Here is a 72,089-nt window from a genome sequence, read left to right on the forward strand (position 1 = left end):
GACTTTTCCCCCTCAGAATTCTGACTTTGATCTCAGAAATTCTGACATTTTTTCCGCAGAATTCTGATCTCACAATTCTGCCTTTAATCTCATAATTCTGCCTTTAATCTCACAATTCTGCCTTTAATCTCACAATTCTGTCTTTAATCTCAGGATTCTGACTTTTATTTCTTATAATTCTGACTTTAAATTTAAAATTCTGACACTTTTTCTCAGAGTTCTGCCTTTAATCTCACAATTCTGCCTTTAATCTCAGAATTCTGCCTTTAATCTCAGAATTCTGCCTTTAATCTCAGGATTCTGACTTTTATTTCTCAGAGTTCTGACTTTAATCTCACAATTCTGACTTTTTTTCTCAGAATTCTGACTTTAATCTCAGAATTATTACTTTTCTCTCAGAATTCTTACTTTTCTCTCAGAATTCTTTCTTTTTTTTCTCAGAATTCTTTCTTTTTTTCTCAGAGTTCTTTCTTTTTTTTCTCAGAATTCTTTCTTTTTTTCTCCGAATTCTTTCTTTTAATCTCAAAATTTCCCCCTGAATTCTGACTTTTTTTTCCTCTGAATTCTGACAGAATTTTGACAGCTAAAAAACATGTTAGCATCAAGCTGTAGCCTTGTCTAGAGACTAAACTAGCTCTCTTGTTTTAATCACCTTCTGCTCTTCCATTAATGAATTAGCATCACCGGGGATCCCTCTGGCACGTAAAAAGTCGCCTAATTTCGTCATTTTCCACCAATGTGTTGCTGGCCCTCCCAAACAACTCATATCTTTGTCAGTGAAGCTGAGCGCTCCACATCTCTTCCTTCATCGTGCCCATCTACATTAAGATCCAAAATTTGAGATCAAAGTAGGAACTCTGAGATTAATGTTAGAATTGTGACTTTTTTCACATATCAAATTAAAATAATATTTAAAAGTCAGTTAACTTTTATTTATTTTTTCATTGGCTCTAATCGTCTTCCGTAAATTCATATTTATATGATTATATTTATGTATTATGGAAGTTCATCTCTGTAAATATCATTTTTTATCTTCTGTTGCAGAGCTCTCATATTTCCATTTCTAATTCGAGGAGGTAAAGCAACACCGTTCCTCTCATTCGCCCTGGCCTTTGTCTTTTGCATCTACAATGGCTACATGCAGGTTCGATACCTGAGTCATTACGCTGAGTATCCTGCAGACTGGGTTACAAGTCCTCGTTTCATCACAGGTGAATCTTCTTGTTTCAAACAGGTTTTCAATAACAGTAACACTAAAACATCTAAATACACCCACGCCTTATGATAGGTTGTCTTTGATTGACTTTATTGATCTAACAGTTGAGAAATTTACTCGTTGCATCAAATAGTCAAAAAGAGAAGAAGAAAGTGCCAAAGGAAGAACAAAGGTGCATGGGGTATATACTGTATAGTACAGTGTTATGAGTCCAGTCCAGTTTGTTATTGACACGAACACCCAGGTATTTGAAACTGTCCACAGTTTGGATGTCCTGCCCCTGGATGCTCTAGCGGGAGGGAGGTTGGGGTTTTCTCCTGAGGTCGATCACCATCTCTCTGGTCTTACTAGTGTTAAGACACAGGTGGTTCTTCTAACGCCAGTCAGAGAGCAAAGACCCGACGTAACAGGCTGCTGCATGCACAGCGCCATCTTTAACGACAGCTATGCAGGAAACATAGCTAAAATGGTGTTGATCAGTGTGTCTTGCAAAAGCTTCCACATTCCTTGAACTTTGTTATACATTTTGATTTGTTACAACTGCAGACTTTAGGTGTTTTATTGGGATTTCATGCGATAGACCAAGTCAGGGTAGTATGCATTGGGTGTTTGCTTTATCTGTATGTTTAATTTTTATTTGTTTAACATTGATCACCATCGTATCACTCTTATTTTGTCATGCCAATGGAGGAAGAGAAAGCAATATCAGCTTCAAAAATCTATACACTCATGAAAACAATTGTACGTATCAGCCCAATTTGTTGGGAAGTTGCACTCAATTTTAGTCCCACACATTATTAATTAGAAATCTTCTGTTCAGGGAAATGAGGGTCGCAAAGTGACACCTAGTGCCCGCCTACCAAAGTTTGGTTTTTGCAAACCCAGGTGACAAATTAAATAGCAGCCATGAAAAACCAGAGCAATGATCCCATTTATGCTATTGCTTTTCCTCTTTTAAAGGTGAAATTGTAGATTCTGTCAAATGATGTGGTAGCAGCAACTACTCGTATGTCCTCCTGTGCTGCCATGTTTATTTTGTGGACTCCACTGCTCTTCCTCACATTTATGGGGGATTCTCCAACTGGCATAAAATAGGTGATTTTTTATTCATGCTTTGCTTACTAGACACAAAGACATCCATCATACAAAAAATGTATGATAGATAGATTTATAATACACTACTCAAAATCATTAAAGGAACACTTTGTAATCAGAGTATAGCATCAAGTTAATTAAACTTCTGGGATATTGATTTGGTCAGGTGAGTAGTAGAGAGGGTAGTTAATCACTTTCAGCTGCTTTTGTGTTAATTAAATTAACAACAGGTGCACTAGAGGGGCAACAACCACTAAATGACTAAATGACCACTAAATGTAACTTTTTTCTTTTTTAACCTCTGTCTACTTGCGACCACAACAGCTGCCACGTGACAGAAGAGCTAGTGGCAGGTTAGCAGCGTTAGCTCCATGGAAGGAGGTGTTAAGGGATAGCTCTGTGTCGACACCTTGAAGCTTTCTCTTTCTGGTTCGCTTTCCTGAAAAGAGATAATTCGGGACAAACTCTTTAAATAACACTTCATAACGTATCTGTATTAAATAACCAGGAGACATGACCGATTTTGATAGAAACTGTAATCTTACTGGGATCAGAGACGTTGCTAAGGGTTACAGAATGGCCGCTGCTCACAAACCATGCTCACTTCTCAGGAAGTGGCCTTGATTAACAGTTAAAGAAGCTTTTTATACATCTCCAGTCTGCCACATCATTACATTTTACATCATACATGTTAGCAGATGAGGAGACATCCATGTTTTCAGCCATATCACAATATCACACTTTGTGCTTAGCTGAAGGACACCGCTCTCATTCCATTCCCAAATCTTTGTCACCTACAGAAGGAAGATGATAACTGTATATCCGGACAGATTAACTGTCCTAATAAGATAAACCACTGGGGAAAACATCGATTCTAAAGCGCAACAGGCAGCTAATATTAGGGTATAATAACCTCACACATCATCAATGATAATTATCCTGATAGAAGGATTAAAATGAAAAAAAGATAGACATTGGTTGTCATTTTCAAACACCTCATATTTCCTTTGAATGTACAGATAATTAGATGAATACCATTTTATATTGACTCTAAAACTTAGATTAGCATGCTAATGTGACATGTGATTTTAAAAGAAATGCAAAAAATTTGGATTTCCATCACTGTATATTATATCTACATTGGATTCGCTTAAGAAGGTTCATGGATAAGGGAGGCTAGAAAACATTTCCATGAACCAAACTGGTCAGTAGAAAGAGTTGTAGAAAAGCGCAGATAAAACGGTAAAACCTTCCTGCTGATCTTTTTGATAACATCTGCTAAAGCAGTTTTGGGTCCATCTCCAGGTTCTGCTCTCTGGCTGGTGGGCTGGTTGATGAATCTCCATTCTGACCACATCCTGAGGAACCTGAGGAAGCCCGGCGAGACTGGCTACAAGATTCCCAGAGGTAAAGGCTTTCTCTCACTCTGCATGTTTGAGTTTAGAATCAGAACTTTACCAAATGGACCCAAGAACTAATTTGGCTCAGGATGTTCGCATGTCAACGATGACAAAGACATTTGAAGACGTGGAGATTGTTTAAAACCATGAATAAAGTTTAAAAGGTCTGACAGATTTTTTACATTTTTTTATTAATTCAGTGTATGTCTGAACATATCCACCTCGCCTGGTTTTTTCTAGACCTATGGCAACATTTATTCTGATTTTTGAAAAGTTGAGATTTTTTTTTTAGCTGACTTTTTGGTCTTTATGAGAGCACTTTCTCTGACCCATCACTTTCCAGAAAATAATGCAAAATGTAAAACTCAATCTGAAAAAAAACATTAGAAAATATCAAATCTGTAAAAGAAATAATAAAAATTGAAAAACTAACAAAACAGCAAACTTACTCTAAAAACCTTTTTTTGTGGTTAAGAATTTTATTAAAATTTCATTTTCAGACTAATTTTATTCCAGTTTTCTATTTACAAAACACTCTTTGCTTGCAACAACGTAAAAAAAAAGATTCCCTCCATAGAATTTCTGCCAGATGTACGAATTCGAGTCTGAGCCTTTTTGAGCAAGTGGGTTGTAAAGTTTCAAGGAACATATCGCCTCCTACTGGTGTGGCAGGGAAATTACATTGGCCTTTGTGCACAGAGATCCAATTAAAATATTCTGCAGGTAGAAGAGAATAGAATTTAACTTTATTGTCATTACACCGTCACAGTGCAGAGCAACGAAATAAACTCTCTGCATTTCACCCATCCCCTTGGGGAGCAGTAGGCTGCCGTTGTGCGGCGGCTGGAGCAGTGTGGGGTTAAAGGTCTTTGCTCAGGGACGCAGAATGTCAGTCCGTGGGAGTGGGGCTTGAACTTCGTTCTAACAGAAATTAAAACTAACCTTTACTTCAGTGGATTGTTGTCATGTAAACAGAGCCTCAGTTTAAGCTGTTTGTTCTAAGCTCTGGTCGCTGAAAGTTTTCAAACCTAAATGTTCCTACTACATTAATATAAAGACACTTCAACATGTGAGGTGAGGATCTTAATTTAACCCAGGGGTTGGTAACCCTTGGTAACCCGCGGCTCCGGAGTCAAATACAGCTCTTTAGCGCCCCCTTACGGCTCCCTGCATCTTTTTCAAAAATTTATGAAAATCAATTGTTTTTGCTTATTTTAATATGTGTGCAGGAGGTCAAACAAAAATTGTTTTCCAATGCTGTAAACATTTGTATAATAAATATATTTAACCAATAATTTGCGTCATAGCCACAGCGATTAGTGGTCATAACTTGCAACCAGCACTGCGCGGTGCCAGGCAAAAAAAGTGGTGGGTGTGTCTCGGACCATGGATCCCAAAGAGAAAAAAAGAAGATAGCTGATCAGAACAGAGGATTCAAAGAATGGAGCGAATCATTTGCTTCCATTATCAATACGGAAGGTTTGCCTGCATTTTTACTTTGTAATGAGAGGTTGTCAAAAAATAAAAATAAAAATTTGGAAAGGCATTTCCAGGGAATGCAATCTAAATATGCAGCCGACCATCAAGCTGGGAGGGAGAGAAAAAGTGCAATTGCAGAACTTCTGGATGAATTAGGGGAGCGCAAAGATAGATTTAAGAAGTATCTTGCATCTCCAACACTGCTGCTAGTTTTGTTGCAAGGATGGAAAACAGTCCACAGATCAAACAGTTAGCGCTCTGATGCAGGGATGGGAACTTTCTTCCAATTTTTCCTTAAATCCTGAAAATATAAATCACACCAAGGAACGGTGATGAAGGAGAATGTGGGATAGAGAGCTGTGCTCTGATGGATGTCAGTTCCTGCCTGGTTCCTCATGACTCAATCAACTCCTCCCAACAGAAACACGTCCACCATAGAGAGATTCCTTTATCGTGTTTCTATTATTTCATCAATGCAACAAACCCTAAGCCTTGTGGGGAAGGGTGATGAAGCAGCACGCAGTTAGAGCATTCACTGCTCTTCCCTCACCTCATGCTGCTGTGACATTTGCATTTAATCATAAATGCTTATTATATATCTAAGCCCACATAGTCCATTTCCATAGAGGGATAATACATTTAGAGGCCGTTACCAGGCATATATAAGACTTTTACATTTTTGCGGCTCTAGACAGATTTATTTTTTGGGGTTTTTTTTGGTCCAATATGGCTCTTTGAGCAGTGTGGGTCGCCGACCCCTGATTTAACCAAACATCTGTACAGCTGTGATAGCTGATAGCGCTGAAGTCTGTCTAAAGGTTACACGGTAAAAACCTGAGGTGAATTTTTTGGAACGCCCACCATGAGATCGAATGGCTGCATCGATTGTAAATATGTAGCTAGATGAGCCAAGCTTATGCTGAAACATGCCTGCTTCCTGTCCGTACATGCACACAAGTTCATCCTCATACTAACAAAACAGATCAAATCTGGAAGCATATTTTTCCTACTATTTTTATTTAATTAATAACTACTTATTTTAATTTTGCCTGGAAGTAGTTCAGATTTTCTTTAGAAACAAGTACATATACATACTATAAAACATTTTATCATTTTTTAAATTATGATTATTTTTTTCTGATGTAGACTACTTTGAATTGTCTCTGAACTCTGTGCTATAAAAATAAACTTACCTCGCCTTACCGGCATGTTTAAACTCAGCCTAAATGCAGAGTGGCAGCATGAAACTGGGAAGTTTGCTGCCAGTTTTGATGTTTTCCTTGCAGATATTTCCACATGCAATGAAAGTACCAGATCTTGTGATTTAAAAGTTTTTTGGTTTGGTTTATTAAAATGTAATTTTTGGGAAGTCAGGATTGTTTTCCATCAATTCACACCAGCTTCCATAGCTCAGAGTGACATCAGTAGCTCTTTGTGTAACACCACCAGCTGCAAACATTTAGCATGTTATATTTTCATTGTTTGCTGTGAAACATAATCATTTTACAAGCATGTTTTGCAGTTTTAAGTATGTCGTCCTTTTAATTAAGTTCACCTCCCAGAGGAGATGAAAGAAAACAGCTAGTTTTTTTTTTTTATTAAGGATGCATTATAAATGTAAAGTGAGGAAGCAAAATTGATGAATCTGATCCGGTAGGAAACAAATCATATTAGATTTTTAAGGCATAGATCCAGTGCTCATGGAGGTATTTGTGTAAATATAGCTGACCAATCAGGCTGGGAGTTATTCCTTGTAGTCATCAGAGACTCAGCATGATCAGCTTGTTCTTGCATATATATTTTTTGTAGCACCAGCCTGAAGGTTAAACCATTTGTGTTCTGGATTTGTGAAGTCTGCAGAGATGTTAGCAAACTTTTCCCCTCACCTTAAACCTGTTCAAGTCTAAGATGGAGGGTTCTTTAGCTTTAAACTCATCACAGCAGCCGGGTCCAAAGCTACATCCGCTGTCTGTTCCATCAAACATCAACGGTTGTCCCTGTCCTCCACCCCGCAGGCGGAATGTTTGAGTACGTGTCCGGAGCCAACTTCTTGGGCGAGATAACCGAGTGGGCCGGCTTTGCTCTGGCGGGCCACTCAGCCCACAGTTCAGCTTTCTCCATCTTCACCGCAGTGGTCCTGGCCAACAGGGCTGTGGCCCACCACAAGTAAGAATAACATGCCTGCTCAGTGGGGAAGGTTTCTTTGGGTGAACGTACACATTGTAAAGAACATCCTTTTTTTTTTTTTCTTGTATTTCAGATGGTATCTTGCTAAGTTTGAAGACTATCCTAAAAGCAGGAAAGCACTGATCCCCTTTCTGTTCTAGATGGCAGCAGATCCAGACTGGAAGGTATTCCTCACAAAACCTTCCCAGTTTTCTTTCTAATTTCCTGCCGATGAAAACAGACTGGCATGCCTGGAATTTAGGGCCGTTGTTTTTCAGTTAGATAATAATTTGAAGAGACTTGACCTTTAGAAAAAAGAAAAAAACAGGAAAATACAACAAACTCAGCTCAAATGTAATTAAAGTTATGCGGCTGCAGCAGAAAATATGATATGTGGCGCCCGGCAGTGAACCATGCATGAGAGGAAGTGAACTGCAACTGCTGGATGGAAAACAAACCGGGAAGACTAAAGCTCTACGTTCACCTCGAATAAGGATGGTTTTTCTGTCAGCCTCATGATGGGAGATATATTTATAGATATCACAGAAGCCAGTAGGAGGAGTCCGTGGAGCAAAGCGTAACGGTGAAGGCTGGCCGAGGAGCTGCAGGGAAAACCGTCCAATCGGACATCAAGCTCCTCCTCCCAATAACTCAGTCATGCCTGAAACAAGGAGATGAACAGCATCCCTCCGTTAGGGTTCCTGCCATTCAACAAAGAAGAGAACTTGATGAATAAATGTGGAGAGGGTTTTTTTTTAACTGCTTGTGCTGATGATGTGCAGAGCTTAAAACAGACGGCAGCTCAGAGAAAATGCTGCCGATCCTCATGTCTCTTACCTTCTGCCATCATGGTGACTGTTTTTGTTAGTTAGTTAGAGAAATGAAGTCTTTGTGATAACTGGAAAATGATTTTTACACTTCTGGATTTATAAAAATAAAGTACATACATTAAATGCTGTTGTCTATTTTATAAAACCATGTTTCCTCATTGGAATAGTGTGTTTTTTAATTGTTGCCTTCCTCCTGTGGCCCTGCATGGCTTTTGTTTGTCTTTCTTTAAAGAGGCCTTCATTGAAAAGCTGGATTTATACTCTAGACCAGAGGTCTTCAAAAGGGGCTCCACGGAGGTACTGCATGGGGGTTGCAAAAGTTTTGGTTGATTAGACATTTTTTTTTATATTCCCCCCTGCAATTTTTTTCAAGTAATTGAAATGTCTTTAAATCCACATTATTATGAATTCAAACAGATAAATGGAGGCAGAATATGTCTTTCAGTCATCAACGCACACATTCAGTGACACACAGGAGCTCATTCAAACTGGGCACCGTTTCATTCACAACACCTGTTCCATCAACCAGGAACCAGAATCAGAAATACTTTAATAATCCCAGGGAGAAATTACTTTCATTACATGACTTCATCTGTAATAGAGTGACTATAGAACCAGATTGATATAAAACAATTTCATACCATATATATAATTAGGGGGTCCCTGCTCCATCTCGCCATCAGTTTGGGGCACCTTTGCCTGGAAAATGTTGAAGACCCCTGCTCTAGACTACAAATGAAAAAGATTATTTGGCTAATTCTGACTTTTTTAACTCTCTTAACTTATTAGATTACACTGCTCCCTATCAAATAATAAATCAAATCCAAATACTGAGGCCAAATTACAAACAGGTTGACTGATTCAGGTAACTTCTGAGAAGCAGCCGATGACTCTTGCTTTTATTTAGGGTTGTCTTAGCAAAGGAGGTGGAATCTATTTCATAATGTAAACAATTATGCACAGCTTAGAGTTGGTCTGTTGTATAAAAACTAAATTAATTCTCATGATTTTTATGACTGTAATATAAAAGGTGAAAAGTTTAAGGGATGTGAATCTTTTTGTAAGGCCTTGTAGGTCAGGTGGGTGCTACATTAGCGTCATGGTATATATAGCGCTATTAATTCTGTTGTGTTACAGCCAGGTTCATGAATAGTAAATACAGACGCTGCTTCTAAAAGTGACAAATGGCGACAACCCTGGGCTGCAGGAGCCTTCGCAGATTGACGTCCTTCATATTCCAGATCCTTGCTGCTGTCTCTTTTTTTCGTCTCCAGACTATTCCCCCCATACATCCTCTTTAGTTACACTTCTTGTAATTGCACCAATATGTTACACTGGCAGTTTTAAATAAGACTCCCACTTGGTTTATCTTTGGGCTGATACTGCCCCCCCCCTCCACCCCTGCCTTTTGTAGACAAAAATCATGACAGAAGGGCTCAATCGATAAAGTTCTCTGTGTTCAATGTGAAGATTTACCTAGCCTATGCATCTATTGTGGTATTTAACAAAACACAATTTGCAACTTGTTGAGGCATTTAATTTGGTTACATTACATTTAACAAGAGTAATACACTGCATTTCTCACTCCAACTCTTCGGGTGAAGGTAATGCGCTTCAAACAGGTTTGCTGCCAACAGAAGGGTAGAGTTAAAGGGGTTATAGAATGCAAAACCGAGTTTCCATTGTCATGTCAGATGAATAATGATAGTTCAGTGGGTGAAATGGACGTACAGAGAAGTTCAAACCCTATCAACACCTGCTTTCTCTGAAAATCTCACAATTGTAAACTCCCGCCATAAAACGGGCGAATCCAAATGAATCCCCGAGTTGACGTAAACTGGCGGATGTTGCATTATTTGGTTCTGGCCTGTACTTTTGTCACACCCTGAAATGTACATACAGACCAGCCCACTGGTTCACTTGCCCGAGAACATGAATAGAGGTAGATGTAAGACATCAGTTTAGCTGTTTAGCCTACAGTTGGGTTTATTTCTACAAGAATTACAAAGCAGGCAGTTTCTCTGTTGAAAATGAGCCAGAACCACGGGTGTAAATGCAGTGTTCCAGGCTGAATGGAGGAAGATGAACATTTTCACAGTCTTCCCAAGGATCAGAAGACTCGACAGGCATGGATTATTTTTGCTTATCCGAAGATCTTTGCAAAGTTTGATGCTCAGCTGTTCATTTGCTCTAAGCATTTTACCAAAGACAGCTTTCAAAATCATGGACAGTTCAAAGCAGGATTTGCTAAACTTCTTTTACTTAAACGAGGGGCTGTTCCGACCATAAGGCCATCACAACCGCAAGCTGGAAGTATTTTTTTATTTCTTTGGGGGGATGGGGAGTGTCGACTGCTCGGCCGCTGACTGGATAGGACATCAGCAGAGAGCCGTGAGGAGGGGGAAAGCACCGGGCTGCCATTCGGTCGCTCCTGCCTCCGTCCACCGGGGTTCCTGGATCAGACCCGGAGCTGACGCCGTGTTTCGAGTACCAGGGGTGTTTCGGCTAAGTGCTGCACTGTAGTCGACCAAAATCCTGGAAGATTTTGAAATTCCCCCCGCACATTTTTTTTAGGTATAAAAAGTTTGACATGTCCGAGAAAAAGAGGGTGTCTGGTCACCCTACCATTTCAACAATTTCAGTGTTTCAGTGAGTGAGTGCTTGTTGCTATGATGCGTCTTTGCTCAGCAGATTCGCTCGTTGTAAACCAGCCAATCAGCGCACAGCTCATCTAAATATTCATGAGCATACCATAAAAGGAAGAAAACCTGTCATTTCATTCTAGGGCTTTTAACCAGGCTTGCGTTAGGGCTGATAGAACAGCAAATATGCCATTTTCAGCCTAACCAATGTTACACACTCAATTAAGAGACCTTAAGGACCAGCACCAAATACCCTATGGAATCATGCTATGACCCCTGTAATGCTAGCACGCAGATCAATGCATGCAAGTAGAAGCAAGCACTTTTTCACACACTGGGTGTGTTCGATTTTAAAGACTGCATCCTTCAAGGACCTGGTCTATCTGGAGACCGGAAGAGTTTTGGCCATGGATTCAAACAGGACCAACCTTTCTGTGGCTTTCACCACCTGTACGCTCTGTCGCCTAGCAACCATGAGAGTTTTCACACAAGGCAGGAAAAGAATGAATACCGAAGTTCTCACTGCTGTTTATATTTATTTTTTTACATTTTCGAGGAGCTTCAACACCAGTACCGTATCAGATCACACTGCAGATATATTAGAATCTTTCCTTAAATAACAGCCAGACCCGGAACTATTTACATACTTGGATTATATTAAACTGCATTAACATTCACCAATGTTCGGCACCATTTACCTTTTACTGCATAATGAGGAGTCTTCCAATCCGAACAGACCTCGGCGCCATGCTGTGACGTAATCGGCCTAAGAATCTGGCCTTCTGAGGCCCCTGAATTGGCCCTGGGGCTCACTGACAGAAGCAAGGCTGACATAAAGTGGCACTACCTGTGCCTCTGACCTCCAAAATAACTCCCCACAGCCAGAAGAACTTGTGCCGCTGTTCTGTCAGATCAGCATACCCCATCAGACCAGCATACCAATAGTCAATCCGCATGCGCAAGACGTTAGATTTGCATAGGCGTCCGTTAGTCCAGTTTATTCCTTTAGTTTATCCCCATTTAGACTTTTAGTTTTGTATGAAAAATACACTTTAACTATCCCGATGGGCGTGCATCCCTTTAGTCATATACAAAAAAACAATATAACATCAGATCGTCTTACATTTCAAAAAACACCAAAAAGTAAGGAATTAGTTGTTTTTTTTTTGCACATGACTAAAGAGATACATGCCCGTTGAGGCAGTTTAAAGTGTACTTTTCGTACAAAACTAAAGGGATAAACAGGTGTTGACTAAAGGTATACTGGTCTGATGGGGTATGCTGATCTGACAGAACACCGCCTTAAACTATGACAATCAATGCTGTGATTTGGCTGTTGGGAAGACGCACTTGTTGCATTATATAGATATAGGATACAGAATCTTTGGTCATAAAAAAAAAAGCGTTTTACAACCAGTAAAGTTCAAAGAGTAGACTGGACCCTTTCTCGTTAAGCATTATTGAGTTGAATCAGATGATAAAGGTACAAAAAAACTGTCAAAATGGTGAAAGCAAAGAATGGAAGCATAACAATAATTGACATTAAAGGTCTCTTATTTAAAGTCATGTAATTTTTGTTTTTATTCTAAAGAGAATAATTTTCCAGATAAGATTCTTCATTTTTTATGCTTCTTTTTTTTTTTTTTTGATTGAAAGCCTGAAGTTAGATCTACTGTTATTTACCAGGAGCTTTAAAGGGACACTATGCAACATTTTTCAGTTAATTAATGTGTTCCATAACGTTATGGATGATTAAATGAGTCATTTCAGGTTGAACAAAGTTATTCTCGGCTGCCCTGGTGGTCTGTGGGGGAAATACCGCACTTGCAATTGCAGGAGCACCGACCCGCACCCACAGGCTCAGAAGTCTCGCGAGAGTCAGTCTTGCTTTACGGCGAGAACTGCTACACGCCCCCAGTTAAAAGCATTCTCGTTGCTAGCACAGTGGCGATCTTTGTGCAGTTATGCTACGTTCACGCAGCAAAAGCAGCAAAATCGTGTCTGCTGCTTCCTTTTTGCTGCTTGTACCAGTTAGTTCTGACGCGGCTGAAGCAGCTTTGCTGCTCTGGCTGCAAAAGTGTGTCTGAGGTGCGTTGGGCGGAGCTTCACTATCCTTTCTCTGCCTTGCAGCTATATTTGCTGTGATCAGTGGGAATAAAGTAGTTTTAATATGTTTTTAAGTGAGAAAATACACCTGAAAACTTCATCAGTGCAGTCAGTTAATTCAGATTATTATCCTGCCTTCAATATTTTTTCTGTCGGAGCCGCTCAGACCCCCACATACCAGGGATGCGCCGACAGTATGGATCCCTTCATCAGCAGCGGTTCACCGCGGCAGCTGGTAGGTGTTTTTCATCTAAATAATCCAAACTGCATTTCTGCCGGCAGATTTCTGCATTTTAAGTTAATTTAGGCGTCAATAAACTGTTTAAGAGGAGAGATCATCAGCGCTGTGTCTCTCTCCCTGCGTTAAACGCACCCGACGCGCTGCTGCAGCCGCTCAGACGTGCTGCGCCTGCATCTCAAAACGCGCCGCAGGACCTTTTGCTGCGCCTTGATGCGCGTCAACCATTGACTTTGCATGTAAACTCGCTGCTTCTGTCGCGCCAGCTACATCCAGTGTGAACGCAGCATTAGTCATTCGCTGCTAAGCTCAAAACAACCGCGCCTGGCTTGACGGAGAAACCAGGAGAACAGCTGAGCATATTTACGACAGTGCACTTTTACTTTCGCCCTCTGGAGGGAGCCTCACTGGAAAATCAACACCGGTTGCATAGTGTACCTTTAAGGAATGTTTTTCTGAATAAATAGCCTGTAAAAAACAAAACAAAAATTGCATTTGAAATTTTGACATAAAGTAACATTTTCTTGTACCATGAATACCCAACGCTGCAGTAATTCACTGTAAAATACATCATTTGCAGATGTTAACATAAAAAATTGTAAAATATTTTTGCCTGCTTTATACCTTTATATATTATTACCTTTTTTTCACTTTTATATTTTAGGAATTTAAATCCTTAATTTTCTTATTCAGATACTTTTAAAGACATTTTTTTCTTTTTTCGAATATAAATGTTTTTCAAAGACATGATTTCCAGAACTTTTTTTTATTTTCTGCCCTTGAATAATATTTTTTTTCATTTCAGTACAGTAAACTAAAAAGTTGCATACATTGACCTCTGTTCTTTCATTTATTCATTATGGCTCCCAGTAACTTATTAAAATTCACATTTTAACATCAAAAATAACTTTAGACTGCCAAAGTTGTATCAAAAAGGCAAAAGTTTTCAGCAAAACATTTAATTGAAAAGCGAATCAGGTGACATCAAAAACTGTTCTTTAAAAAATAAAAAATGTAGGCATTTATATAATCTCAGTGTAATGTATGTATATATATATATATATATATATATATATATATATATATATATATATATATATATATATATATATATATATATATATATATATATATATATATATATATATATGTGTGTGATTCATTTTTTTTATGTTGCACTGAAAAATATACATATGCCTTTAGAAAAGGAACAAAATGTTCTAATACTTGAACTGTTCTCCCAGCCCATAGGGGGTGCCATTGAGCACTATTTCTTTAATTGCAATCTATATGTTTATATGATGCATACAAAGCCTTCTAAAAAGGAAACGAGATGTGTTATCAGTGGCTTTGTTAGTAAACATTTAGAGGAAAACACTTAACACTGTTTTCATGTGTTTATAAGTGTGAAATAGCTGTTGATTATTGAATCACTTGCCACTAATGTGAGGTAAATATCTGCAAAATACTGCAGATTAATTGTCTTTCAACCCACATCCTTCCTTAGACAACTGCTGCCTCTTGGATATTAGCAGCCATTACAATCTTCCCTTGAAGTGTGCTGTGTTTCCCTGCCTTTCTTTGTGTTTCTAAAGAACATGTTACATATATTTGCTCCCGTTTCCACCAATGATGTATTTTCTATTAAAGCTGACAAGGTAAACCAGACAGCTGACAGCCATATCCCTCTGAGTCCAGTCTGTCTCTTGGCTGCCTGCGTTTTGACTTCATTTCCACCAGCTTACAGTGTGAGCGAGCCGCTGTGTGCATGCCTGAGCGTTACATATTCTAGCTGACACACAGCTTCCCTTAGGGAGGTTTCCTTGACTGGGTCACATGGTAGAACAGAATGGGGGGTGGAAATTATGCTTTGGATCCCATCTCTTCCTCCTTACATGCATGTAGAAAGGTTTGCTTGGCCTTAATCCGCTTGTTGCATGTAGAGAGCATTATGAATGGTGGACATCATCTCCTGGTCAGGAATGGCTATAGAAATAAACAGAAAAGAAATAATGTCCGTCTTACTGACACGGCAAAAACGAAGAATTCCCACGCTTCTAATGGTTTAACATAAACGCTTGTGTTTGTGTTAACCCCTTTTTACTCTGTTACCCCTCAGTTACAATTATTGTAACATAGAAGTCCTAAGCGGAAAGCCAGAGAGATTATGTAAGGGAACACAGGAGAAGACCCATTTAGAAGATTAGGTCACACTGCTGACAGACTGGTAATTAGGTTTTTCCAAGCTTCTGATGTTTCGCACACCACAGCTCCATCTACCATCTAACTATTGTAAAAATCACCTGAAACCTTCCCGAGACTTTCTGCCAACTAAAACTGAGCTCCGGACGAGAGAAATAACCAGATCAGCAGCTCCCACTGAGCTGGGAAAATCCACACCTCAGGTGTTGACGGTACAGCTGTTAGTTTTGTGCTCCACAAATGAGGCTTTTCTGAAAGAGTACCAAGAAGGCTGCCACTTCTGAAAGAGATTTAGAAACATTAAGTTTTTCTCTAGTAAGGAAGAAATGTAACCCAAAACAAATTGCCACTACTTTTATTTCACTCACAATGAAGCATGGTGATGGCAGCATTATGCTGCAATAGTTGGAGTCAGCAGGGAAAATGAAGCGACGCAGACTTATTACGAATTGGAACAAAATATAGGGTACTTTTTTCAGATTTGTATTTATTCCAATTTTAAAAAAAAGAAGTTCCTATGTTATGTAAAGTAATGAAATATATTGAGGTTAAATACTTGTACATATTTAAAGTACTTTCTCCATACAGCCTGGGTTGGGAGGAAGATTTCTATTTTCTTTTTTTTTTTTACTCCTTTAAGAACTGCGATATGTATAAACAGATAGACCCCCTGAATGGACCAAACCAATTTAACAAACTACGACACTAATTTACTTTATTTATACTATTTAAATGTGTTATTAAATCTTTAAGGGAAGCAGTTTGTGGTTAGGATTCTAGTGTTTGTCATTCAGATAGGGATCCCTGTAGAAGATTATGGCAGGCCGCTTTAACATTTATTAACTTGACTGAATATGTAGTCCAGATGTCTCAAACAGATTTCTTCCTAGTCATAATTACATTTCAGATATCTTAAATAACAATCTTCCTATCTAAACTTTTTTTTTCATATATCTAAAATAAAATTATGACCAGTAACAATTGGATTACAGAGACCTGAAATTCATTTTTAGACAGTCAGAATGTTTATTTTAGATAGGAATAATATTATTTTGGATATCTGACAGTAACAGCCGAATACACATGTATGGGGGAAAGTGGCATCATTTGTACAAGTAAAAATTATATCTGAAATGTTCATTCAAGATAGGAAGAATACTATTTAAAATATCTGAAACACATATCCGGTTAAGCGAAAAAATTTGATTCCAGATTACTTAAAGTTAAATTTCTACCGGTAGAAATGTTATTAGTGATATCTAAAATACAATTCTGACTAGGAATTGTGACTAGGTAGAATGCTTTAGTGCTTTCTCTAATATAAATGTGACTAGTCAGCCTGCCTATTTTTTATGCTATTCAAAATATGTTTTTAAGTATATAAAACTGCATTTTGAATAGGCATTATTAAAATGTAGATATCTGAAATCATAATTTAACTAGCCATATCAACAATTGATGAATCTGTGATGACATTTCTACTAGCAGAAATATATTTTTTGATGTCAATAATTGGATTTCTGGATATCTAGAATGTTATATTCATTTTTTATATCTGAAGTTGTATTTTTTACTGGTAATAACTGTATTATGGAGATCTAAAACTGGAGTTCTTCTTCGTCAAAATTCTGTTTTAGATAGGAGAATTGTTTATTTTAGATAGGAAGAATGTTATTTTAGATAACCGCAAGTAAAAGGCTACACCCTACACATGAATGGGTAAACGTTCATGTGTATTAATTTGTACCGGTAAGAATTACATTTCATATATCTGAAATGTTTATTTTAGATAGGAAGAATGTTATTTTAGATGTCTGAAATGTTCATTTTGACTTGAAAGAAATACATTTGAGACATTTGAATTATATATTCAGTCAAGCTAATAAATAATAAATTTCAAAATGGCAACCTAAACTTTATAAAGATTTCTATATATCTCTAAAGTTAATTCTTATATTTTTTTTATAATTTTTATATATATTTCTTGCTGGCAAAAAATTTATTTAGGATATCAATATTTACAGTTCTGACTAGTAGGAATGTAGATTTGACCAGGAAGAATCTTAATTTAGAGATCATAATTGGAACAAAAGGGAGGATAGTCTTTCTAATAAATGTCAAATCGGCCTGCCATAGCTTACATGCTGCCACCTACTGCTGATGGTCGGAAAAAACATGAATTCATTGAACCCGCTGAACTTCTAGTAAGCTAAAAAAAATGGGGAGTAATACTGTATTGCATAAACTCCTCGCTTTTATAAATGTTCTATGAATCTAATACATTTGAATGTGCTTCATTTGTTCGACTGTGGTGGGAAAAAGGAGGAGCAGGAGTGGGTGGATGGGGGCGCAGTCATCGTTTAAAAATGGTGAAAAGCTGAGCACTGCGCATGCGCGCAGATTTGAAGAGACTACGCCATATTGGATTCCCGTAGGTTTCACAGCATTCTTAGCAGCTTACGAGGAACAGTTTTTATTAATGGTCCCGTTATCAGTTTAATTTTTTTATTTATTTCACCTCTCGCAGCAAAACCCCGAACAGTACAGCGAGCCACGTTAGATCCAGGCAGCGGCGCAGATTCAAAACGGGCTCGCTTACGACAGGTTACTTGTCGGGGGAGGGGAGGGGGGGGAGGTTACCAGTCATCGGACTTGAATGGATCCGAGGGTAGCTTGGATCCAGCCGGAGCAGAAAGGACCTGCGAACGCCTTATGGATGCAAATCTGGGAGACCTCTCAGGGAGTGAGGACGCTCTCCGCTCACAAGCCGAGCCACGCTCAGTGTGTGAGCTATGCGGCTTTAATGGCTTTAAATAATGCGGCGGCATCGTGCAAGAGCGTCCGCAGCCCCAGCAACGGCCGGAGTAACGGCAGCGGCCATCGCGGCGTCGTGAGCTGCTCCGCGAACAGCAGCGGCAGTACAGGCGGGACACCGATGTCCAACGGGAACCTCCCAGCGAAGGAAGACACCGAGGTAAAGACGCCGATCCAGAAGCCTGCTTCTGCCTCCCAGGAATCGGGGACAGAAAGTCCCATTTCTAGCAGCTCGCTCTACGAAAGGACCTCGGGTGGAAATGTGGGGGGGATCGGCGGTGGCGATCTAGGCGACAGCGTGGAAAACGACGCCGACCTGTATCATCATCAACGCAACCTGGACGCTTTTAATCTGCAGCGGATCTGCGCGAAGCAGCATCAGGTTCACTCCGCTGCAGCGGATCACCACACACTCGGTCTGCATCCGGACCGGAGGAAAAGCGACAACAAGGCCAGCACCTATGGGATGAATTACCTGCTTTCGAACTGCACTAATGGAAATCATGTGAATTGGACGCCGTGGAAGAAGAGGAAATACAGCTCTGGAGTGCTCGGGTGAGTAACGCCTGTCTTTCTGTCCACTATTCAAGACTTTTAGCTTACATTCATCAAAATATGTTTAACTAAATTAAAAAAGTACAACAACACAGTGGAGTAGTTAACCGTTTATTTAATACCTCTGGGTTTTTTTTTCTGCTTTCTGTCCCTTAGCTGGACTAGCAGGCGTACTGCCGTTGAGCAGCGTACGTGAACGCAGCAGCCGCGTTCAAATTCTCCACTTGTTCCATACGTAGCGCTGTTCTGTCAGAGACCAAGTATGGCAGGCCGTTTTGACATTTATTTATTCATTTGTTGATCTCTAAAATAAGATTCTTCCTATTCAAAACTACATTCCTATTAGCCAGAGATGTACATATACCGTAGATATCCTTAATTACATTTTTGCTGGCAGAAAGTACATTTCAGGCTGCCAAAAATATGATTGTACTAGTAAGTCTAAACTTTCAAATATCTAGAAATCTTTACAAATTTTAAGTGGCGTTATTAAAATTGTGATATCTGGAATTGTAATTTAACTAGTCATAGAATAAGTAGATGATGGCTTTAATTATATTTGTGCTAGCATAATTATATTTTAGATGTCAAGAATTGGATTTCTGGATATCTGTAATGTTATATTAATTTTTGATAACCGAAATAGTATTATGGAGATCTGAAATTAGAATTCATCCTTTTAGGTCATTTTAGATAGGAAAAATGTTTATTTTAGATATCTGGAAGTAAAAGCCCAATACACATGAATGGGAAACGTAATGTCATCTGTACTGGTATTTAAGGTATCTGAAATGTTAATTTTGAATAGGAAGAAATTCATTTGAGACATGTGAAATATATATTCAGTCAAGCTAATAAATGTCAAAATGGCCTGCCATAAACATACCCAGTCATACCAATTTACCCCTTTAGTTTAACCCTAATTACCCCTTTAGTTTATCGCAGTTTACCTCTTTAGTTTATCGCAGTTTACCCCTTTAGTTTATCGCAGTTTACCCTTTTAGTTGATCGCAGTTTACCCTTTTAGTTTATCGCAGTTTACCCCTTTAGGGTCTCGCAGTTTACCCCTTTAGTTTATCCCAATTACCCCTTTAGTTTATCCCAATTTACCCCTTTAGTTTATCCCAATTTACCCCTTTAGTTTATCCCAATTTACCTCTTTAGTTTATCCTAGTTTACTTCTTTAGTTTATCCCCATTTACCCCTTTAGTTTATCGCAGTTTACCCCTTTAGGGTCTCGCAGTTTACCCCTTTAGTTTATCCCAATTACCCCTTTAGTTTATCCCAATTTACCCCTTTAGTTTATCCTAGTTTACCCCTTTAGTTTATCACAATTTACCCCTTTAGTTTATCACAATTTACCCCTTTAGTTTATCCCTTTTTACCTCTTTAGTTTATCCTAGTTTACCTCTTTAGTTTATTCCCATTTACCCATCAATTTATCCCCGTTTGTCCCTTTAGTTTATCCCTGTTTACCCCTTTAAAGTCTAACTTTCGTACAAAACTAAATGAATAAACTAAACAACCTCAACAGACGTGTATCCCTTTAGGGATGTACAAAAAACTATTTAATGACTTTATTTTTTTGTGTTTGTTTTTTTTTTTTTTAAGCGTGTGGCGATCTGACCTTAAATTGTTTTGTTTTTTTTGTACTTGACTGAAGGGATATACGCACATTGATGTAGTTTAAAGTCTATTTTTCGTACAAAACTAAAGGGATAAAAGCCAATCTGACGTCTTGTATACTGGTCTGACAGAACAGCTGCTTTACCTGTTTGACTTTCTAGTTTTTAAGCGTTTATTTTCATTATGGTTGGTTGGTTTGCGTGTTACATAAAACTCTATCGCGTTTCAAAGACTAAAACTTGTCAGGTATGGACCAGAATCTTTAAATAAAGAGCAAATGTCAGCACAGAGAGTGTGTCTGCAGCCATGGGCAAGACCGGAAGTGCCCTGGTTTGTTTGCTGGTCACTTACATGGGGATGATGCAAAACTGGTGCATATATTTTTATAAGATGGACATACCTGCTAAGGTTTATGTTAAGTTTTTGGCATTTCTTTCTGGCAGTTGTTTGCATATTATTTCTTTTAGAGATAAAACAAATCCATGTCACTATAACCCGCACTATAGAGTACTAAATAGTTAGGCTGTTGGTTTAATGGCTTTCTTTTCTATCTTTTTCTTTCTTTTTCATTGGCAGGTTAGCTTGCGCTCTGCTGTTAAATAGCTACATGGATCCAGTCGCTGTATATGAATTGTCCTCCTGTTCACTACATAGTGGGCCAAGTAGTTCACTATGTAGTGCATGTGACCTATAAGGTTTGCATAATTCCTGGAAGATTGTGTGTTTCAATCTTTATTTATTTTCAAGACTCTTATTTGACGATAAAGTTTCTCTGAGTTGGCTGTAAATTTGGAAATGACAAATGAGATTTGCTATTTGTAGTAAGTAAACAAGGACATGTTTTGCACACATTAGGGATCAAAGTATTGTGTTTAAAAATCTAAAAATGTCTTGGATTTTATAACCCTCGTTAAAGGGCATAGGTGTAATTTTAATAATTAATTGTGTTTGGAAAGGGGTGGGGAATAAACTTGATTAGAATCATATTTAAAAAAAGAAATTCAAAATTAGTAACAGGTAAATCCAAAAGTAAAAGTTAATTGTTTTCATAAGTGCCTAAATTCTAGAGCCACCTGGAAGTTGATACTATATATGGCAAGAATTGCTACCTAAACATTTAATTCTAACCACAATGGCTATGTGTTATTATGAAGTTTTTATACAAGTATCTTTTTTATTTATCTATCATAGCTTGCTTTATTTGTCATTCTAAAATATTATCTGTTAGTTTTTAGCTCCAATACCCCAGATGGAATTTATCATATTGATACCATTTAGGTAAAATATGGCATTAGCTATAACCATAAGTGATAAAAATGTCCCTCTAACTGTTGAGAAGCCGCCCTAAGAAGGGTTTGATAATCGGGGGAAAAGATTTGCAGGTTTTATCCCTGAATGCTGGAGCGTTTCGCTGTCCCTGCTGCCATAACAGCGTGAGAAACCTGCGGGACCAAATGCTCCTTTCTGTAGTCTCATCCTGTATGCTGTGACATGCTTCCCCCGGTAGAAGCTGGATGTCATTTAAAAGAGCGTTGCTCCAACTGTAGCAGTTTGAGGTAGACGTACAGTAATGCAGCAAAGTGTAATCACATTTTGACCAGGAATATGCAGTCCCATTTTAACAGGATAGTTACAGGGACGGGTCAGGCTAAATGCTGTGAAACTGGGACTATGGAAACTGGCTCTTTTTAATATTTCTGCCCTGGAGGAATTATGAATGCAAGTTATGTGAGAATAACCTCGGTTTTGACCATTCTCCACAGACTCGATGAAGAGGTGAGGGACTTCTACAACTTCATGTGTCCCCGAACTGGAGAGGAATCTATGAGGAAGGAGGTGGTGAAGCGGATAGAGATGATCATCAAAGAGCTGTGGCCTGCAGCTGATGTAAGACAAACACATAGATCTACACCACTTCTATAGCGGCTGGATTTGAGCCTTTCTGAAAAATCATTGTTAGCTCTTCGGTAACAGACGCTTAATCGGGGAAAAAAAGAGCTTTTATTTTTATTTAAGGAAAAGAACAAATTTTCCTGCAGCGAATGACGTTATAGTTCTAAGCGCTGATCTAAATTCTGTGGATGATTTTCAGTTTGACACGTTGGTCCTGCCAATAAAATCTATAAAAATAAACAAAACCAGAAATAAACATTTTAGATAGTTTTTCTCTATACTGATTTTTGGTTAAATAAAATAAGAAACCCAGCAAATTAATGGGAAAATGGTAAATCAGTGTTTAAATGCACTCCCACCTACCTCCTTCTAAAGTTGGATTGTAATATTTGACAATAATTCAAATAAATCTCATATTTCAGATAGCATGGTTAGTCAGACGTGGTACAGTACTCGAGGAAGAGTAGCACTACTTGAACATTTTTTCACTTAAGTAAAAAAGTATTTGGTAGACACATACTTTTAGCTAGGAATATTACATAAGGCAATAGGGTGTGCACTTTGGTGTATCATATCTTTACGCGGTGCATGGGACTGTCCTACAAAGCATTAAAGGGGGGTAAAGGGGTATATTCCACCATAGAAAAGTTTGAAATTTAGACTTTCTGAAATGCTATTTCCTGCATTTTCAGTAGGTATTGTCCCTAAAAAAAATCCAAAATATTCATATAATTTTCAGGTATTTAATGAATTTTCGTAAACTTTTCAAAGTTTTGAGCTTACTTCTTGCGAACAGCATAGCATGCTCGGTCCCACGAACAAAATTGTCCGAAGGGACGTTAGATATTCCACCGTATTTCCATGGGAAATTTAGCCGTACCTCCCCAAAACCGTGTGTACAATTTTTTTATACTTTTAGTAAAGGACGTACAATGTACGCCTGTACGCATTGCTAGCTAATAGCCTGGGTAGAAAGGCTAAAAGACTACTGAGTAATTGTTAGATAATAACATCAGATTTAATGTTTATAAATGATGCTAGCAAACAGACTTTATGTGCAAGTTCTCTCATTTTAAAAACTCGGATGCCTGAAGAATACAAATAAATGAATGTAAATTAACACATTTGTGCAGAAGGAATACTTTTGCCAATTTAGTTTTTCAGCATAAAACATAGAAAATCAAACAATGAGAACTGTATTTATACTCGAACGGGTAAAAAAACGTCCTCTGATAATATCTTTTTATTGTATGTTTGACTTAGGAATAGTTCTATTACTCAAAGAAGACAGAGTAGTCAGAGATTTTACTAAAGTAGGGGTAGAGATACTTTACAAGAATTTTACTCAAGTAGTAGTAAGAAGAGCGATCTGGCAAATTTACCCCTAGAAGAACATTTGTTTCTAAATTGTTACTCAAGTAAATGTAACTAAATACTACCCACCTTTGGTTAGCATTACTGTAAACAACACTTGCTTGGTGTTTCCTTGGTTGATTATAAGCCATTACATTAGAACTGACGTTTCCTAAACTTGTTCTAACCCAGCAGGTTCCCTGACTGGTTAAAAGCACTGGGAACTTGTTTTCTTCATTGTCTTCCTGTTATCATCTTAAAGTCTCGCTCTCTCACAGACACTTCTAAAAAAAAAACATAAAAACACAGTTTTCTTTTAAAAGGCTTTATAAATTTCAGTGACTCTTGAGTTTTTTTTAATTCTGAGGACTGCAAATCCTCTTTCCTCAGTTACAACTTCCATGATGAAGAGTGTTGTTACTTAATCTGTTAAGCTGCGTTCACTGTTGAGTAAAAGAGCCAATATTGAGATTTTAAACAGCAAATCCTGCAACTAGATTTGTTTTCAGTGCATATTCTTTAGCAAAAAATAACAAATTAAAGTATGATGGTTGGAAATGCAAGTTTTCAATTAATTAATTGTTATAAAGTTAATTGATATTGGCCTTCAATGAGTTACCCTTTAATAAATAGTTTTCTCATGTATAAATAGAATCTCACCATTAACATAAGGGCCTAATAATGTTTTTTTTTTTTTCTTTTTTTTTTTTTTCTTTTTTTTTTCTAGTATGATGAGTATAAAAAAAGAAATGAGTAAATCATTATATTTTTAAAATTCTCGTGCCAGCTTTATTAAATGCTGACTGAATAAAAAAGTTTTTCTACACATGATTAAACTAGATGTATTAAGAAGATATAACGCAGGGTTACTAACCTTAGGTCACTAAATAAATAGCTAATTATAATAAGAGAAACTGATTATTTCCAATATAAAGACTTGCATAACTATCGTTAAAAGACGGCATGTGTCACTAACAAACTGTCAGACTATTTACCACCTTGTTTCAATGAAGTTAACGCTAACTGTGACGCGTAATCCAGCATTCAGTGCTGTGAGAGAACTTTGGCTGTTAGCAGCGCCTTTAAACATGTGGCGATACTAAGGTATTAACTGAAAGAGTTTATCATATGCAAACAGAATGGCATAAAGTTGATTTTGTAGCCATTAAAGAGAAGAAATAATCTCAAATCTGGATTTTTTCATGTTTCACACATGCCTCCACGCTGGCATTACTTCTCTTGCAAATACAAGTAAAACTCTGGTTAAGAATGAACAGCAGCACCCCCTAGTGGACAGGGTAACATTACAATTCTAAAAAGGAAGTTTTTTTATGCAAATATTTTTAATTAATCAAATGGAATAATGTTAATCTTATAAACCATTAATAGACATTTAATCGCAAGTCGATTGTTTGCATCCCTTTTTCAGTTCGGGATCATATGTGAATTACAGTTTTCACCTCTACGAAGGATTTTAATCAAAGCTTTTACCTGTGGTTGTTACTCAAAACAACTAGAACCAATGTGGAGCTTTTAGAAACATCAAATCAAGAGAAAATTGCTAAAAATCTTTATTTTTTATCTGTTCAATAGGAATTTATCCAGATATTTGAAAACACCTTGTGGTGACTAGCGGTATTGCATACCAATATGCTTCCACATCCCAAAACAAAGAAATATATTTACATTTTTCAAAATACTTTTTTTGGCCCAAATTGACAAAAATCGATTACTTTATTTTTTTAACTTAAGGTGAATTTATTTAACTTATTCTTAAATTACTGCTTTAGTAATACCTGAATATTTAGTTTTATTTACAAAAAAAAACTACGATTAAACTACATTAATATAAGAATAAAGAAGCTTTTTTTTATAACTGAATATATTCTCAGCTCTCGCATATATTTAAATTTTAATACATCACTTAATGGTTTAGGGCTTATATGATGCAGTGGAAGGGTTGCTCAGCGCGCTGAGATTGACATCATTACTTAACGGCGTAAAGTGTGAGCGCCGGCGATTCATTGGCTGCCAGCTTTTCCCACTTCCACTGCGAAGCCGCATTGTCAGATAAATGGGCTTGAGTCTGGCATCTGTTTCTGCTTCCTTTTTCCATTTCAGCCTGTTATTCCTGGCCTGTCCCTATGCCGCTGCCTTGTCGTGTTTAACAGGAGGAAAGGGAAAGAACTTCATTCTGCTTCCTTTGAGAGCTTTTACTTGGAACCCCAAAGCCCAGCCTTTTGTTCCGAAACCTTTGTGTACTTCATTTGGCTCCAAACCCAAGCTGGCACCGCTTAACTTCTCCCAAGTGGAACCCAGAAATGCCTTGTTTGTTGAACTGTTCAGACTTCGAGCTGGATGTTTCATCACGACTTAAAAATGAACAGTTAGAACTCTGTAATCCTCATGCTGGGATTATCTTCACCAGTTTCTCTGTTCTGCAGTAACAGTGTCGTCTCTATCATAATTTTATTAGGTCCAGATATTTGGCTCCTTCAGCACCGGGCTCTACCTTCCCACAAGGTAAGGCTTTGGAGAAGACACGCTGTCAGTTGGAATCCAGCTGCATTGCTAATATTAAACGTTGCTCTTTCCTTCCTTCCCACAGCGACATAGACCTGGTCGTGTTAGGGAAGTGGGAGCGCCCCCCGCTGCAGGAGTTAGAGCAGGCTCTTCGGAAACATAACGTGGCAGAACCCTTCTCCATTAAAGTCCTGGACAAGGCTACGGTGAGTAAAGGCTTCACTTCTAAAGGCCGCTCGGATTGGGCCGATGATCCTGACGTTCGGGTCTCTCTTTCAGGTGCCGATCATCAAGTTGACAGACCAGGAGACCGAGGTGAAGGTGGACATCAGTTTCAACATGAAAAGCGGCGTCAATGCGGCGAGCTTCATTAAGGAATACTTAAAGGTGAAAGATGCTCTGGGAGATGTTCACATCCGTCTTGCTGGTGCATACAAATGCAAAAGACAAGCCGGCTGTGAGTCTCTGGCTAAATCAGATCAGCTGCCAAATCAAAATACATACAGATGGAGGAATGGAACAGAGGAAGGTCATGTTGACGTATTAAAATAGATGCAAAGAGCTGCTCGTGTCCCTTAATTATAGATTTCAGGGTTTAAATAGAACTTTGGAAATTCCCTCTTTGACTCCGCTAGCAGTTTGAGGCCTTACCCTGCTCTCCAGTTGGTCTGGCTCATCCCCATCTGGCTGGGTGAAGCTTTCACCTCTCTGCTCTAGGTGAATTCCAGCTGAGGGCGGAGCTCCTGCTGTGTCAGGTGCAGCTGATGTGGGAGAGGGGTTTCTGCAGCTTCTGTTGAAACAAGCTGTCAGATCCGTTCTTTTGTCCGCTACCGGTTTTCACCTTGTTCACTGTTGTTCTGCGGGAATGCATGTCACAGTCAAGCGGGGACGTGTGCTTGCATGGCTTTGATTGACGGCTTGTCTCAGAGGTAACTAGGTGTTCTGCTTTCAGGCAGTCCATGACGTCCTGTTATCTTCTTAAATAGGAAGTAAGCATGAGTCCTTCTTTAGCCAGCAGGCTTTGAAGTCGTAGGGAAATCGCATTTAAATGTCAAATCGTTCTGGCTTAAACATTTATATAAATGTACTCTTTATCAGAACATATTGTCCCAAAAATGAGAAAATTTCTATCTAAAAAAAATTCTTTCTTAAACTCTGTGCTTTTTTTTTTATTATCTTATGCAGGCCAGTTAGTTATACAGGGTTCCCGCGGGTCCTTAAAAAGTCTTAAAAGGCATTGAATTCTTCAAAATAAAACTAAGGCCTTAATTGGTATTAAAATGTCTTAAATCAGTCTTTCGTAGGTCTTAATTTTTAAGACATCATAAATAGGATTATTTTTATTACGATTTATTTTTGTAATCTAAATAAAACGTTAAAATTGACAATTATTTAAAAAAAATAATAAAATAAGGGCTCGCCATTATTGGTTCCGTCCCGATAGCGGAACCAATAAAAGCGTTGTTGCGGCCGGGACATTTGGGAGATGCGCCATTAACTTTTTGTCTGGAAAATATGAGCAAGTGTAAATGTAACGAAAATTGTCTCCAGCCAAGAGTTTTCTCCATGGCTAAAACCAGGGAACATACATGAGGCTCAGTGGATTTTGTGCAAGAAGTCATTCAAGCTCGGAACGATGGGAATTAAGGCAGGGGAGTCGCACACGCAAAGCACGAAACACAAAGCGTCAAAATCCAGTTACCTAGAAACAGCCGGTATTTCTCGGTTTTGTTCCACCCTTGTCTCTGCAACGCCTCCACTTATCACCAAATCAAACATACTAAGAAAACGATACAAAGAAAAATAGCTGCAAAAAAGACTTAGCACTGGTTATGTTGTGGCTTTAAAACTGATTTGTTTTGTTCCCTGCTAAAACAAAGTTTGTGAATTCAGTTAAATAATTGTTGAAATATATGTCATTTGTGTGTTTTTAGCTTTCTTCCTGTATGGAACGTTTTTAAAATTTGAAACATTAGTGCAGTGGTTTATGCTAAAATAAACCTTTGGGTTAAGTTATCGCAAGCGGGGTTTTAAATTTGGCCTTCAATTTTTATTTCAAGTGGCATTAAAAAGTCTTAAAAAGTCTTGAATTTAACTTGCCTTATGCTGTAGGAACCCTGTTATACGTCAGCTTGTATACCTAAATTCGGCCAGTCATATATCAGCCTGCTGACTGGCAGTGTGCAGCCTTCCTGTTTCGTGCTGATCTCTGGCATCTAATTAAACGAAGCAACAGAAGTTAAACCTTTTCATGCGTAACGAACAAAGGATATTGCTTCCAAAAGCTTTTTATGTTCATGGTTTGTTGTTGGGCTCACATGAGGATGTTCAACTTAAACTTCCTGATGGCGTTGATCTAAAACACTAGAGTTATTTAATTATTGTGACAACGTAGAGCAGCACGCTTTGTGACTCTAAAGCAAAAAGAAGCAGAATCTTATGAAAATATTTTAAACCCTTTATTTAAATCCAGAGCAGTAATAGTTCTTTATTTTTTCCTCTTAAAATTCCAATCAAGTTTGATAATGTTATTGTTTTAATCCAGCTGGAGCAGCCTTCTTCCTTCCTCTGACTTAATCCTCCTCCGTGCAGATTTAAGCCTTTCTCACCGTCGCCCTGTTTCTGCCGTCTCTTCCAGAAGTATCCCGTGCTGCCTTACCTGATCTTTGTGCTGAAGCAGTTCCTGCTGCAAAGAGATCTGAATGAAGTCTTCACTGGGGGCATCAGCTCTTACAGCCTCATCCTTATGGTCATCAGTTTCCTGCAGGTATTGTCGCATATTAAAGAGAACAAAAGGGGGCAGTGTTTCTTCAGCGTCTGATTATTAGTGGTGTCCATTTAGAAATATTGGCTAAAAGTCTCCTCCCTCTGCCTCCTCCTCAGCTTCATCCACGCATCGATGCCAGAGACCCCAACCAGAACCTTGGCGTGCTGCTGATCGAGTTCTTCGAGCTCTACGGCCGCAATTTCAACTACTTGAAAACGGGGATCCGCATCACGAACGGGGGTGCGTACGTCGCCAAAGAGGAAGTAATGAAGACCATGACGAATGGATACACGCCGTCTATGCTCTGCATAGAGGACCCACTGATTCCAGGTGGGTCCATCACAACCAAGAGGAATCCGGTTCTCGTTAAATTAGTGTTAAAAGCTTGTGGCTTTGGCAGAACTCTACTTTTTATTATGTAAACTGGAGGAAAAAATTAATTAGTAGTGTTTTTTTTTTTTCCATTGTCCTGCAGGCTGCTTTTAAAGAAACACCAAAGATTTATAGATGTGTATTCTTTTTGGTTTTGCTGTTGCGCTGCCATCATGCCGGCCTGCTCTGTTTTCTTTTTTCCATTCTGATGTTATCTGGTTTGAATTTCTCTGAAAGGGTTGGAACTATTCCTCTCTTGTCTGATGCCTGGAAAAGAAATGTTACTTAAGAGAAAAGCAGCTTTTTGGAGCCATTTGGAAGAAGAGACTTTTTATCTACTATTTTTCTTAGGACAGAAATTTGATTTCATAATCGTATCGTTTGGTTTCATGGTTTTATATCAACAGAACATCAGTAAATTACGACCGTATTTATGTCCTTTAATGTTTTCTTTCCCACCATGTAGGCAATGATGTGGGGAGGGGCTCTTATGGTGCCATGCATGTCAAGCAGGTGTTTGACTACGCCTACACTGTTCTAAGTCACGCCGTGACGCCGCTTGCCAAGTCGTATCCCAACAAATACTGTGAAAGGTGGGAATTCGGCTTATTTGCGATTTTTAAAAGTGTTTGATTTTCATGTATCACAGAGATGCTTATTGTAAATTTTCCGTTTGATCCACAGCACGCTCGGGAGGATAATTAGATTAACCCAAGAAGTCATTGAATACAGGGAGTGGATTATCAATAAGTGGGGAGGCAAGGATTCACCGCAAGTGGAGAACAGAGGTAGGTTTTTTTAATTTTATGTTTGGTTTGCAGCTTAGTCTCAATCTGTCCTTAACCTCTCCTTCTTCTGTAGCTGCCTCTCCTAAGGAGCCGGTTTCAGAGCAGGAGTCGTGCGTCCTGGGCGGCAGCATTGTCGCTTCGGAGGAGCAGCAGAGGGACTCGGTGTCGCCTCACAGCGCCGACTCTCCCATGTCGATCTCCAGCCCCAAACAGCACTCATCAGCCTCGTCGGTTTCCTCGCTGTCTGGATCCGACAACGTAAGACCAACATTTGAATAACATTGCATCAAAGTGTCGTTCAGGTTGTTTCTCTTGTCACTCATCACGTTTTAAAACGTTTTTGCTGACTCGCCAGGACTCTGATTCAGCACTGCCGTACTCCCTCCCTCCACCGACCCTGTCAGCATATGCCTCCTTCCCGGCCCTCGGCCTCGCCTTGCAGCCGGGCATTCACTTGGGCACCGGAAAGCACGGCATGGGAGGACACCATCTGCTCCTTCCTCCAGTGTCACAGGTAGGCGCCGTCATGACTGCAGGCCTAAAACAAAAACATTGTACCACAAAAATACCATCACAGTTTGTTGGAATAAATCAGAAAAAAATCCCTCATAGTATAAAGTGGAATCCAGGCTTTATAGAGTTTTCTTCTTTCCTCTCCAGGCTCACGTCTCGCTGCCCAGCAGTCTAGCATTGCACTCCATGCCTGGCAGACAGGTGTGTATGGACACTGGGCTCCCCCCCTTCTACCACATGCCCCCCCCAGCCCATGCTCATACCCCTGCCCCTTCCAGCCCCCAGCCTCCGCTCAGCCCCCACTCCAGCCACACGCACAAGGTAGGCGCCGGATGCTCCAAACACCCACATACCAAGGGTAACCTTGTTCCGTCTCTTCTTACTCAATAAGTCAGTCGTCCTTTATTAGCTTCAGGCACTTAAATCTTCCTTAAAGCCACACAGCACACAAAGCTTCTCCTTTTCAGCAGTAATGGTGACAAAGGAGGCAAGATGAGCACATCTACCACTCTATATATATAAGTCTATAGCCTCTTTCCCTCTGAAATTACAGGGTTAATGCGGGTTTTTCAAGCACGGGTCGACCTGCTAACAATCAACATTTCGCTCCCTTCCCATTAGCAGAAAAAGCTGGGTCAAACCCCGCTGGAAAGCTGCATGTCCTCTATCCCCCCCCCCCCCCCCCCCCCCCCCCCCCCCCCCATCGCTGCTTGTCTGATATAATTACACTGGGTTAACGTTGATGATTTCATCAGTGCGACTGAAATCAGGAAAGTAAACAATGGAGAGAGACATGGAAGGGAGCCAGGGTGTAGATGGTATGCTTTAATATAAGGTTATCTTGTCGTCCTAATCTCTCTGACCAGTGCTGCAGTTTTTTTGGCTCGTTAGATGAGATGCAACTGACGTTATGTTGAGATGTTCGTACCAAGCCCTCAATGTTGTAACATAAATTAGCGGGCCAACCCGGGATTGATGTTCCCCATGTATTCTGATCGAGCAGAGCTGTCTCAAGGTGATTTTAAACTGAGCCGCTTGCCGAGTCGTTTGATCTGGGTCGACGTGGGTCAGTGAGTCGTTTCCACTGCCACTAAAAGCTGTTTTTTCCAGTGTTCAAATGTATTTTTTCGGCCAGTAGGAAAGGGGTGTAAGATTTCCCTGTAGGTGTAATTGATCTAAAAATAAGGGATTTATTTAAATGAGCACATTTGCTTTTCATCTGTAGATCAATGAAATTATCTACCAATGGAATGGGTAATTTATCCCAAATATAACATAATTGTTTACATTACACTTGAAATATGATGGCAATGTTTTTCCTTATTTAAAGTGTAAAAAATTGTATTCCATTGGCAGATCATTTTACTGACCTACACCAATCAAGTAACCTGACTCCGCCAGATGTATTTGCTCCGCATATCCATCTGGAAACCTTCCGTAGAAGTAATTTTGGGAAGGGGCGAAAATACTGGTTAGCTGATTGGCCTATGTTGGTGATAGACGGGCCAAATAAACCAATCAGATCATCGAAGCATATGACGTAACAGAGCGACGACGAAGAGGAGCCAATTGATAGATCAAACTCTTGCCGAAACCAGTCAGGAGAAGAGCAAAAACATCTTTTCCTCTGAGAAAAGCCTCCAGAGCAGTGTTTTGCTCTTCTTTCAGTGAAGAAATACTCTGTAATTCCGATAAAACCTGCTCGATAGCCACGCTAACGCTAGTTTCATCGGCTGAAGCCGCCATGTTCTTTAGACTGAACTGTCGCGCTTCTCGTTGCGTCACACCTCAACCCGCCTCAAAGCCAACGCTGATTGGACGTATGTTTGGTGAACGGCTCCAAATTTTCTTCAACGGAGAGTCTACAGTAGGGCTGCAACTAACGATTATTTTGAAAATCGATGAATCGGCCGATTATTTTTTCGATTAATCGATGAATCGGAAACAAAATATTTTTTTATATTAACCTCTTTATTCCAAAATAAACATTTTAGACAGAACAAACAAGCACACAAGTACAGGTTGCTCATTAACTGTACTGGTGCAATATGAAAAATAAATGTTTGTGTTAAAACTACGCGAACTTACGTGAGAAATGTAGCTGTACATCCACAAAATATAGGCTACTTTGTTTCATAAAGCGCAAAAAAAGACATTTTTGTTTTTTAAAGCCCCTAAGGGGTTCAAAAAATAGGTCCCCCCATTTCAACAAATTAGGTTTTTTAGACTAGAAGAGTTCTGCCTTTTAAGACAGGAAAGTATAGCAGTTAAAGTTGCTACTTGAGAAAATACTGAACCATAGAGATAAAAATAGCCCTGTGATTCAAATTATAAATTATATTTGGAATAAAAATGAGAGAACTAGGGGTGCTAAAAAACACATCCTCCAAAGACAGATATTTACATGGGAATGTGGCATATAATTAATTGATATATTACTGATCTTGCTGGATTTTATTCTGCTTTATTTCCATAAATTGCAGGATCTTTACTTTATCTTTGCCAGAAGATTTAAACTTTAAAAGCCTTGCCCTCATAATTTGCAAATTAATTTATTTATAAAGAAAATATAAACGCTGCTTAAGCTAATTCAAATGAAATTAAAAGTAAAATAAGAAGCCAACCTTATCCCTGTCTGTAACCTACTAACAAGCTAAGGAAAGCATCAGATGAGCTACCTGAGAAACTAACTTACGTTTCCCCACTTTAAAACGAAACAAACATGGTTACTCATCCTGCTGATCAGCTCTCTTCACTGCCATTGAAGGCTCCAACGTGTTTTCTTTTGGTGCTTCCGTGCCATGTTCATTTGTTTTTACAAAAGTTGCCTGTTACGACTTTTTTCGCTTTACAAAGCGCAGGCTATTTTAATTATTGTGATCAATTTGCGCCGTCAATCCCGGGGGAATGCGCGCTTCATTTGCAGTCTGGACGCTGAGGGTAAACTCCTCACTAAAATCCTGCGGCTCTGACTGCAGCGCTGAGAGGGATTCTTGTGGGAGAGGGAGAAAGGGGTTGGGATGGGGGAGGCGCCCCACGGCAGCAGCTGCCGCTGGAGGAGAAGAGTAGGAACGATACATGCTTTCACGTAAGAGTCTCCAAAAGCCTCCAGTGACACCGTAAAAAGTCGGCAGATTTGTCGCTAGTCGCTTTTTAAAAAAATTGTCGCTGGAGGGGTCTGAAAAGTCGCTGAGCTGGCAACACTGCAACTGCGGCGCTGACTCGCTCCGCTATATTTTTTTTTCTTCCCCGGGATGACGGCGGCGGATGACGCATTAATCGCGCGACACAACTAATCGATGATTAAATTCGTTGCCAACGCTTTTAAAAGTCGATTTTTATCGATTTTATCGATTCGTTGTTGCAGCCGTAGTCTCCAGACTGATTAGCGAGTGAAATCTTGAAAGCTCGCGAGATCAGGATGGTCTCACGAGGCTACCAATCAAGTGCAAATACACTTATTTAAAGCCCCTTCTTCTTTGTTTAAGTTCACTTCTTATAGTAGGGGCTGTAAAAATCAGTGTCCAGATTTCTGGTTTCCTACCATTCTAAAGATGCATGTCCCATCTTTGCAGCAGATGCAAAGCTTTACTTGGCGCCTCTTCCCTCTAGTCTGGATATTCTAGGAAATGTGTCCACTGTCTAAAACAAATTCACACATGGACTGGATGTTTTCCCTGTTGGCTTTATGATCAAATAAACCATCCTCAGTGATACCGTAATGAAAAAAAAAAAATGTCCAGAACCTGTTTAGCAAAACAAAAGATATTCCACCTCTCCTTTTTAAGGTTAGTATATAGTCCATTAAGGATGGCGTTTAAACAATCAATATAAAGCTGATTCATCTTTTTGATTTACTAACAAATGATTGATAATTAGCTGATAATGGATAAAAAACAAATACTTTTCTCCTTTATTAAAAGAATCTTTACATAACATAAAGGGCTAAATATTTTTAACATTGTGAATAAAAAATGGAACATAATATTTGAGCCATTTATTGTGCCAGCTGTTTTAAATACTGACGGAAAACAAAACGTGTTAATAAAGTAGTTATTATTTATAAGATTAAACAATACAGGTATTTTTTAGGTTACTAAATAATAAAAAAAATAATAATACATGTGAAACACTTATTAAATGAGATTTAAAACGAACTTAAAGACGGGGTATGTCGCTCTGACTATACTGTCAGACAGTGGCTGGCAGAGACTGGTTCTAGTTGCCCTTAGACGAACGTTCAAACTTGGCTACATAAAGTGAATTAATTTATGAAAGCCTTCTGCATCTACAGTGTTAATTTATAGCCTTTCTCTTCCTATTATGTTACAAACGTTTTGCATATATTGCCCTCCACTTTTCCTCCATTATGTCCTCGTCATCCGAGCTCAGCAAAGAAGTCGATGCTTCTCTGCCATGCAGCATGGCTAAATGACCACTATTTAGGAGAAAATGTAGTTTTTATTCAGGAATTTATATTTACAAACAGAATTGCATTCTCATTGCCTTTAAAAAGTATAAATAAATCAGATTAAACTCTTGATCAGTTTGTTTTGCAGCAATGCAACAGCATTCCTTCTAAGTGTATTTTTATCTAATAAACAATTAACAATTCAATTATGAGTCGATTACTTGTTTACATACCTGTTGTCGATCCAAGCTGTTTTTCCATGGTATTCTGTTATGTCCTGCTAAAGACATAAAAGCAGGGGATAGAGTTTTAATTTTCTCTTTGGATGCTAGATGCTTTTATTAGATCAACGGTTGTACAGTTTTTATATAGGTTTGTTTTAAGCTTGTTAGAATAATTGCCATTACCTTGACTCACTCTGTTTGGCCAGATCAAATTGGACATACTTTAAAATGTTTCCTGTTTGTAGATTTTTGCTGCTTTGGATTTGTTTAAACATCCAAAGTGTGTCTTAATAGGGTTTAATGGAAGCACCTTGAAAATGTTCCCCTGAAATTCCTTTCTGGAACCTTTTAACATTTATTTTAGGCCTTCTTATTCAGACAAGGGTGTGAATCCTGTGTTGCTGCCCCCCTGTGGCACATTTATTGTTTGTAAACTGCATCCATGCAGCTGATTTACATTCAGATTTGTATTACACAATGATTTTAAGTGTTTATTTCTTTTGGTTTCTATGATCATAGCTCACAGCTAATGAAATCCAGGTTTGTTTGTTTTGTTTAGTTTTACAAAGCTGTCAGTTTAGTGGGAACTTTCCAAGCCAGCTTGCAGCAGATGTGCTCCATGCTTGACTGGACCTCCTTCTGCTTGGATTAACGATCAGTACAGCGTAGCATGGAGGCCTTCAGCCTGTGGCTGGACTGTCGTGTTAAGGAAATCCAGGTTGCTGTGATCAAGCCCTTTAGCTTGTCTACGTTATCGGGTTTGATGGCGCCCAGAAGTTAGTGGAGAGCAGTAATGACCCGGTTATCACCGCATGTGTTGGTGCTTTTAGAAAAGTCCTGCAGCAGAATCACAGCCTTGATCCAACATTCTGACCAACCAGCCTCTGTATCAGTGACATCACTCTCCATCCAACAGACTTCTTCCTGATATTAGACACAATAAAACACTTCACTGATCAGAAATCTTTTTCTAGATATTTTGCATTTAACTTTTTAAATGTTTCCTTTGATTTGAATACTGAAATAAATGAACCTTTTCAGTAATATTTGAACTGATAGCGGTGGATCTGTGATGTTAGCGCATGTTGTTTTCTAATCCTTTAACACAAATAAGGAGGTAGATGAAGGTAAAAAGATCAAGTTTGGTTAGAAATTACTGGTCTCGATATGCTTCGACAGATGATTGAAATCCTTATTTTCCTCTTTGTGTTTCCTCTGAATTCCTCCTCAGAGCGGAACAAAGTTCAACGGGAAGGGCTACCACAACCCAGCGCCGGTGAACGGCGCGGCTCCAGCCAACCGCGGACACACCCACACACAGTACCACCGCAACTCCTGGACACGGCGCAGGAAGAGGGACAGCCTGCCGGTCAGCCTCAGCAGATAGAAACCACTGCTCATCCTTTTTTTTTTCCCTCCGTCTCTTTTTCCGGCTGCAAAACTCAAGTTTTCACTCATGCTGGAGGAGGACGAACAGACGGGCGCGCGGGCAGGAACAGGATGAGAGACCAGCTGCTTTCACTACGGCGGCTTCTTTCATCTACTGCAGTAGCATCCCTTTAGATCTACATCTTCCTCCTTTTTTTCCGTTTCTGCGCAGCTTTCTTCTTTGATGGTTTCAGTATTATGTTCCCGTCAGTATTGTTCCCTCTCCCTTATTTCAGGTTACTTGTTGTTTTGTCGGTGGTAACGGCAGTACCAGCGTCACTTGACCTCACTCTAACCCCTGCAGCCAAGCAGCTCGTTGTTTGGTGTTACACTTGTTTTTTTTTTTTGTCTTGGTTTTTTTTTTTTTTTCAGCACACTTATAAACAAACCATTTTTTGTGTTTGGTGCAATATTGTTTTTTTTTTTTTTTCAAAATTAATGCTGTTATTTAATTTTGTGTATGTACGTAAAGGCATTCTATATTTTATTTTTGTAGTTTTAAATTTGTTTACAACAAAACGTTTCCCTGGGTGAGATCTCTGGAGGTTTAGAGCGCGTATCTGGGGGTGTGAGCCTCTCTAAATGCGCTCACCTGTTTCATTTGGCACCAATGGGGGTCAAAAAGGAACTTTGATTGCAGGTTCATTTCATTTTTCTTTTTGTTTCATACCATGTCTTATTGCAGCGGCATGGACGCCACATTTCAGTGCAAGAGATGATGGAGGGAGGGAGAAAAGGGCAACCAGAGAGATCTTTGGTGGGAGGGGGGTAAGGTGGATTCCTGCAGGCCCACCTGGTGATTGTGTAGATCTCTGTAGGTTGACTCATGGTGAATTTTTAAAGGGAAGCTTTCATACAGTGCTTCTGAGCTTTCCTCCATTCACTACACTTTTTACGGAGGGGCGGGGCTTACTTGAATTTAATGATTAATGTTCAAGGAATGAAAGACCTCATGTGTTAAATTTGTCTCTAATAGTTGGAGATTAGTGCAGACAGACGATAGTAAGAAGTTTGGCAATGAGGTTTTCTTTTGAACGAGTGGAAAAGTGGTGGGAATAATTTTTTTTTTTTTTGCAGGGGTGGTGGGGGTTCTTCTTGAACCAAGGACCTTAGGAAAGGGAATTGTATTTTGATTTCATTCAGGAATCTTGTGTATGTAATTGCCAGGTACTTCCGCCAATTGTCCGCGACGCCTTTCTTTGTGTTTACTTGGAGCACACGCGCTCAGACGGCTCAAGGCCGTGACCCGAGCAGAACACTAAACGCTGGTGTTACTACTATGCAAACGGACTCCTCTGATTATCGTGTCAACTCTTGTATGTTCTCATGACAGACGCCGCTCGTTGGATTGAGCCAACTCATGTAAACGCCAACCTCTCACACCCATTTTTTTTTTTTTTTAAATGAAGTTCCTCATGTTCTCAAGTCTAGTTTTCTACGTGTCATACAGCAGGAGTAGGGGGGGATTGTTCTGCCAGAGATTAAGTCTGGGTCGGTGTAGTGTGTGTGCGTGTGTGTGTGTGGTGCGTGTGTGATGTAGTAATAACGTGTGTGAGAAACGTGAGACTTTTGACTTGCCAATGCAGGTTTTTTTTTTTTTTTTATCAAAAAGCCTGATGGTTCACAAACATGTGCACGTCGGAGAGCGGCTTGCTCTCTGCCGGCGCACAACACCAGGGCCCAAAGTGTGCAAGAACAATTCTTGAGTTTTTACTGAGATTTCCTTCCGCACTGTTAAAGTATTTATATGTCTTGGTTTCTTTTTTTTTTTTGTTTGAAAGAAAGCTTGGCAACTCTAATCTGTCAGTCAAAGCAGCATCTGGTGTCCTTTTTTTGTTACGTTAAACCAAAAACCTAAAGGAAAAAAAACAAACAAAAAAAAAAAAATCACTTTTTTTTTTTTTATGTATTGGGGGAGGGAATTGAGATGTTGGTTAAAATGCCTGGCTAAAAATAATCCTCGCTACAGATAAAATCCCTGCCGAGGTGGATGTAATTGGCATGTTGAACTGATCAGAGGCTAGAAATTAAATGAGGAAGGTGCTTCGCTGGGTTAGAGTTGCCTACAACAAACCCATAGAAGCCTGTATGGGTTCAAATTCTGTGCGTCTCAGCGGTCCAAAGCAGCTGCTCTTGTTTCCTCTCATTCACCCAATTGGTGGTGGCGGTTAAACAGTTCAACAACTGTCTTATTCAGCTTCTTTTCCTCATTACCTTCACTTGTTCAATTAGGTGTTTAAGAACAAAACGAGGTGAGCAGCAACTGGAAGTACAGAGAGTCGCCTGGAACGCTGAGATTTACATGTTGATTCAATGTTTTTCTTTTTTCCCCCCATTCTCACTGGAAAACAATAAGGGATTTTAATTGGTGACTGTGGCAAAGAATATAAAATCCATCACCATACAAGTCAGTACATGTGATCAGTGGTGCTCGGGTTGGACACTCATAAACCAGTGACCAGAAGGAAACCATTGCCAAGCTTTTGTTTGGGGGGGACATTTTTATGTAAATATATTTTTTTCTATTTTATTTTTTAATAAACATTTTAAAACTGCCAATTCCTTGTATTCTTTTTTTTTTTTTTCTGGAGTTATTTAATATCAGCTGTAGAGCTTTGCATCATTACAAGTAACCCATAGAAAGCAGAAGTCCTTCTAAGATATATACAGTTAAAACAAAAAAATTTAACTATATAAAAAAGTATTCACTGTATGATATTAGATTAAGCTTTTCCTATTTAAGTTCAGGTAGTATTGGGTAGAATTGCATTTCTAACCTCATCTCCTGACATAATTGGGATAAGCATTTCTATTCTGAACAGGACTAAAAATCTGTGCCCCCAAGAGAGCATGCAGCTCCTCCATAAAATGTAGTATGCATGCCAGGCACTGGGAGCAGTGTGACGGAAACCTCAAACGGTCAAAAATGGTCATACCTAGTAAACATGGCGCCAAGGGAACTTAAAATCATGTTAACTTTATAGTTGATTAGAAAAATCTGTGATTTAAGGTATCCCTAATCAAAAGTGGGAGACAGAATGAGTGAAAAGGTTAAGATGAAGATTTAGACATGGGGCTTATTTCTGCATTGTTTAAAATACAGAAACATTGTACAAGAAAGTAAGACAAATAGTATTTATATGAAAGAAACCACAGGATGTAGTGATTTTCAGTAATATATTTTAACATGGCATGGGTTCTTTAGCTTGATTTGTTGCACCATGAAACTTAAATGCCTCCGTATTTTATCAGAGCAGAGCTACAGTAGTAGCCTTTCAAAATTTCCCCACTTTCCTTGATGGGCTCTTCGCTGGTCCCCCTTCAAATTCTCTTTAAACAGCAATACCTTTAATAAAACACTCTTTCTGTCATGATTTGTGGACATTAAAATCTAAAGTGAAGCTTCAAACTCCTGGTCAGACCCTGTAATTCAGTGAAAGGGTGGAGTCAGCGTAAAAAAACAAAAGCAAGAGGGGGTCAATACAGTGGCTGGAAGTGGGCTGCCATTCGACTGCCGTTTCACCAGAAAGGGCCATTTTAAATGGCTGCTACTGTATGTTGGGTCCAATTTAGATTTCCGAACTGTATAAAAAAAAAAGGGTTGAATATGCTGGTTGTCAGGGATCCATTTTCAACGAATGCCCTCCTTATGGAGATTGGATGACTCATTTTAGTCAGTTCCTCCATGTCAAAAGATAACCATAATGACATCCGTTAAATTACTGTTTGGTAGTTTAACAATTCCAGGGTAATCTAACGTCAGGGCATGCAGTTGCTTGGTTTTCAAACCATTTAGAAAAGGAAATGCGATGGCCTTTGATCTGAATTTGTTGGTGTTTACAAGGGTGTGCCATAAGGATCTGTTTTTGGGCCTCTCTTATTTATTTTCTACATCAACAATAAGGAAGAAAGTTCCTCTGATGCTAATATGCATTTTATGGCCGATGATACAATTATTTATTGCTTTGGGTAAATATTGAAACAGGCTGTTAATTCCGTACAGAAAGCCTTTTGTTCCTGCATAGTATTCATTTACGAATGTTAAATTATTTATCAATGCAAACACGACAAACAGGTTTTCTAATCATAAGAAGGTGCGTCAAGCTGCCCTCTCCAAAATGTTACACTGAGTAAAAGATGTTATTGCTGTGATGTGGGACGGGTAAAAAGGAAACTACAGAGTCCTACATTCCTTTGGGTAATCATCTAACATCGCTCTATCCATCCATCCATCTATTTTCTCACACGCGTATCCCAAGTGGGGTCGCGAAGGGTGCTGGTGCCTATCTCCAGCTGTCTACGGGCGAGAGGCGGGGTACACCCTGGACAGGTCGCCAGTCCATCGCAGGGCAACACAGTGACAACCATTCACAAACACACTCACACCTAAGGGGAATTTAGAGAAGCCAATTAACCTAACAGTCATGATTTTTGGACTGTGCGAGGAAGCGGGAGTACCTGGAGAGAACCCACGCATGCTCGGGGAGAACATGCAAACTCCATGCAGAAAGACTCTGGGCCGGGACTCAAACCCAGAACCTTCTTGCTACCCACTGTTTCACTGAGCAGCCCTAACAACACTCCATTTTGTCATTAATTTCAATTACAATAAAGGGAATTTATAAGTGTGGAATGTTTTACTGGTGAGTCTATGTACCTTTGAAGTTATGTGGGGGTATAATAGAGGGAGTTGGTGTAAATCTAGCTGAAACCACACATTAAACTCTATGAAAATAATCAAGCTAGTCTAATAAATTGAACAGAAATTTTCATGATTCTGCATTTCTTGGTTCTGTTGAAGTTTTATGAGTTTTCAGTTATACTTTGATTCATGTTTTTTGGTGTTTTCTAGTTTATTGGTTTCATTTCCATTTTGTGTTCTAGTTGTTTTTGAGTTCTTAGGTATTTCTTGTTTGCTCTCTGTTGCCATCTTGTGTCAGTCTCCTTTTCCCAAGGTCCCTTCTAGACTCCTCTGCCCACATCTGCTCCCAATCTGCTAATTAGCCTGGTCTTTGTTCAGTCTCACATCTATAGACCTGATGTTCAGTCACTGTTTGCTGGTTCCTTCTTGTTGTTAGTTGCTTTCTCGTCTCTGACTCTCCATGTGTGTTTTCCCTGAGTTTTGGATGTCTGCCTCTTTAAACTAACAAGAACTCATCTCTGATTCTCTCATCTCTGCATTTTGGTCCTCAAGCGACCTCCCCCTCCTAGTTGACAGAAATGTTTCCTTTAATCATTTTAGAAAGAAAAAACAGATGTCATTGCTTGGTAATGTTCGACATGATATGAACATACAGGTTGCTCCCCTGTTGAAGACATTTAACAGAAACAATGTGACGGCTGGAAGTCAGGGAGGTGATTCACCTTCAAAGGTTGAAGAATCCATTGAGAGAGGTTTCGGTTTATAGACAAAAGTCTCGGTGGGCGAAAAGGTACATTATTTCTTGCCTCTTCGCCCACAGAAACTAAAGAAAAAGGGACACAGGATTAGCTACAGTGACTGTTTACTTATTGCAGCAGGATTCTGAGGTATCAGACTGTAAAAGTTTGTAAGAGTTTTTTTTTTATGTCAAAATTAAAATCCTTGCTGTCTTGTTTTGAATATTTATTTCTACTCTCTGCCTCTTCTGTTTAGTTTTCTTACACTTTCTTCTCAGGATTTTGTAACCCCATAGTAAGACATGGCTTTTACTCTTTTGTAATGTTATATTCTGAGACAGGAGAGTGTAAATCATATTGTAATCTTGTACTCATAGTTAAAGATAATATACAAGTTATATTGCCATCATTTTCTTTGTATGACTCATTCTTAGATACATAGATGGTCTCCGCTAACTTTATTCCTTTTAATGTTGTTATGGCTCACCTTGTCGGTTAATTTTAAGGACTTAAATAACTGGTATATAGTCCCTAATATAAATCCCTTCTGCAGACTCTCTTCTGTAATTGGATCCCAGAGGATATTGTTCTGTTCTTATTAAAATGATGATCTGCATTTGCCTTTATTCTGCTCGCTCATGCAAGATAAATGCAATGCTATGTTCTTCCTTTTATTAAAATATGAATAAATTGAACTTTACTGATCTCACAATGGAGAAATTAACTCTCTGCATTTAAGTCATCCCCTTTGGTGAGCACTGTGCAGCACCCGCAGAGCAATCAGGGGTTAAAGGTCTCACCTGGAGACCCAGAGTGGCAGTCTGTGGGAGTGGGACTCGAACTCAGAACCTCTGGATTCCAAGTGCAATACCCTAACCACTAGACCGAAACTCCCCCCACTCCCCACTTATGGTGTTTATTGACCGCTGCCGAAATGGTGGTTATGGTAAATGGTTACCAATGGGTACTAAGTGTGGTTCATCATGATCTAAGTTTCTAAGAAATTTTATTATGTTTTGTTTAAAAAAGATCTAAACTCTAACTTTTTTTAATTTTTCAAATTCTCTCATGATTTTTTTTTTTAGTGGTGCATCCTAAACAAAACCTGTTCTGCTGATACCAGATCTAAACAAGCTTCAAGATTTCAGTTAAGGTGTGTTTCTTCTGTAATCCACTAGGAGGCGCACATGTACTGCTGAGAACCTTCAGAAAGTGGCTGCTGCTTTCTGTTGCTCCCCCCCCAACTGTTTTCAGCAGGTTTTATACCCACAAACCAAACACAGGGGCGTCAATGCCACAGTGCCAGACTTTGTCCACGAGCTTCACATTCAGTCACACTGAGCTCTTCACAGAATGTCAGCTGTCTGAAAGTGGATGGATTTGTTCCGGATTAGTTGTTCTGTCTTTGCCGGAGGTGGTGGATCAGAAACATGTGCCTAAGACTCTCCATGCCGGTGCTATTGGCCCTTTTTTCCTGCCTCAACCATTATTATTTAGAGGCAGAAATTAGGAGAAAGGCCCTCAATATATTCACTGGGAATGCTAATGGTTGAGGGAAGTCAAAAGGGTCAAAATATGGCAGAGGGCTTTAAAATTGTGTAAAAGCCGAATGACAGAGAAGGTTAAGAGGTGAGAGAGCGGGAGAGTTGTTCAGAGTGTCCTTAAAGTGTCAGACTAATGAGAACATCTTTATAATGGTAAAAACAAAGTTTCTCCATCTTGAACAGATTCCTGTTTAAAACAAGAAAAAAGGTCATAATATGAATAATGAAGCAGAAAATGTTTGAATTACTTTCAGACTAAAAATGATCTTACTACTTTAGACAAACAATGAAAATTGTAAAATGAGAAAAAAAAAGACATTCTTAATAAAAGGATGAACTAGAAAGGAGAGAAAATGAAGTTCAGGGGAAGGACTAAATAAATGAAGCTGTGTATTTGCAGAGAAGTTTCGGAGATGTGTGAATGTTTGAGGAAATAACAAAGATTAATTTGCTTCCAACTGCAAAGGTAGCTTCTAGTGGTATTTAGATGCTAAGCAACTAACACAAAGTAGCGTGTAACTGCGAAATGGAAGGAAAATAATGGTTATTAAACATAAGCAATACTGATACAAAAATCTATGAGGTGTGGCATGCATTTTGCATAGTTAACGTAGTTAACAGCTGCGGGAGTAGTGTGTCGCAGTGAGCTTGTCGCAGGTATGACGCAGATATTTTTGATAATATATTGAAGCATGGTCTGCGCTATGTTATTCCACGCCACAATGCAAGAGGGACAATCACTAACTAGCTGTGGGTCTCGATACGCCAAAGCATTGAGGAAGTGGGGGCAAGTTTGTGCGACAATGGAGGGACATGAGGGAAAAAAGAGAGGGGATCCAGGTAGAGGAAATAGGAAATAATGTAGAGCGGATGTAGATTTGACCAATCAGAGACCTCCTGTCTGCGGTCACCTACAATTTCTGAGAGGTGTACCATACTGTCTGCGGAAGGGGCGGGGGCATAGCTGCGTTTACTGCGACACACATGCAGATGACCTGGTTTCTGAGCATAAACCAGCCTTAAGACAGTCCAACCCCCTGGTTTCAAAAAAGAGAGTCCATTTAGGTGTATTTTTTTCTATATAAAAAAAAGCTTAAGAATAACAAGGAAGACATTCATTCCTGGAAGGAATGTGTGAAGTTTAGAGAAGGAGGAGGTTATTAAACAATGTCTGATGCATAGAAAGCTCTGTTGAAGCTCAATCTCAGAGGTAATGGCATAAAGTCAGCCAAGAGTCTAATGGATACTTTGGAATAGTTGCGGAGATCTGCAGCTCGGGTGGGGTGTTTACAGGCGGTGTGACAGGACATCCATTACTCAAAGTTAATGCAGACTATGTTCCATCAATAGATGTAAATGGACTGAGGTAAGAGTTGACGTCTGTAGAGGACCTTTGTCCAGTCTTAGTCATGGCCCTGTCACACCTTGGCGATTTAGCCAGCGTATACCTGAGGTTTCAGAATCTTCTAAAAAACTGGCATATGCTGAACTTTATGTATTTTTTTATTTTGGGCGTATACATAGAGTATTCATAACGATTCCAGAACTTATGTCCAACGACAGCCTAAATTATCATAACGCACAGCAGTGTAATGCCCATGAAATGTCACAAGCCAGTGTCCTGAGGGGGGCAGCAATGCACCCAGATGCGCCCTGCCTGTATAAAAGCACAATAAGAAGATTTCTCTAAGTTCTGCAGTCGCAGTATTAACCTAGCTGCTGTTTACCACCTGCATAAAAAACAAAACAAAAAAACTTCACGCTCACCCTGTGATGGGGATGATACACGCTGGATAAGCTAGACACCACGACTTATGAGGAACTTACAGTTACGTGTGTCAACGGTCAAATAACTGACTAGTAACCTATAGCCCACGCGTGTGCACACTGGCATACGTAGCACGCTCCAAATTTCTTGACTTATTTGCCGTTTGTCGACATGTGCCAGCGTGCTTCAGCATGCTCACAACTTAAACGTACCCATAACTTATCCAACGTATGCCATCTCTTTTGCCATTTTCACGGACGTCGGCATACGATGGCTAAACCGTCAAGGTGTGACTGCACCATTAGGGTATGTTTTTTTTTTTAACAAAGATTGGTATTGAAATGCAGAGCTGGTAGAGCACAGAAAATGGTGCAAATACATGTGCAAATACATTGGATTCAAATACATTGAATTTTATTTGATTAATGTGACAAAAAAAGGTTAAAGTTGTATTCATCTAGAAATTAAGAGAGGAAATTCATCCCACAAAGCATTTTAGAGGCTGCGGGATTTATGCTCCACCAGTACTTCCACAGGAGGACTGAGGTCACCATTCTCCCCTCAGCAGGCTCCAAACAAGTACTGAATGAAGTCTTTCTTCAGTCGACGATCAGCTGCCTCCACACTTGATTTGATTCTTATATGGAAGAGATTTGGAGCGGTGGTGCTGATGTGTTCCTAACGATTTGGGATCCAATCTGAGCAGCCAGTGCGTCGCCAATCTAACACAGACACAAACTAACCGTGCAAACGCAAACTCACACTTAAACAGCAGTTAATATCAACCGCATGAGTTTTAGAAAAGGGAGGGAAGCCAAGTACCAGAAGGGATCAAAACCAAGAGGGGAATCAGTGAGCATCTAGCATAGAAGAAAATAGCAAACCATCATAAAGAAAAAAAAAAAAAAACATATATGGTTCAACAGACAGTAATGGTCTTTTTAATAATTAGGACACAGTCAATTTTCAGGGAAAATGGTTTTCATTTCCCCAAAAGAACAAAATTCAAACAATGGTTCCAGGGACCCTGAAAGAGGTCAAAGGAGGAAAATATGCTCAAGGCCAAAAATCAAGGTTTTGCATAAAACCTTAAACTTACTACTCAAAAATAAAAGAAATTTTGTCAATCAGTGTTAAATTTATCTATTTTACATTTATTTTTACTTTTCTTTATCCAGGAGAACCTAATTCTGTTCAGAAACCAAGTTCCATGTTGAGATTGAAAAGGGTGAGATTTTTTATTTGTTTAATAAAATGTATGCCTTTAATAATTTGGCATTTTATAATCCCATGGAATCGAAAATGGTACTGAGTATCAAATATTTTTCTGGGTATCAATATCGAGTTTAAAAATTTAGTAGTGTGACAACCGTAAACAAGACTGACACACAGAGGAAGGGGGAATAGAAATATTTCCACAATTTTAACAAAAAAAAAATTGCTCAACTCTGTTCGCCTAAGAACAAACTTGAATGACTAATAACTAAACAAAATTAACAAAATAAGAAAAAAAAAAAAAAAAAAAAGAACTTATTAAAAAAAATAGAATAAAGGCTCCATAACCTTCCCCCAATGTGGAATTCCAGATGGTTTTACCCTATTGTCATCAAGTGCTTGACAAATTTAGATTAAAAAAATTAACCGGATGTGTGCATTACAATTAGAACGAATATATTTTACGATGGGGTATTAGGGCCAGACTAGAGGCATTTTTTTCTATTTCGAGAATAATGTCATAACATTACAAAAATAAAGAAATAAAATTAAGAGAATAAAGTCATAAAATTACGAGAATAAAGTTGTAACATTATGAGAATAAAGTCGTAATATATGAGGATAAATTCCTGATAATCCAAGAATAAAGTTGTATTTTATGACAATTCCTAAAAGAAGCACTGTCTTCCCTTAATTGAGAAATGTCGAGCATTTTGTGAAGTTATACTTTGGCATCGGTTTGATAAATAAGGAAATCTTTTAGCACCAGCATCAAATTGGGCAGGATGTCAAAGTGGACCCAGGCTGCTGATTGGTGGTGCTGGTCGGAGCTCGTAGCTTTCTTTTGGAAACAGGTGGTAGAATGATGACTTTATTCTCGTACCTATACGAATTTATTCCCGTAGTGATAGGATTTTATTCTCGTAATGTTACAACTTTATTCTCGTAGCCATATGACTTTATTCTCGTAATGTTACGACTTTATACTCATAGCTATACGGCTTCATTCTCGTAAAGTTACGACTTTACTCTCATAGCTATACGACTATATTCTCGTAGTGATAGGACTTTATTGTCGTAGCTATACGATTTTATACTCCTAGCTATACGACTTTATTCTCGTAATGTTACGACTTTATTCTCGTGGCTATACGACTTTATACTCCTGGCTATACGACTTTAAAAAATGAAAATATAAACAAAAACCCATTTATAATGCTGGAGTGAATATAAAAGAGAGTTGACCAAAGACTGGTCAACATTTATACCTTTAATGAGTCACCTGTACAAGAGCAACAAACCTAGCAACCACCTTTGAAAGAAAATAGAAAATGGGTTATTCTCTTACCAACTTCATGAGTAAATAAAGTTTATAAGTCAACATTTTGTCTTAAAAATGGAGCTGAGAAAAACCTTAGATGAATATTAAAGTCGTAGGAAAACATCCGTTTCAACGGATGCATTTCCGAATTCTCCCGAGTGGTGCACGACTTTGCACAAGTGAATAAAGTGAATGTGATTGGTCGTTTATCAAGAGGGCAGGGTTGTTGTGGTGGAAGGTGGTTTCTAATGGTTTCTCGAAAGCATCTTGCTAACCAATTAGCAGCTTAGCGCTAATAGGTTCCCAATGGGAAATTACATTGGGACCAAGTAGCACTTAATTGGTGACTTAGAAACGTCACTGTCAAGGAACGCTATGGACAGCGGAAACATGCAAGAGGAGGAGAGTTTTGTGTCAGAGGTCGTGGATGAGTCTCCTCCGCCATACATTTTTTGTATAGAGGAGGAAAGTGGGGATGAAGTTTTTGTGTAAGAGGACGCTAAGGCGGTAGAAGCTTGGTTTGGTGTAGAAGGCTTACAGCCGTACATGTTTGAGCCCTTGCCTCGCAACGCTGCCAGTTCTGTTAGCTCTACGCCTGCTGCAGACACAGACGTCCATCCCCGTGAACACTGGGACGGAACTCAATGGGAAAGGAAAGGATTCTTATTTCAACCGTTGCGTATATTAGCTGCGACATATGAGTCAAGATGCTATGAGCGAAAACATTTGATTGACAGATGACCGTTGATATATGATTGGCCGAATTTAGGTGTTTAGGCTAACGTATAACTAACTGGCCTTCATAAGATAATGAGAAACCCCCCCCACAGATTTTAAGACAGGTTTTTTTTTTTTTTTTTATAAAAATGTTCTGGGACAATATGGTCTGATGAAGAGTACCTTTATATACATGTTTAAGCCAGAATGATTTGACATTTAAATATGATTTCCTGACGACTTTAACGAATATTTGGGAATAAAACAATGTCTGGTTGATGAATTTGGGCATAGCTGTGTAGGTTTGTACCTGAGCTATTTAGAGTTGAAAATAGAGATTATGGTATCTTTGTACACAGTAATAGAGTTTGCGTTGGCTTTACCCAAAGAAAACCTTGTGTCTGTGGCACACTGTGCACCATGTACCATATTTTCTAACAATGCTTCTATTGCCTTATCTCTTCATTTGGACGTTACAGGTAGATCTTACATCTGAACTGCAGCATTAAGCTCTGATAGATGAAGAGGTGTGATGTGTGCTGCTAAAAGCACAGATTCAAAGTGAGGTAAATCATGGCAATGAGTGTGACCACTCATTTCAATTGTTTCATGGCCAATTACAGCGAAGCACTACAATTTTATCACAGACATTTCAGGCTTGTTATGTGGAGTACATTATGAAGCTACCCAGGACCCTGCAATTAGCAGCCCCTTTTTGGGTATCCACTGTCATTAGCCTGTTTTGGCTTGGTGAAAGGAGAGGCCTATAAGGCAGACATTGCAAGATAAGCGATATTCTACTCTCTAAACTTTACCATTTATCCAAACTGTCTTTGAACTCAACACTTAGTGTTTTCCATGAATTTTATAGGTAATCTCAGCCCTGTGCCATAAAAAAAAAAAAAAAACTAGACTACAACAGGCAATGGAACACAGTTGAAAGCTTGATTGGCCTTATATTTTGTCATGATGCTCTGTCTTCCCTGTATGGCTGGAACCAGGCTTAGAGTACCACATTTTAAAGAATTACCATGTTTGATTGCTAAATGCATCATTTAATGAATCCAACGTTGATAATGAATGTGGGTGCCAGCTCCTTTGCTGTCGCTCTTTCTGTCTCGAGCCTCCCCACCTTGATTGCAGCTAATGTAGGTTTTAATCACTGCAGTATAAGAGGAGAGACCCAGATAGCAGATCAGGCCTACTTTTATCTTTTCCAGAATGACAGTTTTATTTGGTTTATTTTAAGCTTATCATATTTTTCACTCTAAGATTGGTTGTTTTTGCTCAGTTGTATGTGCTGGTGAAGATTCTCAGTCATCCAGGTCATAGTCATTCCAAAAAAGACAGTTGCATGTTGAATCTATAACAAACAAAAAGTTTTGTATTCAAAAGAAGCTTCTAAACTGTCATTTTTTTAAATTTTTGTAAATTTTTTAGCAACAACTTATTTAAAAATTTTAATGCATGTTCATTTCAAAGAATATAAAGAAAGGTGACCCCTATCACTGGTTTAGGTGTTTTTGATGGCTTTTTAAAAGACAAAGTCCAGAGGAAACTTTGTTGGGATGTAAATGTTACTCTCACTGTTCCTCCTACCTTAAAGGAATAGTACACCCAAAACATGATTAGCCTTCATTTTCTACTCACCTCCATGCTGAACAACACTCTGGAGTACTTTTTTGATATCTCAAATGCATCTGGAGATCTGGGAGGCTTCTTGCTGTCTGCTGACATTCAAATAATGGAGGTCCATGGCGCCCGAGACAGAAAGGTCCATAAAAGTCCACAAAAACGTGTCAATATTCCTCCATACTGCTCGTCCAATGTAATCCAAGTGTCCTGAGTGGGTAGCATCCAGAATTTACTCGAAACGAAGTCATTTAGAATGTTTTTAGAGCATAAACAGTAGTGTATAGGATTTCCTAATAGCGCCCCCATGCGCGCTCACGATTCTACGGAAGCCGGCAGACCAAACCGGAAGAAAGTGCGCATTCAGCGTCTGGTCTGCCGATAATGCAAGCGTAGAAGAAGAAATGTGCTGTTTACCTGTGCAAAGAAAGAAACAACGAAAGAAAAATGTCTGAGGACTTCAGTGTTGAGGAAGAGCATGAGTTCTTTGCCGAGCTGAATGCGCTGGTTTGGTCTGCCGGCTTCCGTAGAATCGTGAGCGCGCATGGGGGCGCTATTAGGAAATCCTATACACTACTGTTTATGCTCTAAAAACATTCTAAATGACTTCGTTTCGAGTAAATTCTGGATGCTACCCACTCAGGACACTTGGATTACATTGGACGAGCAGTATGGAGGAATATTGACACGTTTTTGTGGACTTTTATGGACCTTTCTGTCTCGGGCGCCATGGACCTCCATTATTTGAATGTCAGCAGACAGCAAGAAGCCTCCCAGATCTCCAGATGCATTTGAGATATCAAAAAAGTACTCCAGAGTGTTGTTCAGCATGGAGGTGAGTAGAAAATGAAGGCTAATCATGTTTTGGGTGTACTATTCCTTTAAGTTTGATTTTTGCTTTTAAGAGTTTGTCATCTGCAGGACAGAAAGCCTAATGCATTCTAAATATGTATTTTTTTGTTAGAGCAAATAAAACCTGCCCAACTGTCAAATAAGCTGCAATGTTTCCCACACAGTCTGTTTAAAGTCTGGAAAAGTGTCCAATAAAAAAAAAAAAACATATAACAGGTTTAATTGTTCAAATCCATCCATCCATCCATCCTCCCATCCATCCATAGTTCATCCATCCATCCTCCCATCCATCCATAGTTCATCAATCCATCCATGCATATTTAATCCATCCTTCTGTCCATTCCGTCCCTCCATTTATTAATCTATCCATCATTCTATAATTCATCCATCCATCCATCCATCCATCCATCCATCCATCCATCCATCCATCCACCCACCATCCATCCATCCATCCATAGTTCATCAATCCATCCATCTATATTTAATCTATCCTTGTGTCCGTCCGTCCCTCCATTCATCCATCTATCCATCATTCTATAGTCCATCCATCCATCCATCCATCCATCCATCCATCCATCCATCCATCCATCCATCCACTAGTTAATCCATCCATCCATCCATCCATCCATCCATCCATCCATCCATCCATCCATCCATCCATCCATCCATCCATCCATCCATCCATCCATCCATCCATCCATCCATCCATCCATCCAAACTTAGAACACGTTTCTTGATGTCATTTTAAAGTCCAAAGGAAAAGAATATGATTCAAATGTGTATAATAAAGATATTAATGTTATTAAGACTCAACAGAGGATAATCAACCAAATCTATTTATTTAAGTTTTGTATGCGTTTTACGTTTGCCCTTGAATCTGATAAAATGTTTATTCCAAACTCAGCAGGCCTTGTGGGTTTTTTGTTTCTTTTTACCTGAACATGAAAGAGTTCTGATAAATCAGGCCATTTGAAGTATTCTATTCTGCTTTAAAAGGTTCTTGACAGGAAGAAAAAAACAGGAAGTATCTGAAATGGCAGCCATGATAAAAGCTTGTCTCCCGATGTTAAGAGAAGACACTTCAGTGCTCCCTTTACTCTCTACTGTTGAAAAATAAACCCTCCTCCACGAAAGAAAAGAAGAATATTCTGTAAAATTCTTCTTTGTAGACATGTTATATAATAATCTTATTTTAAAGGATCGCTGTAAACAAATAATACGACTAAATAGAGACTCTGAGAAGCAGTCTTTTGGTACATGTTAAAGTTTTATCTTTTCTTCTCCTTTTTGAATAAGCCTTTCTAGTGAACTCAATTTTGCAAACATAATTCATTTGATAAGAAATTTCAGAAGAACATTTTTTAGGATTTTCATAGGTTAGAGCCGTCGGGAAATACTTGATAAACAAAGTTGTTTTGAATTCAGCACCAACAGCTCTTCAAACTTTATGTACATAGGGTGTTGATTGACTATGTTGTCATCTAAAGATTTATACCAATCAGTGGTAGAGGAGTTAGCTATTGAACCAGCAGAAGGAAACATCACTGCCCCTTTCCCTTAGTTTACCAGCTCAGACCATAAGACAAGAACAAATGATATGATGTATTGCAGACCTTTATTGTAGATTTTGGAGGAAAAATATTTAAAAACTAAGAGTGAAATAAATTGTGCTGTGGCTCTTTTTTTTAATTAAGCACAGCACAGCAGGGCGCTAAATCTTTTTAAAAATTTGAAATTTGTCAGAATGTATAATTTTCATGGAATTGTCTGGTAATCCAATGCCGTCTGTAGCCTTACAGAAAAACAAGCTGTTATTTACACTGCAAAAACGATTTCGAAATATGTAAACATTTATTACATAAAGTGTATCTACCCTTAAAGCTACAGTGTGTAATTTTCAGCGACATCTAACGTCCAGACTGCAGACCGCAGCAACATGAACATCTCCCCCCCACCGCTTCTCCCCCCCAACAGTACGGCGAGCGTTACGGGACAAAATGTCTTCCACGACGTCCGCATCACCTACCTTCTCAAGTGATGAGGTTTGTTTACATAGATAATTTTAATACTGCCATCTATTGTTCAGTACCGTCTCAGTTCATCTCTCTCAACTTGCCGTAGTTACTTTCGAGCGTAATGGGCGATCTCTCAATCGCTAGTTTGTTGTCTCTGCGCTGCCGTAGCGCAAAGATGTCTGCCTCCATGGCTGCGAGACCCGCTCCTATGTAATTATAAATAACGAATTCTAAGGCAACGCAAATATTAAGGTTAAGAGGCTGAGCTCGTAGATGATGATAAATAACATAGTTATGTATAATATATTACATTTCTGACTGTATATCCCTGTAATTATTACACACTGTAGCTTTAAAGGAATTGTGGAAGATTTTTGTGAATTTAAAAAATGAATGCCCACGCACAACCCTGTACCCGCAGCAGAGAGGGAACGCCTCTTAAAGGCGTGCAAGAGCGTGCACGATACCATTTCAGCTCGTGCACGCTCTGTTTAAAAGTTGCTATTCCCGTACCCCTAAATCGGTATATCGAGCGGGAGTCATGACTCTGCACTTTTTTGTTCTGTTTAAGTTTTCTTTTTGAGTTTTCAGTTATACTTTTTATTCTTGTCTTTCTGTATTTTCGAGTTTATTGGGTTTGTTTCCATTATGTGTTATTCTAGTGGTTTTTTGTTATATTTTTGAGTGCTTTTGTATTTCTTGAGTTACTCTCTGTTGCCCCCTTGTGTTTGTTTCCTTTCCCCTTTGCTTCCTTCTAGACCAGGCATCCCCAAAGTCGGTCCTGGAGGGCCACTGTCCTGCAGGTTTCAAATGTTTCCCTGCTCCAGCACAGCTGATTTTAATTGAAAGCTGATTAACAGGCTTTTTCTCAACTGCAATCATCTTAATCAGCTGTGCTAAAGCAGGGAAACCTCTAAAACTTGCAGGACAGCGGCCCTCGAGGACTGACTTTGGGGATGCCTGCTCTAAATGCTTCCATCCACACCTTTTCCTTGTCAGCTCATTAGTCCAGTCTTTGTTCTCTCATAAATACTCTCGTTGTGCAGTTCCTCAGTGCTGGTTCCTCGTCTTCCCCAGGCCCCTCGTGTGTTTACCCTGATGTCCCCTGGATCCTGGCATTCTGTATTTTTTCTTTTTGGATTTCTGCCTCATTAAACCTGCAAGACTCACTTCTGCTTCCTGGTCTCTGCATTTTGGGTCCTCAAACACCTCCACCCAAGTGTGACAGCTGGGACTATCTAGTGGACTTTATAGTGAACTCTGTTAACTTACCGTTCGGACGGATGGTCACTGCTATTTGCCCCATTGGTCACGTAACACCACCGCTCAGTTCCTGTTCTTTCTTTGTTATTAGTCGCTGCAGTCAGTTAGTGACAGCCTATGGCGACAGCGGGCCGATGTGACAACAAATCCCACAATGCTTTGTGAGGAGAGCTCTCCGTGCAAAGCATCCTGGGACATACCTGTCTCTTCCGAGGCCTTTCTTTTCTTCTCATACACTTGCTAGAGACTTTTTCTCTGAGCCATTTTCAAAGAACCATGGTGAAAAAGGTCTTATATTAACATATCATCAGAAGGATTGACAATTAGGAGGACCACCTTTTTTTTTTTTTTTTTTTTTAATAAATAAATGAAAAGGCATAGATCGTCCTCTATACCTTTAATTTAAGTAGGTAAATAAGATGATTTGCCAATGCAATGAGTAAATTTACTCTTAAAATGTGATCATTAGATAAAATGTACTTGAAATAAGACAATGCAATTGTTTTTTTTTTTGTTGGCAAAGTATCTCACTTACCTCCTCAATTCAAGAAAAGAAAATGCACTTATTTTATTAAAAAAATCACTTACTTAGCTTTCTATTTTTAGATGTGTAGCGCCCAATTTTTTCTTTTGTTAATGATCTTATGTAGATTTGAATCATTTATTTTCTAATTTAAGAAAAATTGGTGAGCATAAACGGTGCCAGAGGTGGGTAGAGTAAAAAAAAAAGTATAATGTGTAAAAATTTATAAACGTATCACTATGTCAACAAATTTCTACTCTAGTAAAAGTAAAAAAGTGGCCTTCCAATAAATTAGTAGAGTAAGAGTAAAAAGGAATTTAAGGATACTCAGTAATAAGTAAATGTTTGCTGTTATACTGAAGTAAATCAAAGAGACTGTTATATAAAGTTTGGTACATATTCCTTTGGTTTAAAAGGCTTAAATGGGGTAATGAGTATGAAAATAATGATATTCATGCAGAAGAGACACTTCTCCAAACCCTTTCTTTTCTTGACATATGATTAATGTAAGCACATCTTTTAGTGTATGAATTATGCATGATGAAACATGGTACACCTACTCCAGTGACATTATGAACTTTATTACTGTATATTAGCTTGACCTCCATGTTTCGGCAGATTAAAGTAACATTAAAACAACAAAAAGAATACTAATTTTAGTGAAACCTAAAGTATCTCTGGTGCATCTGAGGTTTAACTGTTCTTCTTTTCTCAGTAAAGCTACCCACATTGGATAAAGTACCCAAAGATAGAACTAAAGTAAGGGTAGTGATACTTCATGATAATTTAACTTAAGTAAATGTTAAGTATGGGGCATTGACCCTTTTTTCAAAATGTAAAACTTACCTAAAAGTTACTCCAGTAAATGTAACTGAGTAAATCTACGTAGTAACTACCCATCTCTGAGCAGAGCAAAGCATCACATTTTTGAGAAGATCTTTTTCTTTTCTCAAGATTTTGTGTGCTAAAGAGTGCAATTAGTTCTTCCTAGTTCCAGCCAACCTTCCTGAGACCAACATGGAACTGGTCTGCATATCAGTTACACTATTGAAGATGTATGTTATATAACTGTGCTGCATGGTTGCACAGTTTGGGAGCACTGATGCGCTGAAGTAGGAATCTCAGCATTCTTTCTTGCATCCTCTCCTCATGTAGGCATGGGTTAAAAAAAGTTTATCCTTGGTTTAAGTATCTCTTACACAGACAGCTGAGGATTTAGGACCCAACATGGACCAGCAGGTACTGATAGATTGAGGTTTTATAACTTAATGAAGACATTTTGCCATTTGAACATTAAATTGTACATCTGAGACGGATTCATATTCTGTAACATTTTACTTTTAATTCATTCAGTAACTTGGGGATACATTTTAATGTGTTTATGCGTGGAACCGCTGGAAAGACATGTGCTCACGCATCAAATGGCTTGATTTTCGGTATGTAGCGTAACATAAAGGACACCCAAGATGTGAAATCTCCCCTGTTAGGTCATGCAGTTTAACCTCATGTTTACCATTTCTGGGTTTGCAGCAAAATTACTTTGTTTTCTGTAGAGATTTAGTGCCAGACCTTGGAGGGAGGGACAGAACGATCTCTCTTCCTAGCTGATAAAAATGTGGAATCCATATTTCTAGGATAAGCTGAATTTATTTAAACAGATGAATTTGATGCCTTATGGTGTCAGTCTAAGTTAAATGATGTTGACTCCTGTTGCTATGCGTTATGTTTATGATATTTTTTTTCCATTTTGAATATGCTTTTCCTCTGACTTTAAATTATTTTCTCCCTCTTCCTGCAGGAAAAAAACATTGTATTCTAGTTTACAGAAATAGAATGCATGTATTCAGAGCTCCAATATCTGCTACACGGTGGCTTCTGGTTGGGTTGCTCTTTCTTATGCAGATATATTTAAGGTGAACGTCATTAGTCTGGGCTAAGCATGTCAGCAAGCCACACCCCATTAGTGTGACCTTCTAATTCTTAATTTCTGTAAGATTGTTTGTCAAATGTGTGGTTTGTTTGAGGTTTTGATGTCTACTCACCTTTACTGGCATCAGAGAACATCTCCAAAGTAGGAGACTGGCCTGAAACGACCATCTCTATTATTTATATTTGGTGCAGGCCAAGAGCGACGTGATGCATTAAACGCCTGTGCATCAGAAGCCTGATGATTTGCTGTAAATAATAGAAACGTAAAATCTTTGCCCAAGCAAAACATCCCAAAGGAGAATGTCCAGCCATCAGTTGTGACCTTGAGTTAAATCACACATGCAACAAAAATCAAAAACACCAACAATGTCATCAATTAATAGCCAAAGAAAATCCCATTAAGGCTTTAGAGTAGCTTTGAGTTCTGGGGAAATCATCTTATCAATTAGTTATTCCCCATGCTCACCTGATGGTATCGAAGGGGCTTGTTCCTTGCTAGTTCCCTATTGCTATTACTTCTAGTGATTATGTATTCAGATTGAATAGTTTTATACTTATTGGTGGCAAGTCTGACATATTTTAATGAAAATATCTTCGTTAGCTGAGTTAGTTACTTCAAACAGACTGTAAACCAGGGGTTCTCAAGTCCAGTCCCCAAGAGCTGCCATCCTGTAACTTTTAGATGCATCTCTTCTCTAACACACCTGAATCGAAAGGCTTAATCCCCTCATTTAGCCCAGCAGAGGCATGGTAACGAGCCACTCATTGTGTGAAAAAATGGGATGCATCAAAATGGTGCAGGATAGTAGCTCTTGAGGACTGGACTTGAGCATCCCTGCTGTAAACAGAAATGTGCACAAGGTAAACAGGGCTCGCTCAAACGTATTTAATATTCCTGAGAAGCAAAAAGAGCAGGAAAGAGAGTTAAAGAAGGATGTTTCTCTTCTACATTTTTTTTATGTTTCTATACCTTCAAACTCTAATGTGGACAATTTAAAGTAATTCTGCAAAGAAGAGTCAAAATGTCACCTCTTATATGCACCAACTATACTTGCAACTTGTTGGGTTAGGGTGGAGGTCACGGATTAGTGGACCACGGTACGGATCTGGATCCGGATCCTGACCCATCTGCTGGCTAATACAGACCAAACCTAATTTAATCATTGTCTAAATTCACATGCGCCGCTTCTCCTGTTAACATGGTAAAAGTCTTCCGGAGCATCTGGGGCCAGGCTACACATGATACAAATTAGCCAATGAGCTGTTTCAGTCTGGGTCACTGTGGTGAGCCACTTTTAGACACAGCAGGAAAACCTGTGGCAAGCCGGTCGATGGGAAAGAAGGAGAAGACGATGAGAAAAAGTTATGGACTGCTGGAAGAAGCTTGGTGAACTAGTGAAAGAAAAGTGAAATGGTGTGCTCAAAAATGACCCTGCACAATTTGAGTATGTTTGGCTCAACCTGCTGCTGTGAAGCAGGATTCTCCTCCATGAACAGAATCGAAAATACATATGGATCCAGGCTCAAAATGAGCACCTTGATATGAGCTCTAGAATGGCTTTGTCGCCAATCAAACCCAGGTTAAAAGCCTCACAGGACAGCCTAAGGCTCACTGCTCTCATTAAGCCATCAAAAAGAGAAAGAAAAACAAACGGCCAGTTCAGGTGTTTTATAAAATATGTTACAATATGTAAATTGTCTATATAGCAAACAGAACGATTGTTGTTCTCTACTTAAAAAAGCACTTTAGATTTGAAAATGAATTTTTTTTTTTTAATTCAATGTATAACATCAATGCATAAAAATCTCATTTTATTTCAGTGTTGAACTCTGTTTAAAGTAACAGATTATAATTAAAAATGTCTCTGGACCTTTACTCTCTCTGGTCGATGATTTTTTTTTTATTTGAACCCTGCTCATTTTTAATTGGTTTCCTCTGGTTTAGGGGAACGTTAACTTTTCCCACATGACAACCCTGATTTGCTTAGTTTTTGTTGTTTGATTGATGAGATCTTTATTTAAAATTAAAAAAAAAAGTTTTCTTTTTAATTGCTTTTATTTATTTATTTTTTTCATTCTCAATTTAGAAAAAAATATAAAAAGGTGAAAACAGAGACAAAAATTTGTCAGATGGGGAATGTTTTTCTCATGGTTTTGGTTCTGTTTAAGTTTTATCTTTAAGTTTTCATTGGTTTTATTTCCATTTTGTGTTCTTGTCATTTTTTATTGTTTTGGAGTTCTTATGTATTTCTTGTTTGCTCTCTATTGCCCTCTTGTGTTAGTCTCATTTTTTTCCCAGCTGCCTTCTAGACTCCTCTGTTCACATCTGCTCCCAATCTGCTGATTAGGCTTGGTCTTTGTTTCTCTCTCCCATATATGCACCTTTTGCTCAGACATTGTTTGCTGCTTTGTCGTCATTTCTTTGTAGCCTGGGTGCCAGTCCGAACTTAGTCCCGCCCACAAGGTTTGAGTTCGGGGAAGTTCGGTCTGGCTCTGCTCCATAGTAGCGCGAGTATTATCGCCCACTGTCAGGCGATCCAATCAAATTGGATCGATTGGATCGCCTGACATACGATGATGGACAGATGATCAAGAGTAACGTAATCAACCACGTGACCAAAGCGCGCTTGGGTGACAACAACAATGGCTGCCGCTGGAGAGTTTGGGTGAGTAGATTCTGCTATTAGGTCTGTTCTAGAAGATATCGACAGCAAATTAATTTTAAAAGAGGAACAGAGAAACGCGATCAAGGCTCATCTTCTTATTCTAGGCGTGAAACTGCACGCTTTGATTTTTGTTGAGAACTGTGCCTCGCTTAACATACAACCAATAAGAGCAACGGAGTGCGTCACGCACTCCGTTGCTCTTATTGGTTGTAGGTCTATCCAATTGAGTGCAGAGGCATTTTTTTTCCTGGTTCGTTCGAAACACGCCCCATAATCACAGCTCTATGGAGCAGTATCAGACTCATATTCTGACTAGAATTGAGTCGGACTACGTCAGGCTAATTTCTTTGCCCCCTTGTTATGAGTATTCCTGGTTCTCAGTTTTTGTGGATTTGTGTTTTTGGATTTTTGCTTCTGTTGAACCTTTTTTGGAGAATACATCTTCAAGTAACCTCCTCCAGCTTCAGTCTGCATTTGTCAAACCTCCACCACACTGTGACAGTTTTTTGAGAGCCTTTACTTTCAACAGTTGCTCTGTAATAGTTGCATAAAGTCTTCACCTGTCATTTAAAGATCTTAAATTCTTCATCATCACAGCGTTGATATCAGCATCATCAACTTCCCCTCATGATGTCATCATGACTGCTCTCACAGAGGGATTTCCGCTCGCTGTCCTCTCCCCTTCATTTTGCATTCCCTTGTCTTCTCTCCTGACATTCTCTGTATGTCAGAGGGTGTTGATGCAGAATTGGTGCGCTAAGGCCCATCTTCCTCAGCCTGCTCCCATTCTGTCAATGGATTTAGCTCTGGATGAGTGCAGAGGTGTGTGTTTGCTGTGTGTGTAACTGTCTAGCCATCAGAGTGAGGACCATATTTCCAATTTCACCATCAGATTGAGGACCGATTGTTGCAAAGTGAGGACATTTTGCAGGTCCTTACATGCTCTTTAGTAACAGTTAGGTTTAGGGCAAAGGTGTCAAGTGGGTTAGGGTGAGGATGAGGTATACATTGGTAACGGTTAGGTTTAGGGTAAGTTTTAGGGTCAAGCCAAAGAAAGTGTTGAAAATTACTGAAAATGGGTGGAAGTCAACACATGGTCCTCACTAAGTATAGCAGAACAAGTATGTGTGTATATGGAGTGGGTAGCAGGTGGGATCCACAGCCACACCTGCTGCTAATGTGATGGAATATAAAAGCTTACATTGAATGCCCAATTTACAGCTACTTATGAAAACATCCGTGGAAGAAAAGCATATTATCTTCCCTCCCAAGGAGGCAGCTACTGTGTTTCATCTCTGGCTAGACACATGTCAGACTCATGATCTATGTCAGGGAGAATTTGACTTAATTATCAGGGATGCTTAATTTTTCTCACTCTCTGGTGGAAATGAAATGCCAAGGATTAGTTCCACTTTGTTTATATGTTTGTCTGAGTGTATCAAGGTTGGGGATGAGTGATTCTTCTTTAGGCAAACCCGCTGGAGGAGCTCAGAAGAGCAACATTTATCACAGGGAATGAGTGCGAAGTTAGAGAGATGAAAATGACTCACGGTTCTAGCTGTTTCACTGGCACAATCAGCCAGACACATTTACAGCTAAAGCATTATGAAGCTTTTCCACCTCAGCTTTCACTGTTTTGTTAATTAACCAACCCTGATGTGAACCTCAGTCTGCATGATTTTAAACCTCCAGTCTTCTTATAAATAAACGTATCTACATGAGCTGTGTTTATCTGCAGTTACTATGAGCTTTTTTCCATCTTTTCCAAATTTGTTCTGATCGTCAGTTTGTCTGGAAATCTGGGATGTGGAAGGATTTCCTTTTTTAAATTTTTATAGTCGCTAAATTAAACTGAGTCTGATATATGTAGATGTTGACAGCTTTAAAACTCTCGCATTTTACCCCTGACTTGTCTTAAGTGCTCCTTGGTCTTCATGAGGCGCTTTGTTCATTTATACTCATCAACAAAATCCTAAGAACTTTACAGAGAAAGTGCATTTATACTGGAATTTAGTTACATAAAGGTGGACCCTGTTTAGTCAGGAAACTTCTGAAATCAATTGGTTGTACCACACTTTATTTAAGGGAAGTAATCAATGAGGTTGAATACAAACACAGATACAATGCTTTTTGCATCAATGGCTTTAATCTTCCCAATAATTTGCACTTTATGTATGCCCTCACATGACTGCACTTAAGTTTGTGGAATTAATGTTATAACAATGCAAAATGTTAAAGTGATATTAATATTTTTGCAAATGAACAGACAAATTACTGGATAAAATAGAAATAGATACAAAATAAACAGATAAGGACTTTAACACATGCCTGTCAAACGCCTCGGGTTATCAGCAGAAGGCAGATTTGATGTGACAATGAAACGCATATTCGCTGCTACTTCTCTGGGGTCACAAAGCCGCCTGGACAGTCTCACAGTTACACGAGACAGAATGAGCAACATGGAGCGGCTGTAAATGCATCACACTTCATCTCATACAGCTATCAGCTTGTCAGAGGGAATCTGGGTTTTTACCGCATGCCATCATTAGTTTCAGTCAGCCTCTCTGTCTCGTGGTGTCTTCTGTTTATTGAGTAAATATTCAGGTTTTAAAAGGCCTGGGCTTTTTCCTTAATATATGTACTCACTGCTATTGTTAATATGTTGCCTGAGATTAACAGGACAACTTTAAAACTGTGCCACTTCCACTGGCTCCCTGTAGCTCTGAGAATAGACGTTAAAATCCTCCTGTTAGTCTATAAATCACTGAATAGATCAGAATCTCATACCTACATAACAGATTTGTTGTCAGTGTATCAACCTCCCAGACCAATCTGGTTTTCTAGTTCCAGCATCTCTGCTCACCCAGAACTAGAACCAAACATGGAGAAGCAGCATTTAGTTCCTATGCTCCACTGATCTGGAACAAACTCCCAGAGGACTGGAAAAGTCCTGAAAGTCAAAGTTAAAAACCCATTTATTTAGAGCTGCCTTTGACTGTTGAAGTTAACATGATAACGGAGTTATTATTAGTTTAAGGTTGTTTTATTTGTTTTATAAATGTTTATTTTTGTTCTTAATTTGCTTTTATTTTTATTCTATTTTATTATCAATTTCATGTAAAGCACTTTGAATTGTCCATACACTGAATTGTGCTATAAAAATAAACTTGCCTTGCCTTGCCTTGCCTTAGATGTGGTGGCAGGCCATATTTCTACCATTCATTAATTACAAACCAAGGTTTTTTTTTTAAACTTTGACTTTTAATAAGTGAAGTAATGTCTGAAAATGCTCATAGGTCTTTGCCTGTAGCGTCATATATGCCTAACTGTCCCATCTGTCTAGTGACAAGGAGTGGATAAATACTGAGACTATTCTGATCTGAGGAGTAATTCATACAAACTTTGACAAATATACTGTAAGGAGACATGTGTCTCATTGCCTACAGTTTATTCAATAAACGAGTACTGAAGGAGTTTTTATGACTTATACATGCATGGTCCAGAAATAGGCTCCATCATTCGGTAAACAGCAGAAGCACAACAACTGATTAAACCCATGGCAACTGAGCTGGATACATAAAGGATAACTCGTTTGAGGAATATGAACTGTGTCAAGCTTAAGAGCAAAAACATGTATTCATTTTAACCTGACAGTTCATCTTTAATGTTTAACAATAATCCCAACACACCTTCTGCATGTAGGCTGTATGTGATGGTGATTTGATTGGATCAGTTAGAAGCTGCAGATTACAGCAGTGCAGCAGCTTGGAAGTGATCGCTACCGTCTAAAATTCTGTTTTTTTTATCCAGCAGACATGATGCAACAGATGGGTAATACAATTCCCATGCTTCTTGGGTCTGATTTCATAAAGGGAAATGCCCTTCTACTAAAAACTCAGTTTTAAGTCCAAAAAGAGATAAAAAAGCAACTTGCAGTGAGGGTTTAGTGATATTAAAGTCGAGTGTGTGAGCACTAGAAGGGCTAAAAAAAAAAGACAAACAAAGCTCTCCTGTAGCTGTAAGTGATACAGATATTGGATAAAGTAAAAAGTAAATCTGTTGGTTTCATTCTTTTTCAGCTGTAGTGAATAGCTGTTATATTCAATGCCCAGCCAGCTGGGATGCCATAATATGTTGTGATACTTTAAGATGTTTATTGCCCTCCCCGGTAGGGGTGGTAAATATCTTATTTAATCAGATATTATTCGGACTGTCATATATTGTTTATGACACACAGCCCAACTAACCGTGTGTTAGAACAATAAATAAAAACGTGATTCGAGCACTAATCATGGTCAAATGGTTAATTCTGCCCATTCATGGAATAAATTCACCACAACTTCTGTTCAAAATATAAGAGTTTATTAACAAAAATCATTCGGCTCCAAATCAAACATATTTCAGTTAAAAAATCTTAACTAAAACTAGTGAAACTAAACTAAAGTAAACTAAACTACTGTGTACAAAAAGGAAAGGGGAAACATGATTGAAAACTATATTACAGTTTAAGATGGATTTTGTGTTTGAAAACCAAAGTTTATCTGGAAGAATTTGGGATATGATCAAATAAGCAATGGCAATCCTTAAGGTGAATAAAACATTATTTGGCGAAATAATGTTTTATTAAATGATTTGCTTAATCAGGAACCAAGAACCTTTAGTTAAATTATTCTTTACCCTCTTTATTATTATTCTTTTAACCTTTAGTGAAATAAAGTTTGTCCAAGTTTCAACAACAGCTCAAGACATATTACTGTAGCATAGCATGCAGTCCATCCTGTTAGCTTTGTCTTAACTCACCAGTAAACACATGAAATTATTAAAATCATCAAAAGACATATTGTTTTTTCTGTCCCTAATTGTGCAAGACCTGCAAACCTCTGTCCATGTCCATTTGGAAGGTTAGAGGTTTATCCAGCAGCAGCTTAGCAGGACAGGCTCACAGCAAAGGGGGTTTGTCATTTGTCCTCACACCTAGGAGAAGGCTGCTTTAGGGGGCTTTCATCTCCAGCCCGGCTCTGTAAGTTCTGAAAGTTAAATAAATGTGATCCAAAAAAATCTGTTTTGCAGCAGTTTGGTTCTGAAAAGTGAAACAATCATCCCTTATCCTTGATCATTCTAGAGATATGGACCTTTGGGCCTGGCGCATGGTTTTGTCCTCTTCTGATGTGAATCCCCAGCCAGCTTCACGGAAAGAGAGAAATCCTCTGTGCTGTGATGGTTTTACTGTTTCCAGCTATGCGGGGGGCCATGGCACACCTCCAGGAGGGGTCCTGTAGAGCCAGTTGGCTGAGACGGGGTTGCAGAGTGGAGAAGAGAGATCTGACAGTTGTTTTATGAGCTAAACTGCAACCTCTTCTCTAGTCATCATGTTAAGATGAAAGATGGACATTGCTTCTCAATGTCCAAAATTATTATCATGGTTTATGGCACAACAAAGCAAAGAACATAGTTATGACTGCATAATTACTGTAGACCCACAGCCTTCTCTTTGAACCTATAAAACCATTTTTCTTCTGACTCTGCGATTCTTCTTCAAGTTTTTGCTAATGATGTTCTCTGATTGACTTGTATACATGAAACTCTTCCTCTAATTACGTAGATTTTAACCTTTGTGTAACAGAGTACCATCAGTAGTGGGATGTAATTAATTAAATTTACTTGCACAAATGTGATTAAGTACAACTTGTACTTTTTACTTTTCTGAGTAGTAAAGCTTAACTTTTACTTTAAAAGGTTTTGATTAGAGAATTTTACAGATATACTTGAAAAACATTCTTCATGAGTGAAAATTAAAACAACATGGAGGAAAGTGAAAAGCAAACCCACCTGAAGCAACTGCAAAGATCCATCGGTTGTGTCTGTAATCAGATACCAACATCCAGACAAATCAATATGCATCTATTGGTGAAAGCTAAATCCTTTCTTGTACTTTAAGTGGTGTAAACATGGTTTGCATGAAGAGATAGAGCTAAAATGTAAAATAGATCATGTTCTTATGTCAGACTGACACCAAAAGCAATTCCAGATATTTTCTATGTCTTTAGCTTGTTGTCGCTTGCTTAACATTTCCCCAACAAATTGTGTCAACAGTGGGGACAGCACCAAGCTCGATTCACTGCCTTATCTATTAGGGGCCTGGATTTTAAAGAGTAACTTGCAGTAATTGATGTGGAAAGCTGAATCTTGGGGCAGGCGTCTCTGGTGCCACCAGATTTTCCAGATATCCTTGCCGCTCAGGGAGTCCAAGAGCTATGACTGAAACTGTTATGCTTCTGTTATCCTACTGTTACTTTTTTTTTAATCTACACATAAATCTATGAAGAGTAGTGTGGTGGTCAAAACCATACCAACCAAGACTAAGGAGAACCGAGACAAAGACAGCCCTCTAGAGGCAAAGACTGAGACATTTAGAGGGTGGCCTCTAAAGATCTTGGTCTTGTCTTGGTCTGTGCCGCTAAATGTCTTAGTCTTGGCCTCTGAAGGTCTTAGACTCTAGATGTCTTGGTCTCTGCCTCTAAAGGACTAGGTCTCGTCTAGGTTTTGGGCTGTAAAGTTCTTGGCCTTGTCTTGGTACTCATTGTTCTCGGTTGGTGTGGTCATGACTACAACACTACTGAAGAGCATTCTTTACTTCATCTCTCTAATCTTCATTTTGATTTTAAAAAAAAGCTTCTTTTTTTTTTTATTCAGTTTTTCACGCTATGTCACAAAGACATCCAGTCCCTGATTGGTTGAAGCCACATGAAAGGAAAGAGCAGTTCAACCAAAAATTTGCAGTGAAGTTCGCAAGTTTTGCTTTACTTTATTTGCACTAATTGCTCTTTTCTCATTACTAGAAACTTGTTCTTCACATCACTTCATTCCTGAACATAGTCTATATACATGGTCCCATCATATTGACTTTAGTGAGAGACTAAGTGTATTTAGCAGCTGTGCATTAATATGCAAAGTGTTGTCTTTTTTTATGTTGTTGCTGAATGTGATGTACAGCTAAATATACAGGTGCTGGTCATAAAATTAGAATATCATGAAAAAGTAGATTGATTTCAGTAATTCCATTTAAAAAGTGAAACTTGTATATTATATTCATACATTACATACAAACTCATATATTTCAGATGTTTATTTTGTTTAATTTTGATGATTACAAATGACAACAAATGAAAATCTCAAATTCATCATATCAGAAAATTAGAATATTGTGAAAAGGTTCAAAATTGATGGCCCCTGGTGCCACACTCTAATCAGCTAATTAACTCAAACCACCTGCAAAAGCCTTTAAATGGTCTTTCAGTCTAGTTCTATAGGCTACACAATCATGGGGAAGACTGCTGACTTGACAGTTGTCCAAAAGACGACCATCGACACCTTGCACAAGGAGGGCAAGACACAAAAGGTCATCGCTAAAGAGGCTGGCTGTTCACAGAGCTCAGTGTCCAAGCACATTAATAGAGAGGCGAAGGGAAGGAAAAGATGTGGTCGAAAAAAGTGTACAAGCAAGAGAGATAACCGCACCCTGGAGAGGATTGTGAAACAAAACCCCTTCAAAAATGTGGGGGAGATTCACAAAGAGTGGACTGCAGCTGGAGTGAGTGCTTCAAGAACCACCACACACAGACGTATGAAAGACATGGGTTTCTGCTGTCGCATTCCTTGTGTCAAGCCACTCTTGAACCACAGACAGCGTCAGAAGCGTCTAAAGAGAAACAGGACTGGACTGCTGGTGAGTGGTCCAAAGTCATGTTCTCTGATGAAAGTAAATTTTGCATTTCCTTTGGAAATCAAGGTCCCAGAGTCTGGAGGGAAAGAAGAGAGGCACTTCATCCACGTTGCTTGAAGTCCAGTGTAAAGTTTCCACAGTCAGTGATGGTTTGGGGTGCCATGTCATCTGCTGGTGTTGGTCCATTGTGTTTTCTGAGGTCCAGGGTCAACGCAGCCACATACCAGGAAGTTTTAGAGCACTTCATGCTTCCTGCAGCTGACCAACTTTTTGGAGATGCAGATTTCATTTTCCAACAGGACTTGGCACCTGCACACAGTGCCAAAGCTACCAGTACCTGGTTGAAGGACCATGGTATCCCTGTTCTTAATTGGCCAGCAAACTCTCCTGACCTTAACCCCATAGAAAATCTATGGGGTATTGTGAAGAAGAAGAAGCAATACACCAGACCCAACAATTCAGAAGAGCTAAAAGCCACTATTAGAGCAACCTGGGCTATCATAACACCTGAGCAGTGCCACAGACTGATCGACTCCATGCCACGCCGCATTGCTGCAGTAATACAGGCCAAAGGAGGCCCAACTAAATACTGAGTGCTGTACATGCTCATACTTTTCATGTTCATACTTTTCAGTTGGCCAACATTTCTATAAATCCTTTGTTTTTATTGGTCTTCAGTAATATTCTAATTTTCTGATATGATGAATTTGAGATTTTCATTTGTTGTCATTTGTAATCATCAAAATTAAACAAAATAAACATCTGAAATATATGAGTTTGTATGTAATGTATGAATATAATATACAAGTGTCACTTTTTAAATGGAATTACTGAAATCAATCTACTTTTTCATGATATTCTAATTTTATGACCAGCACCTGTAGTATCATTAGCATCCAGGACTCGTTAGATAGACAGTATCTGATTTACTTCTGACTATTATTAAAGAATAATAGTTTAACCCTCAATTTAAATAATGTTAGTTTTCTCTGCAACTTGTAAATATTAACTGAATGTGTTTGGAGTCCTGGAAAACTATGCTCTGCAAAGAGAGCAAAGACTACCTCCATACGTTGAGAAACACTGCTGCAAAAATTAATAGAAATTATATTTAGTAATGGAAATAACCAAACAAACATGATAGATGCTATTCTAACAGATTTAAACTGTAAACGGTATCAGTTCACAGTAAATTTCACAGTGTTAAATATGCAGTGTCAAAGTACATTGACTCTTTTAGAGTTACTACAACAACTGGAGTAAGATATACACTATTTCATTTACCACTAATTTAGAGTGGGACCAAATGCACTTGGACTGGTGTTTGCAAATATAAGCTAAAAAAAAAAAAAGATCATGTACTTAGTTTTGAGTCTTTTATTCAGTATTTTAAGAGATGCAGGAGAAAAGATACAGAATAGCTGAGGGTGAAGATCAGAACTACTGGGTTCTGAGGAAGAGGAACACTACAGAGAAGCTTCATAGATGAAGGGAAGGATGCTGATGGTTTGGTTTGATAGAGAAGGATGCTGATAGGATGCTTACTCGAAAAGATTTACAATGCATGAAAAATTACATGTGCTATTAAATTAACTCAAAATAAAAGGGCTGATTTGATATCACTTTATTTTCTGTGCTACACTTTCTTTTATGAATGTGTTTCTTTAATTATTAACAGTTTAATACCAGTATCTCCTCTTTTTGTTAAAGAATAAAATAGGTATTAGGTAACTTTTAAATAAAAGTTAAATTTTGATAAAGTACATATTGCTTTTATTCGACCATCATTTTTAACGTATTAACTCTACTTGAATCTAAGTACGATTGAAGTACCGTACCTCTGCCAAGTGGGTAATGTTTTCTGTCATGTTTTTCTGTTAGCAGGATTATTTGAAAAATTATGAACAGATTTTAATAAAACTTTTACCAGAGGTGTGCCTCATGTCAAGGAACAATCAGTTAAATGTTGGTGATGAACCAGATCAAAATCTGGATACAGGAATCTTTTTAAAGGATTCTTTATCATTATTTGGCAGAGCAAGCAGTTCACTACTAAACCATCAGGTGGCAGCAGTAACTATTGACAGCTTTGACACAAAAAGTCTTTAAGGTTTATACTGAAGACAAAAAAATCCAAGAAAGGGGAGCCACACCTTGCTGGAAGTCTTAATCTAAACAAAGAAGAAAGCAGAATGCAGAACAGACACCAGAGGCTGCAGGCAACTTATGAAAGGACTTTAAGCACATTTTTACCAGAGATGCAACTTATGCCCAGGAAATTAGTTATGATCCAGATAATGTTCACGTTTTAGCTATAGATGTAAGTTACAATATGGGCAAATATTTTTCTGCTTGGTGGAGGTTCTCACTCTCAGAGTAATGTTTAGTTTTATTTTGCTTGAATTTATTATTCTTGCAATATTTCCATTTTGCATACCAATTGTTTAGAAGTGACCATGTGACATGTCAACTAACTGGAGGGCCAATCAGAATTGAGGGGGATCCAGAACAACCCAAAGAGTTCAACCCTGCAGGTAAGCATTAACACTCAATAGAGAAAAAAAAAATACTGCATAATCCTGCCACCATCATAATTTAGACCTGCTGTGTTCAGGGTTTAATTTCACCACAAATCATATTTTGCATGTAGGCCAAACATGTTTGTTTTGGTCTAGTCTGACCGGATCACCCTCTATTAGCCGTGTCCTATTCATGGCTTGAAGAAAAAAACCCTGCAAACTGGAGTTTACTGTGATTTTATTTCCAAAAATAGCTTTCCTTTTTTCCACTTAGAGGCAGGGCACGCCCAATACAGTTCATGAGTCAAATCCACCATCGAAAGAGAGACACACTTAGACCTGGGGATAATACAGTGCTCCCTTTTAAACTGGCATGTATGATGTTTGGGTTGTGGCCAAAGACCAGAGTAGCAAAGGAAAACACATCCATTCATATAGAAAACTGCTGGATGCCACACAGAAGAGCCCCACCTTATTAGAAAAACATGCTAAAATGCACCTATTGAAAAAGCTGCATAGGTTGAGGTAAACAAAATAGATATATAAATGAATAATATATTTGTCATACCTCCACCTTCTTGTGTTTATGCCTTTTTACCCCCATTAATTCTTGCTAATGGGCCAAAGGGCAGAGAAGGAAAATAAATAATTCATTTAAAATAATCATTTAACATTGTATTCTCATTTTGAAAACTCATACCAGATTGTACAGAGTATAAAGTATAACATATGGGTTTCAAAGACAGTCCAATGTGTTCTCACCGTCCCGTTGGGACAGACATCCCGTCCGTCCATTTGTGCACCAGTTGGGCCGTCAGTTGTCATGGGAGTGCTGTCAATGATCCTCATTCTCAGCGTTGCACTCTTCCCCCTCCATCTGTCTCGTGGGCAGCTTCTCTACTCTGACAATCTTTTATCCTCAAGTGTTTATCTTGGCCAAGAACATCATATTAGCCCAACGGGTGGAGCGAGCCACATTATTAACAAGCTATGGTCTCAATCTGTTAACTGACCACGCACAGCTTGAAAAAAATTCACATGAAAGGACAATATGATCCGTTCAAACAACACCTGTTCTTCTTTTTTGGAGTCCATCCAGGAATAATTTATTAACAAGATGGCTGAAAACAGCATAATAATTCAAAACAAACAAGAAAAAGAAATCACGATTTGCCTGTTACAAAAGTGCATGATGACAAGTTGTGTTTATTTTTACTTTAAATATTTGTAAAATGTTATATTTATGTTCAAAGTTATTGCATTGCATCATTTTGTTTTCTGTCTGTTTATTTTACTTCTTGTTCATAAAATAGGTAACAGCATTAATAGTAATAAAATAATGTGACAGCATTTTTACTGCAATAATCTATTATTTTTTACAATCTACTTAACAGAAATGCTTTTATTATATTTGCCTCATATTATTAAACACAATTTAGTGTCAGACATCAACAAGGATAACCTGAATTAACACATGAAGCATTTTTTTATTTATTGGTGGCAACAAGTGCCATAAAAATATCCATGTTTATATTGCTGTGGATGAATTTGAGCCTGTAATTCGATGCAGAAAGGCTTTAATTCTGTGACAGATGAGGGTGTTGAAGTGCCTTTTTAAGGTCTAGGTACAGCTTCTCTATTACATTCAGGCCTAGATTATTGGCTCTGCTACCACTAATTTATTTGACTTTTTCAATAAAAGCCTTGTTAATGGACATGTCTTCTAAAAAAAAACCCCAAAACATCCCAAAAACAACACCTAATCTCGACAGCCAAAATGTCCTTCAATTCTATGATCATATCCCACCTGGACTAAGGGCTAAATGCCCAACTCCGCTACTTCCTGAACTTCAGCCAGCTCCTTTGTTTGCTGTTTTTTATTACCGGACATACTGATAAGTTTCAGGCGTGTCTGACCTCAGTAACCATGATGACATTTTGCAGACACACTTGGATTAATCATTCTGTCCAATAATGAAAGACAGCAAAGGAGCTGGCTGGAGTTCAGTAAGTATTGGAGTTAGGCATAAAGCCCATTGCTCAACAAGTGGGTCACTAGCTTGTCCCAAATGTCTAAGCACTATTAAAAGTTTATATTAAAAAAGGCACTGAAATCCTTGATTTAAAAAAACATCTTACCATACATAAAAAAAACAATAATAAAAAAAAAATCGATTTATAAAATGCTGCATTTTCTTGCAATTTCTCCACTAAGCAAGTTTATTAGATCAGCACATAAAAGACAAAGAGGGCCACCACCAGACGTTACGTAAGTACAGGTGTAAAAAATGTGGTCAAACTGTATTGTTAGTTTAAAAGGGTCATGGAAATAAAAAGCGAGTTTACATTGTCATAGATGAACAATGATAGTTCAGTGGGTTA

At 38.7% G+C, this 72,089-nt stretch overlaps 2 protein-coding genes across 3 annotated transcripts in view; both read left to right on the top strand.

The window, feature by feature from the left end:
* The window catches only part of srd5a1 (steroid-5-alpha-reductase, alpha polypeptide 1 (3-oxo-5 alpha-steroid delta 4-dehydrogenase alpha 1)), a 9,911-nt gene extending 2,238 nt beyond the window's left edge, over nucleotides 1–7,673 (top strand). The window contains exons 2-5 of the mRNA XM_038299792.1: nucleotides 1,045–1,211; nucleotides 3,617–3,718; nucleotides 7,206–7,356; nucleotides 7,451–7,673. Of these exons, the coding sequence (XP_038155720.1) occupies nucleotides 1,045–1,211; nucleotides 3,617–3,718; nucleotides 7,206–7,356; nucleotides 7,451–7,517 (487 nt within the window). The 3' untranslated portion in view covers nucleotides 7,518–7,673. The remainder of the gene's footprint in view (nucleotides 1–1,044; nucleotides 1,212–3,616; nucleotides 3,719–7,205; nucleotides 7,357–7,450) is intronic.
* Nucleotides 7,674–17,783: 10,110 nt separating this feature from the next.
* Nucleotides 17,784–36,999, top strand: tent4a (terminal nucleotidyltransferase 4A). 2 transcript variants are annotated; one of them, XM_038299779.1, is made up of 13 exons: nucleotides 17,784–18,743; nucleotides 22,133–22,256; nucleotides 26,092–26,138; nucleotides 26,224–26,344; nucleotides 26,418–26,525; nucleotides 28,777–28,905; nucleotides 29,022–29,235; nucleotides 29,744–29,870; nucleotides 29,962–30,065; nucleotides 30,139–30,323; nucleotides 30,421–30,579; nucleotides 30,726–30,899; nucleotides 36,445–36,999. In XM_038299779.1, exons 1-13 carry the CDS (start codon nucleotides 18,031–18,033, stop codon nucleotides 36,598–36,600), a joined length of 2,361 nt encoding a protein of 786 aa, XP_038155707.1. In that variant the 5' UTR covers nucleotides 17,784–18,030; the 3' UTR covers nucleotides 36,601–36,999. The 2 variants fall into 2 exon arrangements, with proteins under 2 accessions (XP_038155707.1, XP_038155708.1); XM_038299780.1 differs by having other exon boundaries at nucleotides 30,726–30,779.
* The last annotated feature ends 35,090 nt before the right edge of the window (nucleotides 37,000–72,089 follow it).

This window comes from Cyprinodon tularosa, unplaced genomic scaffold (genome assembly GCF_016077235.1).
Source record: "Cyprinodon tularosa strain WSP-4 unplaced genomic scaffold, ASM1607723v1 ctg435, whole genome shotgun sequence".
NCBI lineage: Eukaryota > Metazoa > Chordata > Actinopteri > Cyprinodontiformes > Cyprinodontidae > Cyprinodon > Cyprinodon tularosa.

What these genes read in the sequence shown, in the direction of transcription:
- tent4a (XM_038299779.1), top strand. Translation starts at nt 18,031, where the DNA reads ATGGATCCGAGGGTAGCTTGGATCCAGCCGGAGCAGAAAGGACCTGCG. An exon ending in AGCTGTGGCCTGCAGCTGAT is followed by an intron (nt 22,257 to 26,091) that starts GTAAGACAAACA and finishes TAATTTTATTAG; the next exon opens with GTCCAGATATTTGGCTCCTT. An exon ending in ACTCCAGCCACACGCACAAG is followed by an intron (nt 30,900 to 36,444) that starts GTAGGCGCCGGA and finishes ATTCCTCCTCAG; the next exon opens with AGCGGAACAAAGTTCAACGG.